The sequence below is a fragment of the Erigeron canadensis genome, chromosome 7 (genome assembly GCF_010389155.1).
Source record: "Erigeron canadensis isolate Cc75 chromosome 7, C_canadensis_v1, whole genome shotgun sequence".
Lineage (NCBI taxonomy): Eukaryota > Viridiplantae > Streptophyta > Magnoliopsida > Asterales > Asteraceae > Erigeron > Erigeron canadensis.
In genome coordinates this window covers 7,909,330-7,981,418 of record NC_057767.1, presented here as the reverse complement: position 1 = coordinate 7,981,418, position 72,089 = coordinate 7,909,330, and the positions used below count along the sequence as shown (strand labels likewise).

At 35.0% G+C, this 72,089-nt stretch overlaps 3 protein-coding genes and 2 pseudogenes across 3 annotated transcripts; 4 read left to right on the top strand and 1 right to left on the bottom strand.

The window, feature by feature from the left end:
• Positions 1-22,549: 22,549 nt before the first annotated feature.
• LOC122608367 (subtilisin-like protease SBT3) lies at positions 22,550-24,980 on the bottom strand. Its single transcript, XM_043781462.1, has one exon. It carries the CDS (start codon positions 24,971-24,973, stop codon positions 22,682-22,684), a length of 2,292 nt encoding a protein of 763 aa, XP_043637397.1. The 5' UTR covers positions 24,974-24,980; the 3' UTR covers positions 22,550-22,681.
• An 18,797-nt stretch (positions 24,981-43,777) lies between these two features.
• Positions 43,778-46,045, top strand: LOC122608899 (subtilisin-like protease SBT3). The gene has a single exon (XM_043781971.1). The coding sequence runs from the start codon at positions 43,778-43,780 to the stop codon at positions 46,043-46,045; it is 2,268 nt and encodes a 755-aa protein (XP_043637906.1).
• A 3,199-nt stretch (positions 46,046-49,244) lies between these two features.
• On the top strand, positions 49,245-51,976 carry LOC122608898 (annotated as a pseudogene).
• Positions 51,977-55,092: 3,116 nt separating this feature from the next.
• On the top strand, positions 55,093-57,364 carry LOC122608897 (annotated as a pseudogene).
• An 8,002-nt stretch (positions 57,365-65,366) lies between these two features.
• On the top strand, positions 65,367-69,243 carry LOC122607027 (probable serine/threonine-protein kinase At1g01540). The gene is made up of 7 exons (XM_043779946.1): positions 65,367-66,050; positions 66,835-66,939; positions 67,056-67,178; positions 67,286-67,456; positions 68,079-68,208; positions 68,281-68,490; positions 68,831-69,243. The coding sequence occupies exons 1-7, from the start codon at positions 65,419-65,421 to the stop codon at positions 68,960-68,962; spliced, it is 1,503 nt and encodes a 500-aa protein (XP_043635881.1). The 5' UTR covers positions 65,367-65,418; the 3' UTR covers positions 68,963-69,243.
• The last annotated feature ends 2,846 nt before the right edge of the window (positions 69,244-72,089 follow it).

Genomic DNA, 72,089 nt, shown 5'->3' with positions numbered 1-72,089 from the left:
AATATATGAAAGCCCTATGAACAAGAACTACCATACGTTCAAGTTTTGTTTGTATGGAATGCAGTTAGAAAAATAACAAAGCAAAAAAACTTCAATGACAAATAAGTGTTAGCTAGTAGCTAAACGGGTTTTGGAATATACTGACAACTCTGTTGCATTGTGGCTACAATGCTTCAGTCTAATATTTGTTTTATGTACATGTTGTGAAATTGTCTTTTTGTTTCCTCCATGCCGTGTGACATGATGGATGGTGCCATATTGTAGGATCGCTATTGATAAGAGACCCTAGAATTCTAGATAACAATATATACATATACATATACTATATATATAATATCTGGAAGAATTAATGGAGTAGAATTGGCAAAAATGAATATACGTAGAAATGAAGTGTCAAAGTCAAATGGTCTTTTAACGTTAAATTAATCTCTTTATATATATTAATCTCTATCTCTAATATCCATCATTGGGCTGCTACATAACATAAATAATTTGAGGGGAAAATTAGAAAGATTTCGACTCTTAAATTAAAATTAAACGTCCAGATTTAATAGTCATCTTTATATTTTAACCTTTGATTTTAATTCAAAGGTCAAGATCCTTTTAACTTTATCCTTTAAGTTTGGATAACTTGAAGGTCGGGATATCAAGCTATGTAAAAGATATATCTAATTTTAAGACATTAGATTGGCATACATGGCCGTTGTTTGGCCGAAGTTTAAAATAAGATAATAGTAATGTTGTTTTACTTCTTTAAAATCTATCTCGATCCGAAGACTTTATTACTAAAAGCTAGATAAATAAGAGAACAACAATGAAAACCATTTTTGCTAACGTGTTTCTAACATTATTGAGCGATGTTAACCTTAATTAAGATGATATATACTTATAAAGCCAATTTAGAATCAGCTTTTTTGTTAAGTCTGAGATTCGCTGAAGAAGACTTGCTCGCTGACACATGTCGTCAGCAAGTCTTTAGCAAGTCATCAGCAGGTGAAGTGACGTCTTCAGCAAGTTGAATACTACAACATGTTGGTCATGGCGGGAAGAATTCAAATCAAATGAAGACAAGAAGTCACATGGTGGTTAACCAACTGTAATTTGCCTTGAATGGCAAAGGTACATGTTGGGACCAAAGCAAGGGTTCTCTCTCTCTCTCATACCTGATTTGGTATAGAAGACAAGAGCACATGATTCAAGTACCATGATCCAAATGGATGTCGACAAACCACCATCAAGTCACCATCAAAGAAGGCTGTGTTACCCTTATTCTTCTTCTATATAAAGCAACACAGCCACATTGTATCAAGTGTGTTAGTCACCTTGAAAGTGTGTGTCACTTGTAATTGCTTAAGTTTTTAGTGTGTCTAGACTTAGCAATTATCTTTGTTCTTTTGTATTCTTGTAAGTCAAGTGTATAAGATCAACCATGTATTCATCGTTTAATCAATGATACATATGATTATTCTTGCATTGATGTATTACAATTGAACTTAACATTGTTCTTGTTATTTACTTGCTTGCTTACTTTCTTGTCTAGTTAATTAAAACATAAGTTGTGCATTCGTGGACCATTAAGTGGTATCAGAGCCAAGGTTCCTAAATCATTGGAACAAGATCTGTTTGCCTCCTTGTGTTTATATTTAAAAAACTTCTGGTCTTTAATTCTTCTTGAAACCTTTTTTTTCTAAAAACAAGAACATGTCTTCTGTTCCCAGCCTTGTGAACACACGTGACTTTGGCTACGTGTCGACACCTCCTAAGTTTGAGCCCAAAGATTTTGGGTCTTGGAAGGAGAGGATGCTTCTTCACATCTCTGGTGTGGAACCCTATTTAATGACCATATTAACTGAGGGTCCATACGTACCGATGTATGTCCAAAGGACTCCAGGAGCTACACCTGAAGCTCCTGAGATAGTCACTGACCTGGTTAAACCAGAGGTTCAATGGACAGACGAAGAAAGAAAGCTGGTAAATCTTGATGCTAGACTGAAAAACATGATTATCGTCACACTTCCCACTGAAATCATGAAACTAGTCATCATGTATCCCTCTTTAAAGGAAGTATGGGATAGACTTGTCAGCACCTATGAAGGGTCTGCTGACCTCATCAAGATCAAGAAAATTGATCTTAAAAGGGCTTATGAAAACTTCTTCTCTTTTCCTGATGAAAGTCTTGAGAGCACCTATACTCGCTTTAAAGGGTTGTTCAATGATATGACAAATGTTGGCATTACCCATGATAACTTTGAGGTATGTCACAAATTCATCGACTCTCTTCCTCTTAAGTGGCAAAACTTAAGACAAACTCTTCGTACTACGAAGAAAATCCAAGATTTTGATCTTGAAGAACTTTTTGGCACTCTTCAATTTGAGGAAAGAGCATTGGCTCAAAATATTCGAGCCTCTGCTGAGGCCAAAAGACATGCTGGCCCTTCTTCTTCTTCTTCTGTCAGCATCTCCTCTCATCCTATTTCTGACCCTATTGCTCTTGTTTCTACTGAGCCCATCGATCTCTATGATGGTTCCAGCACCTCTAATCTTCCAGCATCCATTCAGACCCTCATTAATGAGCTGGATGATGAAGAAAAACAAGATTTGTTTAATGACTTCATGGGCTTTGCCCTGGTTGCTGGAAGAAGATACTCCAGAAGGTGGAATAATCGCAAAACGGTTACTCCCCTCAAACCTCCTGTTGACAAATCACAGGAAGAGTGCTGGAGGTGTGGCAGGAAAGGCCACTACCGAAAGGAGTGTAGCGTCTCCTTACCTAATCCTGCTGCTTCCAAAACTAATCCTTCCAAATCTGCTGATGAATATAGGAACAAATATTATCAGCTGAAGGCTAAGGTGGCTGAAACAGAGGATGTTAAAATACCAGCAAAAGGTCTAATTGCTGAAGAACATGATTGGGCTGACTCAGATGATTCTGATGACGACGATTATGTTGATGCCATGTACCTTATGGCACTTGCTGACAGTGATGCTCTGACAAAGGATCAAGTCTCCTCTAGTCAGTGGGTGAACGTCACTGTTAAAAAGGTACACTCTATTCTTTCTTCTTCTAGTCAAGACAAGACCAAAATTATTGAGTCTTTGTCTTGTGATCTTCAATTCGTAGAAAGTCTACGTGCTGAACTTCAATCTAAACTTAACTCTGCTGGAGTAGAGTTAAGTGAAAAATCTGAAAAACTTGTGAAATTGAAAAATGTTCATGTTGAACTTCAATCTTATCAGTTGATGACTCAAAAACTTCAACTTGAGAATGAAACTCTCAAGGCTGAAGTTTCTAACCTTAAGAAGATTGTGACCTCCTGGTCAAAGGCTTCTAAATTTCATCATCAATGCTTGAGTGAACAAGTCCCTGCTCAAGTACAGGCAGTAATTGGTGGCAATTTTGATGCTGCTGCCTCTATCGCTGACTCCTTTAATGATGATGTAAAGCCTGAAATCTCCATTCCTCCACCCTGTTCATCTTCCATCTCTCAAGAAGAAATGAAAAAAGTGGTATTTTGTCAAGGGACAAAATGACTACCATGCTGAAATGGACTCAAAGGCTACAACATCTACAAATGTTCACTCTTCCTTAAATGATAAAAGTACCAGTACCTCTACCAGTACTTTTGACATGTTCTCCCATCTCCCTATTGTTGGCATGATGCCACATGAAGGGAGAATTCAAAATTCTCCACCAAGAACTTTTAAAGGGGATATCTCGAGTGATGGGTATGTACCCATTGCTCCTAAGCCTCTATCCACAAAAGGTGCTGAGCCTTTTAAAAGAAGCACTATTGCTGCTCCCTATGACTATGGTACCCCTCAGCGGGACAATCATGTCGGTCAGCAACTCTCTAGTGCTCAATCCTCATCTCAACTTGAACCTACCCATACAAACTCAATATCTGATCTTCAAATGAACAGAAGAGTTAGGTTCGCTGATGTAAGACATCAGCAAGTACTTCCCATAAAGGCAGTACATGCTGATGCTCAAATCAATGCAGTATCTTAAGCTATGCCCTTAAAATCAAATCTAAGGCATATTACTCCTAAAAGAGGAAGATAGCCTTCTCAAAATAGATCTGACACTCCTCAGCGAGGACACTTGCCTCATCAGCAGGTAAGGCATATAACTCCTCAGCGAGGACATTTGCCACATCAGCAAATGAGGTCTATTACTCCACAGAGAGGACAAGTGCCCTCTCAACACAGTCTCTCAATATCCAACAGGGAGTATCTACCTCATAGGCAAATGAGGTCAGTCATTCCAAAACGTCAAGTCAAATCCACCACTCCTAATCATGAGACACAGTCTCAGCAGGGTTCCTCTACTTCCTATCCTGCTGGAAAGCAAGCTTGGACCATGATTAGAGGACATCAGTCTCCTCAAAATAATCACGGTGAATCCATACTTGGTCCTGTTCCTCAAATTCCCCCTCCTAAACTTAGACAAAGGAATAAATACAAGTCTAAGCAAAAGAGCAAGGTTTCCTCTTCATCCACTCCACAAATAAATGAACTCACTCAGCGAGTAAATGATCTTTCCCCTCAGCTGAGGGACTTTCTTCTTCAAAATCAAGGCAATTCCTCTGACAAAAAATGTTATCTTTGTAGCAGCAGAGGACATGTTGCCTCTGAATGTGTTTTATACAATCCAAAAGATGCTCCAGCAGTTGTATGTCAATCAAACATCTCTTCAGCTGCTGAAACATCTTCCTCCTCTAATAGGATCAGTGAGAACCTCTCTACTGAACCAGTTATGAGTGACACCTCCTCTGCCACAAATGCAAGCATTGCTAAATACATTGCTGCTCAGCGCTTTGAAATTCCCCATTCTCAAAGGGTTGTTTCAAATGCTTGGGGGCAACCCTCAATGCTAGTTGAGTACAGCGCTCCTGATGTAGTGAGCAACTTTGCTTATCTTCATAGCAATGAAACCAACATTATGCCCACAAATGAAGATAATACTATCCCCGTCTCTGTAGAAGATCACTTTACTCTTGAGGAGGCTCTCTCTGTAGAGCCAACATCCTCCACTGAACAAAGTGAACCTTAAATCCTTTCTTTTCATTCATGCAGGGCTCGCTAGGTAAAGGAGTGTGGTATTTGGACAGCGGTTGTTCAAAACACATGACAGGCTCTAAGTCCCTGCTGGATGATTATACTGAGGCACCTGGTCCTACAGTGGTGTTTGGTGATAACTCCACTGGACAGACTGAAATGTATGGTCTTCTTTCTACTGGCCTCATAAAATTCTCAAAAGTTGCTTATGTAAATGGATTTAAGCATAATCTCATCAGCATAAGTCAACTATGTGATGCTGACTACAAGGTAATCCTTGATAAATATCAAGGCACTGTAGTGAACATCAACAAGGAAGTCGTCTTGGTTGCACCAAGAAAAAGAGATGTGTATCTTGTAGACTTCACTCCTATCAAGACTGATAGTGAGACTTGTTTCTTTGCTAAGTCAGCATCCGAGTTGAATTGGTTATGGCACAAGCGTATGTCGCATGTGAATTTCAAAACCATAAACTCACTGGCCAAAAAGAACCTTGTTCGTGGCCTTCCTCCTCTGTCTTTTGAAAAGGATAGGCTTTGTGGTGCTTGTGAAAAAGGCAAATGCCATAGAGCTACTTTCAAAACTAAACAAGCCAACTCTGTTAAGGGATGCTTTCACCTTCTTCACATGGACCTTTTTGGACCAATGAATGTTCAAAGTCTAAAGGGTAGCAGATACACTTTAGTGATTGTGGATGAATATTCACGATATACTTAGACAATCTTTCTTAATTCTAAGAGTAATGCTGCTGATGAAATCATTAAATTCATTAAGAAAATGGAAAATCTCAACAGCATAAGGGTCAAAGAACTCAGAAGTGATCATGGCACTGAGTTTAGAAACCATACTCTTGAAACTTTTTGTGCTGATCAAGGGATCGCACAAAACTTCTCTTCCACTAGAACTCCTGAGCAAAATGGCGTTGCTAAAAGGAGAAGTAGAACTCTTATAGAGGCAGCACGTACTATGCTAAGTGAGTCCTCTCTTTCCAGTAGGTTTTGGGCTGAAGCAGTCAACACTGCTTGTCACACTTAAAATAGATGTCTCATTGTCAAAAGACATGACAAAACTACATATGAAGTTTTAAGAGGAAAGAAACCTCAAATCAAATACTTTCATGTATTTGGATGTCCTGTCTTTATTCTTAATAATAAGGATCATTTAGGGAAATTTGATCCTAAAGCTGATGATGGTTACTTTGTTGGATACTCTTCTATTAGCAAAGCTTTTAGAGTATTCAATGCTCGTCTTCAAAAAGTGGATGAATCCATTCATGTCACTTTTGATGAAAGCTCATCTGCTCTTAAAGACATCCAGCCATCTTCTATTGAAGAGATCTTCAATGAGTTCATTAACCCTCCTATGGAGGATGCTGACTCAATTGTTGATGCCTCTTGCTCACCTCCTCCTGATCAGCAACTCACTGAGGATAGTTCAGCAGACCCTGAGCTGGAGCAAGTCGCTGCTCATATCTATACGATTGAGCCAGTTGAGCCTATCTTAAGGTCAATCCATGCAGCATCAGCCAAACCTAGATCACTGGCTGATGATGTGCAAGTTGATGACTCTGCTGATGAAGAGTTTCATGATGCTTCAGCTAACACTGAAGACATGGTGTCTGCTGATGACCCCATCATTGAAAACTTAAATCAGTCAAATGACTCCACTGATCAAACTCCTCTTGATCCTTCCATTACCATTGATTTCTCCTCTTATTCTTCTCCTGCTGATCCCATGCAAATATCTTCCGCTGCCACTCTAGGTTCATCAAGTGTCCCATCACTTAAATGGACTTCAAGTCATCCTGCTCACCAAATTATTGGTGATCCTCAGCAGGGCATTGTGACTAGATTAGCGACGAGAAACACATGCCTATATGTTAACTTCTTGTCAATGATCACTCCTAAGAATATTGGAGAGGCCATGGTTGACCCATCGTGGGTAGCTGCCATGCAAGAAGAACTAACACAATTCCAAAGACAGCATGTCTGGTACTTAGTTCCTCTTCCTCTTGGCAAAGAACCCATTGGAACTAAATGGGTTTATAGAAATAAGATGGACGAAGATGGTGTTGTTATACGCAACAAGGCTAGGTTAGTAGCTCAAGGCTACCTTCAAGAAGAAGGTGTTAATTATGACAAAACCTTTGCTCCAGTGGCTAGACTTGAAGCAATACGCTTATTCCTGGCACATGTTGCTTATCAAAACTTCATTGTATATCAAATGGATGTCAAGAGTGCTTTCCTAAATGGAAAACTCGAAGAAGAAGTTTATGTGGAGCAGCCACCTGGTTTTGAAGATCTAACCAAGCCAAACCACGTCTTTCGTCTTAATAAAGCATTATATGGTCTTAAACAAGCTCCCAGAGCTTGGTATGACACTCTCTCTGAATTTCTTCTTTCTCATGAGTTTCAGCGAGGATCTATTGATAGCACCCTCTTTATCTATAGAAAGGGTGCTCATGTTCTCTATGTACAAATATATGTCGATGACATCATATTTGGATCCTCCAGTAAGAAATTTTGCAATAAATTTAGCTCACTAATGTCTTCTCATTTTGAAATGAGCATAATGGGTGAGCTAACCTTCTTCCTTGGTTTACAAATTCGCCAGCTCACGGATGGAATCTTTATAAACCAAGAAAAGTATATACGAGACATGCTGACCAAATTTGATATGTCTAATATCACCACCAAGTCTACTCCCATGTCTCCTCCAAACAATCTTCATGCTGACCCTGATGGTAAGCATGTAAACTCCACTCTCTATCGTGGAATGATTGGCTCACTGATGTATCTCACATCGAGTCGCCCTGATATTATGTTTGCTACTTGCCTTTGTGCAAGGTATCAAGCATCTCCCAGGGAGTCTCACCTTCTCGCTGTCAAGCGTATATTCAAATACCTCAAAGGGATTTCCTCTTTAGGTCTCTAATATCCCAAGGAGTCTACCTTTGACTTAGTTGCATAGTCTGACTCTGACTATGCTGGTTGCATGTTAGATAGAAAAAGTACCAGTGGTGGATGTCAACTATTGGGTGAAGGCTGACTAGTTGGTCTAGTAAGAAACAACATACAGTATCCATCTCCACTGCTGAAGTAGAGTATGTGTCTGCAACAAGTTGTTGTGCACAAGTCCTTTGGATGAAAAACCAACTTGCTAACTATGTCCTAAATTTTTCCAAGATCCCCATCATGTGTGATAACACTAGTGCTATTGCCATCACACATAATCCTGTTCAGCATTCCAAAACTAAACATATTGACATTAGGTATCACTTCATTCGTGATCATGTCATGAAGGGGGATGTTGAAATTTACTTCATTCCCACTGATGACCAACTTGCTGACATCTTCACTAAACCTTTAGATGAAAAGAGATTCAAGGATCTCGTCAGCAGGTTGGGAATGTTAAATGGTGATTTTACAAGTTCAACATGATCACTCATGTTTTGCTGCCCATATTCCTCTTATGAAAATGAGCAGCGACTTCTTAAGTCAAAGTCATCAGCGAGCTCTTCCTTCTACTCGCTGATCCCTGATCTTTGGGAAAAGCATAACAAAAGTAATAGGGTGCTAAAAGTCCCTATCTAGTCCAGCAGCAAACGGCTGCTGGTAAAGACATCTAAAATCCGTTGATCCCTGATGCTTTGGGAAAAAGCATAGAAAAGTAATAGGGTGCTAAAAGTCCCTATCTAGTCCAGCAGCAAACGGCTGCTGGTAAAGACATCTAAAATCCGTTGATCCCTGATGCTTTGGGAAAAAGCATAACAAAAGTAATAGGGTGCTGAAAGTCCCTATCTAGTCCAGCAGCAAACGGCTGCTGGTAAAGACTTCTAAAATCCGTTGATGGCTGAAAATTTGCCAAAAATTGTTTAATGCTCATCAGCATCTACCCTTTCTGTTTTTGTGGTGCTGATTAAAACTTGGTAACGATTATTTTTTTTTCAAAATAATACAACTCTTCAGTGAATACCTCAAGCCATCTGAGTGTATTCCACTACATGTTTTTATTAATATTATATTATGTATGTCTCAAACAGTTACCTCGATTTCCACCCAAATGGGCTACTTGTACACTGTACAGCCGTATACACTCGAGTGTATTCGGCGTATTGGTACATGTCTCATCAAACTACTTATTTACGTTACTCACATAAGTATTTTTGATTAATAAATAAAAACGTTTATTTGCACTACCATTGGTACATCATAAGCGTTATTTCTAGTTTTATTCATCAAATATCTTCATACTACGTATGTGAGAGAAAATGTGACGGTTCACTTTTGCAGATGTAGGGCCCACTCCCATACCATATACATATCCAATCATGTCTATATCCAACCTTTTACGTTTCATTCTCTCTAAACTCATATCTTTCTAAACTGCTCAAATCTCTCAACTTCTTAAAGTTCTTTCAAATTCTCTTCAATTTCCTCTAATCTTTCATTCCTCTCAAATCCTCTCTTATAATATCTCAAATGGCTTCTTCATCTGCACAATCTCCTCATGCTGAAAACATTGATTCTGAAAGTGTTCCTGCATATCTCACTTCCAAAGTATATGATCCTGAAGGGATTTCATCTTCTCCTCTTGTTTCTTTTCAAGCTTCAAAGCTGATAGTCAAAGCAAATAACTATCTTGGATCTCAAGGAGTACCCAAGAACGTAGAAGGGTACTTCTCTATGATGGATTTCATCATGGGGTGTGACGTCAGAAAGGCTCTGTACAGAGACCCTGGTGAGATGCCTCTTCATCTTCTAAGAGAGTACTGGTGGACGTGTACATATGATAAGGTGAATGATACCATTACTGGCACTGTAGTGAAGAGAAAGTACAGTATTGACATCACTGTTAACTCACTGAGGAGGGCTCTTCGCCTCCCTCAGCAATCTGAAGAGCGTCCATTTGTTGGTATTGTTCCAAACCAAGTATGGAAGGATTGGCTAGCCTCCATTGGATATGGTACAAATATGGAGTTAGTGCAAGCTGTGCACAGCAATCCTCAAAAGAAGTTTCTGCCTGGGATATGGAGGTTGCTGTTCACCCACATCATACAATGTCTCGGTGGGAACAGTTGCTCATTCGATCAAGCCACTGCTGGCCAGATGCAGATTATCTATGCTCTGGCACATGGACGTTTCTTGGACTTTGCTGCAGTTATTTTTGAAGATCTTAAAGGCAAGGTCACTATTAAAAACAGATCGAGTTCAGTGCCTTTTGCTCGATTTCTCTCGCTTATCTTGAAAAGTGAGTTGGGAAATGAATATATCATTGCTGGAGCTAACTACATCAACTCTCCAAGGATCGCCAACACTGTCTATAAGACTCCAGCATGCGATCCTGAACTATTTGAAGCAAGATATGCTGAGCTCACTCCTGCAATGTATCAGGTACTACTCACTGTCTATCCTGAGCAGTATGCCCTAACCCTGCTGGAGCTGGTGTGCTGGTAATCCCCCCAGCAGCCTCCAAAGCTCCCAAGAAAACCAAAAAGAAATTGCAAAAACTCTCTTCCATCTCACCTCCTGCTGCTGTCCCAACACAGCAGCACCGAGTATCAAAGGGCCCAACCACTAAGGTTAAGAAGTCCTCATGGCCCAAGGACATTAGAAACCCAGCCAACCAATCAGCAGTCTCCCAACAGACTGCTGACGAGAATATGGGAAACAGTGAACAGCCACCTCAAACTTCTATAGGCGAGGTTGGTGTAGATATTGGGTCAACCCAACCCACTAGAGTTGAGTCAACCACTCTTATAATTCCTCCCTCTTCTCAACCTTCTGAGTCGCTGACAGCAGCCAGATCACAGGTGCTGCTAGAGTTAGCAAATTCTACGGCCGATGATGAGTTGGTGCAACAACACACTGACTCTGAGGCACCCGGTTCCCCTAACCCCTTAAATTTCTCTACTGAAGCAAGGTTGGTTGAAGGTGAAGGTGGTGCTGAAGTTGTTGAAGGTGAGAATGTTGTTGGTAGTGTTGGTGTTGGTACGAATAATGAAGAGACAATTGTTGGTGAAAACCCTGAAGGCACAAATGACTATATGGATGAGGGTGAAGGGTTTAATGTAGAGGGTGCTGGATTTGATGTGGCGATGTTGAGATTATGAGGAGAGTGTTTTGAACTAGAAGAGTTCACCATGATGAATTCCAGCTGGACCCCTCCACCCATGCGATGAACAACTTGCTAGTGACTTGGAGGAGGATGCTGACGAGGACACTGCTGCTGATGCTAATGATAATGCAGCAGTTGTCTCTCCTGAACTGGCTGTTGTTGATGACAATACAGCAGCCCCTGTTGAAGCTCAAACAGAGGCAGCTGTGGAAACAAGCACGGAGGTTGTGGTTGATGCACCTGCTGGTGGGGCAACACCAGCAGTGACTGCACTTGACAATGTGCCTGCACTGAGGATGTCTTCCTTCAGCATGCCCTCTTCCTTCCCCAGCATGTTTGAAAGTCAACCTGCTGGCAAGTCTGCTAATATTCCTTTAACTGCCAAAGAACTGGGTCTTGCTTACAATACCCATTCCTCTGAAAGACTTGCCAGAATTGAAGAAACGCTGAACGATATATCCAAGGCTGCTCATCTAGCTATTTAAATCAAAGATCATGAAGATGACACCTTGGTACGTACACTAAAAAGCTGGTATGTCAGGCAGCAGGAAAATAGTGCCAGCATCGAAAGCATCAAACAAAAGTCCATCTCCCTAGCTGCTGATCAAGAAAAACTGCGCACTTTTCTCTCCTCTATCAAAAAGGATTAGCAGATTATTCTGGGGACAAGTCGATCGCTGTGCAAATCAGGGAATGCCACCAAGGTCATGGCTATGAAGGCATCCACAAGCAGCACCTCAGCAGCTACTGAAGTTAAAAAGCTTGCTGACTTGGTCTCTCCACTTATCTCCCAAGTTGAAGACAACACCAAGGCCATCCGTGCTTTGGATACTCGTGTGGCCAGTCTTCCTCCTCCTCAAGCTTCATTCACTGAGGAAGATCGTAAGTGCCAGCAAAAGTTGGAAACAGAGGTTGCTGAAATAAAGAACCTGCTGACCCAACTTCTGAACAAGAAAGATGCACCAGCAGCAGTAGTGGAGGTAGTTATCAATGATACTACCTCCAAGGGGGAGAAACTTGATGCTGCTCTCTATGATCTTGTCTCTGAAGCAATTAAGAAGGCTGCTAATGATTTCATTGAAGAAACTGCTGACAAGATCATCGATGAAGATGACAATACTTGTACAGCCACCAAAACTACCAATGATGAAAGGGCAATAGTGGTTGTACAAGACGTGGAAAGTGATGTTGTTCCCCCTGCTGGTGCTGAGGGGGAGACAAATGCTGAGGGGGAGCAACAATTAATGGTGATTAATGCTCCCCAAGATGATACAGTTGCTGAAGAAGTGCTCAGCCCTCGTACTATCGCAGCAGGTCAGGAAGCTGCCAGACAACAAATTTAGAAAGAATGGGTTGAAGCAACAAGGTTCCAGCCAGTAGGAGACAGAATATTATCTCAATGCTGACAATCTCTCCATCATCTCCCCAGCAGGCAATCAATTCCAAGTGATTGACATTCTTGCACTAACTGCTGAGGGAAAAACTCAACAAGAGGCACTGGAGGAGCTTGATAGAAGAAAGGTGAATAAAGAAAATGAAAAGAAAAACTTGGAGCTCATTGCCAGGATGGCCCTTGCTGAAAGAGATGAGATGGATGGTGAGTAGAGGATGCTACTACTCACTGGTGGGCCTGAGGCGTTGTACAGGCAAAAACAAGCCGATGTTGAACAGCAGGTCAAGGAAAAGAGGGAAAATTTTGAAAGGGAAAAAGCCAGGTGGTTGGGGATTATGGAAGAAAGGAAAACGCCTGAAAAGATTGTTGCTGTGGATGTTAGAAAAGCTGCTATGGGAACACAGACAAATCTTAAGTTCAGGAGGGAAGGTCTTCCCACTCCAGTAAAACTAATGAATGTGAAGCTGAAGAATCTTGGGGTGTTTGAATGGTTTGAAGTTTATATGTTGATCAAAGATAAGAAGGCTGCTAGCTATGATCACCTTCAAGACATGCTTAAGAGATTTTTCGAAAGGGTACTAGAGTATGAAACTAAATTCAAGGAAGATCTTCCCCTTTTGAGAAATATATTTGGCACTCTAGCAGCTGTTTCTCAGACAGCAGGCAGAAGGGCACCTAAAAGGAAGCATGCTAACAGACCCCTGTCTGCTGACCTCCCTCCAATTCCCACCGATGTTGGCTTGAACCTAAGGCTTCCCTCGAGGGCTTATTTTGAAGAAGGAAGGGTATTGGAGCAACCTGCTGGCATCTTCTTCAACAATTTTGCAAATGATCAACTATTCTTTCCCCTTGAAGAGATGGAAAGGGCTTCTACTGGATTTCTGGTTGGATTAAGGAAAAGATTTGCAAAAATGGCTAGTGCCAGACCAGTAGTCAGCAGAATAGAAGAAGAGCTGATGAAGCCCCACAGGTTGAGTGATCCAGTGCTGAGGATAGCAAAGCAAGAAGAAGCATTTGAGATTGAAGCTGCTATGGCGTCCTCGAGTACTTTTCATATGTAAACTATAAATAATGTAACATTCCTTTTGTATGAAATAAAGATCCTTCCTCTTCCACTATATCTATGTTTTCTTAAGTAATTTTCATTCAGCAAGTCTCCTCAGCTAATAGGGGGAGATTGTTAAGTCTGGGATTCGCTGAAGAAGACTTGCTCGCTGACACATGTCGTCAGCAAGTCTTTAGCAAGTCATCAGCAGGTGAAGTGACGTCTTCAGCAAGTTGAATACTACAACATGTTGGTCATGGCAGGAAGAATTCAAATCAAATGAAGACAAGAAGTCACATGGTGGTTAACCAACTGTAATTTGCCTTGAATGGCAAAGGTACATGTTGGGACCAAAGAAAGGTTTCCTCTCTCTCATACCCGATTTGGTATAGAAGACAGAGCACATAATTCAAGTACCATGAGCCAATTGGATGTCAACAAACCACCATCAAGTCACCATCAAAGAAGGCTGTGTTGCCCTTATTCTTCTTCTATATAAAGCAACACAGCCACATTGTATCAAGTGTGTTAGTCACCTTGAAAGTGTGTGTCACTTGTAATTGCTTAAGTTTTTAGTGTGTCTAGACTTAGCAATATCTTTGTTCTTTTGTATTCTTGTAAGTCAAGTGTATAAGATCAACCATGTATTCATCGTTTAATCAATGATACATATGATTATTCTTGCATTGATGTATTACAATTGAACTTAACATTGTTCTTGTTATTTACTTGTTTGCTTACTTTCTTGTCTAGTTAATTAAAACATAAGTTGTGCATTCGTGGACCATTATTTTTAAGTCTAATTTAAAAACTGATTTCGATTTGAAATAACATTATTGAGCGATGTTAACTTATTCGTAACACCCAACTATGCCGGAATAATGAGATGTCACGAAAAGCATAACATGACATGGAATTACATATGTACTACTAAATGAACAAGAACAAAAATATGCAGTACATTATTACATAATTCTTTCCCTAAAGAAGCGTACAAGGCATCCAGCCTTTGAAGCAATAGTCTGTCTAATAGGAAGAACTCTAATTTCGTTTCCAATCACTAAATGATAGCAACTTCAACATCAATTAGCCTGATTTCCTGAAAAGTATACTAAATTGTGTTAAGAGAAAGGTTGGTAAATTCGTAGATTTAGGTACAAAAGAACTAGTATGAACGAAAGAACCTTTAAGTACCACGAAAACGGTAAGAAACATTAGTGTCGATATAAAATTAACGTAGTTGTACAATATAATATAGTGTAGGATTAGTTGCTAAAGAATTTGCACACATATAAACACATATGCCACATAAGAACTACCCTGGCCAGGTCAAGTACCAGACGCTATTCTCCGCATACCAAGTAGCCAGTATTGGACACTCTTCTCCGCGTATGGATGACACGAGTGATGGACGCTCATCTCCGCGTACTCTGAGACAAATATGGACACTCTTCTCCATATGCCTCACTCACAATCTCAAATAAGTACACATAATAGTACAAACAAAATCATCCTACAAGTATGAAACACCACAATATATTGTACACAAAAGATTTCATCGACAGTTTTTAGTTAAAAGAACAAGTATACTTTTCACCCCAAAGTACATGAAAAGAGGGGCTACGAAACTCACCTGAAATGATGAACAAGTATGAATGAACTAGGATAATGAACACGAACGCGACCAGTTAATGTCTGACGCCTACAATAAGTACTTGAATAATCCAAATGTCTCACGTTGTCACAAATCACACTGTAAGTACTAGAAACAAAATGTACATGTCTATGCCTAACACTAGTGTCCTAAGAAATGACATTAATTTACATCAAAAAGTGTTTATGTTATTAACTTAGTTAACCCCAAAAAGTTTTAAATTAATATTGACAAACTTTATAAGTTTTGAGCATTTGAGAGTTTCTACTCATTTTCGTGTTTCTAACTGTGAGTGTTTCTCACCATTTGATTGTTCCTGACCATTTATGTGTTTAGATCTAAAGATCTCTAGTGAAATTGATGATTTTTAGGTATGGAAGTATTTGTGTGTTTAAAGATATCAAAAGCAACCCATCTATCAACATCATCACCAACCAACACCTTTGGCATCGAAAGTGGTTCAAGAGATGTACACCAATTTAATTAGAAGAAATGTTTTATTCTGTTTTATATGTTTTAGTCTCCAAATGTAATCTTATGATAGTTCAGGGTATAAACTGTAAATATTTTGTTAGGTCGGTTAGTGGTGGTTAACAAATATATATGTATACTGTTGTATCATTTTTGGTAAATCAATGAAATATGATCTAAAATTCCAAATCATTCTCTCTTAAATTCTCTCAATTTCATCTTGTTAATATGGTATTAGAGACAGGTTTAATTCTCATTTCAAAGAAACTATCTGGCTCAGAAAATTACGGAGCATGGAAAAGATCCATGATGATTGCCTTAAATGCCAAAAATAAACTTAAAATTGTGACAGGAGATTACAAGAAAACTGATGTGGCTGATGCAGATTATGCACTCTGGGACAGAAATAATGATATGATCATTTCTTGGTTACTGAACACCATTGCTGATGAAATTGGTAATTCACTTAACTTTGTTACTAATGCTTCTGAACTGTGGAATGAATTACAAGAACATTACTCTCAGTTGGATGGACACAGAATTTATCAATTGACTCATGACATAACACAATTACACCAAAATAACTGTGCTGTTGAAATCTATTATCAAAAGTTGAAAGGCCTTTGGGATGAATTAGATGCTTTAGAGACACCTTTTCAATGCACTTGTATCTGTACTTGTGAGAATGGCAAAACAAACAATGAAAGAGATAACAGAAAAAGACTAATTCAGTTTTTGATGGGATTCGATGAGTGTTATGCTAACACCAGAGGGCAGATTTTACTCATGACCACACTCCCCACTGTGGCCAAGGCTTATAGCATGGTTAGGCAAGAAGAGAAACAAAGGGAAGGCATCCTGGTCAAACCTACCACTGCCACTGCACTTGCAGTCCAACAAACCCATTATGACAAGCCCACTCACCAAAACTACACCAAACCTCCTTACTCATCCTACAAATATGGGAAACAATCCTCCTCCACTGACAATGTTAGAAGAAATCAATTCAAAAAGGGAATTTATTGTGAAAATTGCTTCAAAGAAGGTCATCTAAAGGAGGAATGCTACAGACTTGTTGGTTACCCTATTGGTCACCCTTTACATGGTAAAATCAAACCACAACCCTCATCCCAAACTCAACCTTATAGGGCTATCCATATCACTACTACACCATCCAACATTACCCCTCAGCTTAATCTGAAGCCAAATCCACCTGCTCTTACTGAATTTGCCTCAAGCTCATCAATTAATGACAATGGTCACACTTTAGACTTTGCCATGTATGCTAGAATGGACCAGTTACAAAATCAACTCAACCAAATGGCACTGATGCTCCAACACACTCAGCTTGGCACTCAAGATGGTTCAAACAATCCGACAAACATCTCACCAGAAGGTAATTTTAGACTCACTGCTTCTCACATTTCTGCCAAGCAGTATACTCTCATTGCTTCTCTCATTTCCCATCTTAAAAATGGTTGGGTAGTTGATAGTGGTGCTACTGATTATGTATCCAAATCCCTATCTTGCATGCACAATTTAAAAACATTCCCCACTGCCATCTATGTCACTCTCCCAGATGGAAGCAACACTACTGTTACAACATATGGTTCAGTTACCTTGACTCCTACCATCACCATTCATGGTGTCCTGTATATCCCTTCATTTGCCTTCAATTTACTTTTTGTAAGTAAACTAGGAGCACATTTGAACCTTGCTGTCCTATTCACACCTCTGGCATGTTATTTTCAGGATCATCACAAGAGAATTGCCCATGGCACCCTCTGTAATGGTCTCTACATTCTTTATCAACAAGCTCAACCCACTTCCAACAACAATCATACCATCCTTACCACAACACACAGCTCTTCTACAACTTCTGCAAAGACTGATGATGCTCTCTTATGGCATTCAAGACTTGGACATTCTTTATTTCATGTTCTTAAACAAATAAAAACTTTGTCTTCATATATTTCTTGTAATGATGCTATCAATAATTGTACTGTTTGTCCCTTATCTAAGCATCATGCTTTACCATTTCCAAAAAGTACATCTCATGCAGCTAACCCTTTTGATTTGGTGCATATTGACATCTGGGGACCATATAAGCATACTACTTTACACAATTGCAAATATTTCCTAACAATTGTTGATGATTACTCAAGAGCCACTTGGACTTATCTTTTACCTACCAAACAACTAGCAACCTCACACATCAAAACCTTCCACTCCTATGTACTCAATCATTTTAAAACAACCATCAAAACTATTAGAAGTGACAATGGCTCAGAATTCCTCAATTCTTCTCTCAAACTTTTTCTAGATTCCCTTGGCATTCTTCACCAAACTTCCTGCCCTTATACACCCCAGCAAAATGCAAGGGTTGAGAGAAAACATAGACAATTGCTAGAGATTGCCAGAGCCATCAAATTCCATGCCAACTTCCCAATTCACTTCTGGGGATACTGCATTATGGCTGCAACTTATCTAATTAACAGATTACCTTCCAAACCAATCAAGTTCAAATCACCTTATGAACTTCTCTATCACACCCCACCTGACCTCACTCACCTAAGAGTAATTGGGTGTGAGACATTTGCTTATAAACAAACATCAGAAAAATTTGCTTCAAGAGCCACACACTCTGTTTTAATTGGCTATTCAACCACTAAAAAAGGCTACATCCTTTATGATTTACAAAATAAAGTCACCTTCACTAGCAGACATGTAATTTTCCATGAATCCATCTTTCCTTTTAAAACTTCCACTGCCAACCAATCCTCATACATTTGTCCATCTCTCTCCCCAACTGATATTTTCTTTCCTTCCAATTCCCAATCTGACTCACAAGATGATTCAACCACACCTCTTCATTTACCTAATCCTCCAACTCACTCGGATCACCAAGATCAAAATCCCTCACCTAACAGTCACCCCACTAATACCACCAATTCTGACCATCAAGATCAACCATCTTCTTCTAACATTCCTTCTGTCACTACTACCCTTCCTCCATTATCATCTATCCCCAGCATTCTTCCTTCTATCCCACCAAGACTTCCATCAAACAGAAATCAGAAATTTCCTCAGAAATACAAAGACTTTCAATGTCAACTTCCAAAGAAAGCCAAATTTCATCACTCAAAATTCATAAATTATTACAATATCTCTTCTCTAACCACCAAACACTTCCTCAACAACTTACATTCTCAGACAGAACCAAAATCATATACCCAGGCATCAAAAGACAAGAAATGGGTTGAAGCAATGCAGAAAGAGATTTCTGCCCTCGAATCCAACAATACCTGGATCATCACTTCTCTACCCCCTAACAAAGAACCCATAGGATGTAAATGGGTTTTTCGAATTAAGTACCATGCTGATGGCAGCATAGAGAGATATAAGGCACGTCTGGTTGCAAAAGGCTTCACACAACAACCAGGGGTAGACTATACTGAAACCTTTGCACCCGTTGCCAAAATGGTAATTGTCAGAACAATTCTTGCCATAGCTGTCCAAAATAACTGGTTCATTGAACAATTGGATGTTAACAATGCTTTCCTACATGGTGATCTTCATGAAGATGTCTATATGAAACTCCCACCTGGTTACAATTCTAAAGCCCCTCCTAATTCAGTATGCAAATTAACCAAATCCCTATATGGTCTCAAACAAGCCAATAGACAATGGTTTACCAAATTAACATCCTTCCTCTTACAAATTGGCTTCAAACAGAGCTACAATGACACTTCTCTCTTCACTCTATCTCAATCACAGGATTTCACAGCATTAGTGGTTTATGTTGATGATATTTTACTCCTAGGATCCAACATCTCAGTCATCTCCAATATCAAAAAGAAACTTGATCGAACCTTCAGTATCAAAGATTTGGGGCCTCTTCATTATTACCTAGGAGTAGAATTTTTCAGAAACAAGGATGGTCTATACATGTCTCAAAGAAAATATGCCTTAGACTTACTTACCACTGCCAAATTGCTTGATGAAAAGCCATGCAACACACCACTTGACCCTCATCAATCCCTTAATAACAATGATGGTGAACCCCTTGAAGACCCATCCACCTACAGAACCTTGGTTGGCAAACTTATATATCTCACCATCACCAGGCCAGATATCTCCTTTGCAGCACAAGCTTTAAGCCAATTCTCACACTCTCCAAGAACACCTCATCTTAAGGCTCTTCAGAAAGTCCTGAGATACATTAAACTATCTCCAGGACAGGGTTTGTATTTTCCCAAAACAAACAACAAAACACTTTCAGCCTATTGTGATACTGGAACAATCAATGCTTTTAGTGATAGTGATTGGGCCTCCTGCAATACAACAAGAAGATCAATCACAGGGTTTTGCAGATTTCTAGGCCCCTGTCTCATTTCGTGGCAATCAAAGAAACAAAATGTTGTCTCCAGATCCTCAACAGAAGCAGAATACAGAGCATTGGCAGACTGCACTTGTGAAATTACTTGGCTCAAGGGTCTTCTTCATGATTTAAAATACTTGATTGACAGGCCAATCTCTATTCATTGTGACAACTCCTCTGCTATTGCTTTGGCATCGAATCCGGTTCAACATGCTAGAACAAAACACATAGAAATTGACTGCCACTTTGTTAGAGACAAAATCAAAGCAGGCCATATTCTACCAAAGTACATCCCTACCAGTGAACAACCTGCAGATGTCTTAACCAAAGGTTTGAGCAAGACTCCCCATCATAAATGCATCACCAAATTTGGCATTTGTGATCCTTTCACACTGCCAATTTGCGGGGAGGGTAAAGATATCAAAAGCAACCCATCTATCAACATCATCACCAACCAACACCTTTGGCATCGAAAGTGGTTCAAGAGATGTACACCAATTTAATTAGAAGAAATGTTTTATTCTGTTTTATATGTTTTAGTCTCCAAATGTAATCTTATGATAGTTCAGGGTATAAACTGTAAATATTTTGTTAGGTCGGTTAGTGGTGGTTAACAAATATATATGTATACTGTTGTATCATTTTTGGTAAATCAATGAAATATGATCTAAAATTCCAAATCATTCTCTCTTAAATTCTCTCAATTTCATCTTGTTAATAGTGTTCTTATGAGACTTGTGTGTTTTTGGGAGGATATTATTATTATTATTATTGTTTTTCAAAATTTGATTAAAAATGACCGAACTCAAGAAAATGACAGATTTTAAGAGCTTACGAACTCAAAGAATGTTTCCAACAAGGACATTTTAAGAACTTCATACATTTAAATTTTTTTTGGCATTAATTTCTAGAGGGCTTTTTAGTATTCCATCGCACTCGAACTCCCGCTGTATTGCATAAGTCTGAAACACACTTGCACTATAACGAACGACATTTGACCTCTCATTTCCCGCATATGATCTCTATAAAAGCACACTCGATACAAACACTAGATGTATTAGAACTCAAACAACTCGCTTAATTTCATACTCAAAGTCCTACAAAAGCACTCATACAAGAACTCAATCGACCCATAACGAACTATATGGACATGTTCAGTGAACTGAATAGTACGACAGGTAGAACGGTCCGATTATGGTTGTTACATCATCAAATATGTATTCTATATTCGTCTTTCTTGGGACGTGTACATCGACTAAGTCACTTTATTTTAACAAATAAATCATGGATATTGCGTTCACTTATTGGATTGAAATTTTTGTGCTTCTCCTTTGTGTTTAGGAACAAAATTTTGTTGCTTCGAAAAGGTTAGGAGCGCAAATTTGAAGCCACTCAAAATGAAAATGTAGATTTGTGCCTCTTTTTTTAGGAGGAATTATTTGCCACTCAACTTAATACCTAGGTGCAATATGTCATTCCTTCTATTAGGTTGGAAGTTGTAACGATCGATGGATGTTCATATTTGAGTATTTGCTCGGAATGCCTCACATCAAGGTGACAGGATTTGAACGATTTACTAAGATCGATTCTGTTATATTTCAACAATCTAGTCTATCACCATAATGGAAGAAATGAAATAGTAGTTGTACTTTAATACTAACTTGAGTAATAAAGAAACTCCTTTTAATATAATAAATCTTAGCATTTTTGATATGTTAGTTAATTTAACATCAATATAATGAATTATACACGAATATTTATGTTATGTAATGAATTGTTCACGATATATAATGGACTTGTTAACTTGTGCATTTGATGTAGTGACGCCTACTTGGTTTCTATGTGGCACCTACATGTCTCCAACGTGGCACCAACAGGTTACATCAAATTGATAAAATAACGAGTTAAGTATATACAATGATTATTGAACATGCACTTCATCACATAACATACACATTTGTGTATATCTCATTATATTTAGCGACACTAATCTCTTAAATATATTGATGTGACGTTTATATTGAAAAACTGACGAACAATGATATCATCATCTTTGGAAGCAGCCTAAACAATCTGCACATATATTCCATTAAAGGAAATGATATATTTTTCTTATAAATAACCCAATAATGATTCTAAAATCTTAAATCATGACAAGTGAATTTTACTTATTCATTTTCTTAATTTCATACTTTGATTCTACCAAGTGCCACGATCATATAGTTAACGAGGATTAATCTTAGAAGGGTTATTTATGGGAATTTATCATTTTCCATATACAAAGCTTATACAACCTACCATATTATAAAATTACTTTAAATGGCAACGTTGTACGCGACAACAAAAATCATGCATGTATGTTAGAACTACGACATTAGGAATCTCTCTAACCGAACCAATCATGTCAATTATTTTTGTATAACAACAAAATAGATAAATATCAATTATATATCGATCATGATGGCAAAGATATCTAATTAATAATTTATTATAATGTGGCTGTTAAGCTTTTAGCAACCAATATATGGACAAACTAGCTTATGGGTTTCATGTCCAGGGTAATTAATCAGAAAAGCTTATGCTTGTAGCAACGATTGGACTTCTTACTACAAACTTACCTTTACTGTCTATCCAACTCAAGAAACCAAATACAATTTCATCTTTCATTGTATTGGACCCTTCTATTCTTATCGTGTAGCTTTTCTTCTCATTCTTTGATTTGAAACTTAGTGTCTCTGGCGAGACACTGACACGAAGCTGACCAACTGGGGTCAGTTTCGCCGTGAATGTTGAACTTCCGGTGCCCACGTAGGTTACGGTTCGTTTAAACTCTTGGATTACTTTGCTCGAGCTCTTGTCATTCCCATTGAAATATGCGATGAAAGAAGGGTAGTTTAGGTCCAATGATGGGTTAGAGCAATTGTTGGATGATGACCTTGTGATTGTTTGGATTTGAACTTTGGTGTAATTTAGCCCACAAAGGAGATCTACGTAATCTTGCGATTTTAGATCATATATGAGTCCAGGGTTCAAGGCCTTGTTGGGTGCAACATGGCCCGAACCCATGGCAAAAGGAGTCGCGGGTTTATTGTCATCGCCTATATCTTGAATAGGTTGAAATGTGTTGTCCAGAATGTCTGACGTGGTCATCATGGCTGACCGGATGGCAGCCGGTGTCCAGTCAGGGTGTGCCGCTTTAACTAAAGCGGCTACCCCACTGGCATGAGGGCATGACATTGATGTGCCCGATAAAAGATTAAACTTACTAAAAAGTAGTTGTTCAGGTTCGGTACTAGAACCAGTCTTGATAGAAGCAGCAGAGACTTTGTCAGGCCATGCTGCTAGTATAAGTGAGCCTGGAGCGGTGAGGTCCGGCTTTAAAACAACAGGAACACTATAGGACGGACCACGTGAGCTATAGCTAGACACCCTTGGTGCTGGTTTAGCACCTACACGTGTCCCTTGGAATTTTATATGCACTTTCGCCGGTTGGGTTTTGATCTTTTGGACATAATCGATGACAATTTGGCCCGACTGTGGAGTGAGAAACAAGGCAGGATATGTACTTTGTATGAAGAATTCGAGATCTGTATTATCTGTAATGAATATAGCACCTAAAACCTTAGAACTTCTGACGTTACGGAACTGTTCACCAAGTGTATCATTGCTGTCAAGGCACACAACAATTTTTTGATCAACTTTTTTAGGGTCCAAATGTTTCTCACAAGCTCCAACATAAACAACTGGAGCTTTGGTGGAGTTTAAGTTTCCAGGATAAAGAGATAACCCGGAAACCGAAACTCCATTGCCAAGGGTTAATAACCCGGTGAATTCACGGTCTATTGTACTGGCAGCAACTGTGAGAACCCATGGGGTTCCATTATGAAGTGATCCTAAATAGGGTCCACTATTTCCTGCGGATGTAGAAACAAAAATCCCCTTCTCGATGGCTGCAAATGTAGCTTTCGCGATGGGGTCTTGGTGCAGAGGAATTCCATCTGCACCAAGTGACAAAGAAATGACGTCAACCCCATCAGCGATTGCTTGATCAATCGCTGCCAGGATGTCTGACACCAATGCACCTTCATCAAAGATAGCTTTATACACCGCGACACGAGCACGTGGAGCCATACCCATGGCTATACCGGTTCCATACCCGAAATACGATGCATGTTTTACGTAACTTCCAGCCGCGGTTGATGACGTATGAGTCCCATGCCCATCCGTGTCACGAGCCGAGTTCATTGAGATAGTTAAGTTTGGATATTTAGCCAACAACCCTTTGTTAAAATATCGAGCACCAATTAGTTTCTTGTTACATAAACTCGAATTAAACATATATCCAGCTTGACATTCGCCTTTCCATCTAGCCGGAACTCTAGTCATTCCATGATCATTGAAGCTACCACTTTCGGGCCAAACCCCTGTGTCCACAACCCCAACAATAACATCTTCTCCAAAGCTAGAAACGGGCCATGCACCCGAATTCGGGTTCAACCCAAGAAATTGAGCAGAGTGAGTTGTATCTAGCTCAATCTTTGTGTCTTTCATAGAAGAAAGATAGCCAGGTGATTTTTTCAAGATTTCGAGCTCGGATGGAGAAAGAACTGCCGTGAACCCATTGATTGCGTTTGTATAAGTATATACAAGTTTTGAAGAAGTGGTGGCAAGAGAGTTGTCGGTGGTGGTGGTGGTGGTGGTGGAAATGGAGTTAAGGGTGGCTGAGAACCAATTATGGTGGCTAGAAAATAACTTGGGCATGGCGGATAGGTCCATATGGACAATGTAAGTTTCTGCATTTGTTAAAACTATAAGTGAAAGTAGCCACACATACAAAGAGATATGTCTAGCCATTGGGATTATCTTTTGGGAATGAATATTTCAATTACTTCCCTGAGTTTATATATATAGTAAGTTGATCTATCAATATCAATAAACACTACTGTTTTATGTCAAACTTGTTTTTTAAGTTTCTTTTGGGTATTTTCCTTGGAAAAACCTAAAAAGAAAATTAATATTTTTAGTGGGTATTTTTTTTTTTTTTTTTTATCATAAAGAATCTTTCGATTATCCAGTTTCTAAGCAAATTTATAACGATACGTGGAAGAAAATAGATACCAACCATATTGATTATAATAAAAAGGTTTCTTTTGGTAATGATAAATCCTAGGATCATTAGACGGTAGTCTACCTAGCTTGTAGCGAATTCATCGATTGAAATAGAAATTACTCGGTTAGAAAATTGTAAGGTAAAATTATATGTATAACACGCTCATTGTTCATTGTTTAGACATTAAGGTTACTGGTGCAATGCGCGCGATAGGATGATCAAAAACCATAATAATGATGACTAACAAAAAATTGAAGGTGGTTGATGACTGATGGTGATAGTGGATGATGATAGTGGTGATGAAATGTAGATAGTGTTTGTTTTAGTTATTTATGAAAAGAAAAATAGTGTAAATAGTTTAAGAAATGTGAAATAAATGGTATAATATATGAGTGTACGTATTTTGAACAATACAAATTTTAATCTTGAGACATATCAAAATATAATATCTCAAACCCAATGTTGGTAATGTATGAGATGAGCAAAACGGTTGGACCAATTTGACTTAACTCCCTTTGGTCACTTATCTTCCCGTGAGTCATCGCGATGTAGATAAAGGATACTTTGTGTGTAATGTGTTTTTTTTGAATTCTTATCAATGTATAGATATTGTTTTATGTCCAATATTAATTTACTATTTTGTCACATCTAACAAGTAATAAAAATAACAATTAGATGAGTTTCTCCATAAACCATTTGGTAGCAAAAATGAATCTCAAACTGTTTAATGATTTCTTAACTATATTAAATGTGTCTTTCGAAAAACTTGAATCTAAAATCTTTTAAAAAAATGACGGTGATGGCGACTGGGCTATTACCCACCAGTTATCTAACAAGTATTCAATTAATAATTAATTTAATAATCATCATACCAAACGGTACTTAACTACCACTATCAAACGATAAATTAGAAAAGTTATATTCTCTAGCTTCGTGCCTATATATCAAAGTTTATAACTTATAAAAACTTTTTTTTTTTGGTAGTACTATCATATGATCAACTCGGAATTAGAGGTGTATTCTAGACTCTTTCTCCCAAATTTTTGGATTTGACAAAACTGACAACCATCAAACAATTTATATCTACTAAAAAATTTTATTTTAAGGGATTTATAATTTATAATATAAAATAGAGTCAAGGTCACAATGAATTGAGGGATATTGTTTATCACATATATATAATTCCTGCCAATTTAAATTGGAACAACTATTCAAAAGATAGTTGTTTAAATAGTTTATTAACCAATCATAAGTTTTGATTTCTTAAATTTGAATTTTGTTTTAATTTTTAGTTTACATTTTTTATTTTTTTTTATCACAAGTTTACACTTTTTAACCAATAATATTAATATATTAAATAAAAATAAAAACTAATATATATCCAATAGAATAATATTTAATATATGTCCAATAAAATAGTACCTAGTATATTTAATAAGATAATATCTAATATATATCTAAATATTACATTCTACCATATAAATTATAAAATGTATTAATTAAAGATTTTAAAAGTCATAATACTGTTATTTTTTCTTGAAGTTTTTTAGTAATTGTCATGAAGGATATATAAAAATAAAACATATAAAATATAATTTATAATAGGAAACATATAATATAACATGATCATATTCTAATTGAAATATTTAAGATATTTTTATCTAAAAATAATAAATTGAATTTTAAACCATAATAAGTTAATTTATATAATAGGGTTATTTACTGAAATGGTACCTGGACTATCCACCATATTACTGATTTCATACCTATAACTTTAAAGTTACTCTCATCATACCCCAACTTATCAATTTTTCACACGGACGATACCTGACCTGACGGGCGTCAGTTTGACCGTTAAGTTAGGGTATGACTACGGTAAATTTTAAAGTTTTAGGTATGAAACCAGTAATATAGTGGATAGTCCAGGTGTCATTTATGTAATTAACCATTATTATTATTATAATTTCTTGTAAATCTTATTAATTTCTAATGGAAGTGATGTTTTTACTATTATTATTATTATTTTTATTATTATGGTTGTTGTTGCTGTTGTTTTAATTACACAAAGTATTATTTAGGAATAAATAATTTTAAAAAGTACATTGATATTTTTTGTAAATATATACTTTTATTTTATAAAAGAATACATTATTTTTATAAAAAATATTGTAAATATTTAGGTTTTTTATTAAAAACTATTAATCAATCAAAGTATAGATCCATGATGATATTATTTATTTCATATTTATTTATTTTTATTTAAAAAAATAAGTAAATCGGAAGCAGTACATTAATTTCATGTAAAGCATTGATAAATGAACGTGAAGTCTTGAATGGATACCACCACATGGAGTTGATTAAATCTGTTTTGAGCTGATTCAAACCTTACATAGTAGTTGTACAGGTACTAATGCAATACAAGAAATTATGATATTCTTTCCGGTTCACCCCTTTAAAAAAGAAGATTGAAAAATATTTTTTATAAAAATAAAAACTTTGTACTAAAAATGATCTTTTATAAAAGAAAATATTATTTTATTAAAATTTTTTTTATAAATAATAGTTTTTGAAATATTAATAGTTTTTAATAAAAAAAATAAATATTTACAATAATTTTTTTATAAAAATAAAGTATTCTTTTATAAAATAAATATAAATATTTAAAAAATATATATAAATGTACTTTGTGTAATTAAAAAAACAACAACAACCATAATAACAACAACAACAATAATAATAATAATAATAATAATAATAATAATAATAATAATAATAATAATAATAATTACATAAATGATATCTGGACTATCCACCATATTACTGGTTTCATAATTAAAACTTTAAAATTTACGGTAGTCATACCCCAACTTAACGGCCAAACTGACGCCCGTCAAGTCAGGTATTGTCCGAGTGAAAAATTGATAAGTTGGGGTATGATGAGAGTAATTTTAAAGTTATAGGTATGAAACCAGTAATATGGTGGATAGTCCAGGTACCATTTTAGTAAATAACCCTATATAATATTGATAACGTTATAAGACTCGTGTATATATTGGATTTGAGTCTACAATCTAGTTAAAAGCTATTGAAGAGATGGAATCTAGCAATTAATTGATCGATCTGCCTAATGGGTTGTCTAGCTTGCTTCTTCAACACTCGAAAAGTGATTAGTATGAGTGTGTGGTTTATAATTTGCGTTGGTGTAATTTAGTGGGCGTTTGGGGTTGAGTTTTAAAATGAATTTTTAGATTATTAAGTTTTGAAATCATAAATAATCATTTTTTAGTGTTTGGCAAAAAAGTTTTAAGAATCGATTATTTGCGTTTAAAAGCTATCAAAACTTAGTTTTTTAAAAGTAGTTACCCCTTACAGCACCAAAACGTGATTCTTTATAATCACTTTCTCATCATATAATTTACCCCAATACCCTTTAAAACTTTAGTAGCTAGACAATGCATTCTTATAAGATACACTCACCTTTTTTCTTCTTTCTGAAAGTCTATTTGAATTTTAATTGATTTCTTTCTTATAGTCGCTGTTCGTAATCTTGAAATTATACTTGGTTCTTTAATCGAAATTTTAAACAAGCGCTTTATTGATGTCGCTTCCATGTCTTTTAATTGATTTTTTATTAAACATCAAGGAATTTAGGATTTTAGCATAAAATATTGATTATTAATCTCATGTTTTTGTGGTAGCACCTCTGATGTGTGTACAAATATTGTTCATATGTGTGTGCAAGTTTTTACTTCCATGTACTTGTATGTTTCATATGTTTTATCGTGGAAAATCATCATCAACAGTATATCTATATGACCATTTAAGTAATGTCCTATTTTGTCATTTTATATGTATACCTTTTAAAGTATATAATTTTGCCAAACAATTAAAAAGTTCATTATCTGATTATTATAATATCATACAACATAAACAAATCCGAACACTATTTTTTAACATCGCGTTTTGTTACAGCTAATTATCTGATTCGGATTATTAAAAATGCATAATATATTTTCAAAAAGTAATCCCAAACTCCCCCTATTTTTGTAAATGCAATCGCATCATGACAAAAGAGTGCATAACAATTACGTAATTAATAAGATTTATTCTACCAATAAAAATGTTTATAAAAGCTACATACATTCTGAAATGAATTCTCGAAAGTAAATTTTAATGCAGAAAACTTCACAGTTTTAGTCACTTTACTTTTTATCACATAATATCCTTAATAATTACCATGAGTTATAAAACGTCTGAGTACAAAAACTAGTTTACCATAAAAGTAATTATACCTATTTTCAAATTTAAGTAAAATTCAATTATTAATAAAAACTTCAAATACAAATTTCTATTATCCTGTGCTCGCGTAGTGCGCACACATGAGCGCGCAAACACACACCCACCCCCACCACACACACACATATATATATATATATTAAAGGAGATCCTTATTTTGAGAATTTTTTTTTTAAAAACTGTAAGAGCTCCTAAATTATATATTAAATCACATGTTTTTAAAATTTATTCACATGTGAAATGTTATAAAAATGTATGTTGTAGAACAATACTTTTTTCAAAACCTTGTCACATGTGAACGGAAACGTGAAAATATTCATTCATAAGTTCACACAAGGCTATTTTGAAATAGGGATGGCGACGGATGAGAAAAAAACGTAACCCGCGGATATCCATCCGTCATGGATGGGTAATTTCAAAAACAAATTACCGTGGATACATAACGGATATAAACATGTACCTGTTTGCGGATCGCGGATGGATAATGGATATATCATATCCGTCATGGATATATCCGTTTAGCAAACCCGTCATACCCAACTATAACATATTTATTATAGTTGAAGCAACTTGATAATAATGCTTTTATTGACATAACTTGATAATAATGTTTTCATTGACTGGATGTCATTGATCTTAGTGGCTAAAGAAATCAACTCAAGTGCTACATGGAAGTTGGAACTTTAGTAGTTTTATTGAGTTCATTTCTTTTATAAAAAAAGATCTAGTGATCGACTGACTCTTTTTTTAGGAGATTTATTTTTTTTTCTTGTTTTTATTAATGGCATGTGAACAATTGTGTAATGGTTGTTCTTTGTTTGGTATACTGTGATGGTTACCATTAGATTTATAATGAAAACCGTGGATCTATCCGCGAGCTTGTATACCCGCGGATGATGGGAACGGATTAAGTATTTAATCCGTTTGTGGATATCCGCAAATTGGCGGATCAAAAAAAACCCGCGTGGATGGTAATGGGAAAAGGATATCCGCATCCGTTACGGATGAGCGAGATTTATTAACTTAAATTCCTAACAAGTTTTAAATTTATTTATTACAAGGTTAACTTCTCTACTACATTCACTCTCTAGCAGTGGACCCGATCGTTTATAGTAACCAAATCGGTAAGACCAGGATCGTTCTCTGGGACTATGTCTAAAAATCCAGCTAGGTGTAATTATAAGATTGTTGGGGGTTTGTCACGACTTAATTAACTAAAACTATTGAAAGACTATAATAATTAAAAACGATATATCTACTTGGAAATAGTTCACATGCCACATAGATCATCTACCATACTACTTATAAGTGTTGAACGACTAATCACGACTAAGCTTCCTGTTAAGTTCCCGGGTCTAAATGGTCAAAATTCATGTCAAGTCACCTAACCCTTTAATTAAGCTTCCTATTAAGCCCCTTAATTAAGATTATCAACCAAGTCTGTTTATATGACCTAACCTTTATAGTCTAATGAGATCCTGTTAAGTCACCCAAACAACTTGGCTTCCTGTTAAGTCCCCAACCTACTTAAACTAGATCAAACTAAAAAATGATTCAACAACCATAAGTATTTGTATCACCATACAAACATGATCACATTATTCAAGCAGATGCATATTAATTTAGATACTCATGGCAAAACAAATAAAACTAACAATCATTAAAATAGATAAATCCATAATAGTAATTGTCAAATAAAATAAGTCTTGCAAATAAGTATGCTAATAACAATAATAAAAGTAAAGGAAAGATCAAACTAATAATAGGGAAATCGAAGTCACGCAGTTCTTAATGCCACTCCTTCAAATCAACCCCACTAACCCTAATTAATTTGATCTAATTATTATTTGTTGAATGATAATTGTTGTTGATAATTGATGATTGATATTTTGGATGATATGGAGGTGTTACGAGAATTTAGATCTGATGAAAATACTTTAGAACAGCCCCCAAAGTCGCTTGGAGGAAGTATGGTGCGACTCTTAGGGTTTTGGGGGGTATTTATAGGTTTTCGGACTAAACCCTAGCGGAACCGACTTTCTCAGCAGTGTTGGGGAAGTCTCAGGGGCGCTCAAGGTGTCCCAGCGGCGCTCGTGCACTCCCAGCGGCGCTGGTGAGGTCCAAGCGGCGCTGGTAAGTTTCAAGATCACTTCCAGCAGCTCTAGAGAGAAATCAGCGGCGCTGAAGGCTTCAGGTTCAACACGAAAGTTGTAGATCATTCTCTCTCCTTTCCGTGGATAGCTTATTCGTCAGAAACGGAGTCCGTATGAAGAATTTATGTCCAAAATACTAACACGTGGTCGTATACTTCATGTCGGTCTCAAATTCTTCTAGATCCGCTTGCTAGTCTTCGTCCAAAAGTCTTGTGGCTTCATGTTAAATTTGAGTAGAGACATTTGCCTTCACTTTCACGTCTTCTGAACCTATCATAACATGAAGTCCAATTAAGTACCAAAAGTTCACATTTTTTAACTCATTTAAGCATCAAAACACGACCTAATAATATGGAAAATAATTACAACATGGACGCTCATCAGTTACCCGCGTTTGCCATCCCTATTTTGAAAGTTTTGAAAAATATTTCTTCTACAACATATAAGGTTTACGAGAACCGTGAAAACTCTTAAAATATGTAGGGGTCACATGATTTTAAAGTTCATTCACTTGTGAAGCATTACAAAAATGTATGTTGCAGAATAAATTTTTTCCAAAACCTTATATATTGTCATTTGTTCACATGTGAACAGAACGTGAACAAATTCATCACAAGTTCAAAAAAGGCTAAGTTGAATGCTTTGAAAAAAATTTTGTTCTATAACATACACTTTTATAATATCTCATATGTGAATGCACTTTCAAAATATATGATCCTAAAACATAATTTAGGAGTTCTTACGGTTTTTGTAGCAAAAAAAATTCTCAATTAAGGAAAGTCTTTACCTCTCTCTCTCTCTCTATATATATATATATAGAGAGAGAGAGAGAGAGGGGTGAGTTAATTTGAGAACATCCGTTACAAAAAGGAGAACGAGACAAATCTCAACCACCCATTTTCCTTTCCTTTTTCCGATTCACTTACGCATGTGTAAGTGATGCAGTGACATTTTCGTAAATATTAACTCTTTTTGTTTACTTACACATATGTAAACATGTACATTTGATTTTGAATAATACTGTTTTATATAGGTGTAAATTATATATTTTTGACAATACAGTGAAGCATTACAAAAATGTATGTTGCAGAATAAATTTTTTCCAAAACCTTATACATTGTCATTTGTTCACATGTGAACAGAACGTGAACAAATTCATCACAAGTTCAAAAAAGGCTAAGTTGAAGGCTTTGAAAAAAATTTTGTTCTATAACATACACTTTTATAACGTCTCATATGTGAATGCACTTTCAAAATATATGATCCTAAAACATAATTTCGGAGTTCTTACGTTTTTGCAGCAAAAAAAAATTCTCAATTAAGGAAAGACTTTACCTCTCTTTCTCTGTCCCTCTCTCTCTCTCTCTCTATATATATATATATATATAGGGGTTAGTTAATTTGAGAACATCTGTTACAAAAAGGAGGATGAAACAAATCTCAACCACCCATTTTTCCTTTCCCTTTTCCGGTTCACTTACGCATGTGTAAGTGATGCAATGACATTTTCGTAAATATTGACTCTTTTTGTTTACTTACACATATGTAAACATGTACATTTGATTTTGAATAATTAAAAGGACCCAACTCGATAAACCAAAAATTCAAGATTTTTTTTTTTACACCCCACTACGCCGCAGTGGGTCGAGCACTCCCCACTGCGCCGCAGTGGAAAGTCTCGGCAAAGAAAGGGACGAAGCCCCACTGCGCCGCAGTGGGCTTAACACACCCCCACTGCGCTGCAGTGGGGGGAAACCAAATACTTTCCGAGGATTCCCACTGCGCCGTAGTAGGCAAAACCACCCCCACTACGCTGTAGTGGGAGACCTGACCTGCAACCCTAACATCATTTTAACCCTTGATCCAACTTGCAACCTTCAAATTTCAAAACAAACTTCTCAAAACACATTTCAGAGGTTTCCAGCAACAAAGTAGACACATTTCAAACACCATTACAGCATAACATGTTTCACAAATCCAAGAACAACCCTAACGGGTCACTTACCCGTTTTAGCAACATTTTCGCCAAAATACGTCAATACCATTTTCCAAAGACTTTACAACTTGGACATTTACAGAAATATTACCGAAACATGACCTCAAACCAAAATGTACCATGAACCATGAGGTGTGGGACATTTAAGCTTCTATACCAAAAGATCGTCATTCGTCCGAGAATGACCTAATTACCTTCAAGTTCTTCAAAAGATATCTACAACTTCAAGCTTATCAAAACACTTAGTTCCTTCTTCCGGAACTACCTATAAAAGTGTAAATAACTAAAATATAAGTAAAGGCTTAGTGAATATACTTGCATACATTTACGAATACGAAGGAGGACATAGTACAAGGACTTTCACATGTAACCTATGGCATCGTCATGTCACATTTACATATTCACCTTGCACACAAACAATACATATATGGATCCATATAAGCTAAACAATCACATTTATTAGGATTCTTAGGCCCCGGAGGTTCTTAGGCCTCATATCATATCAACTTTCAGGATTCTTAGGCCTCATAAACAATGCCCAACATGGGCTTGACGCCAAATCAATTACCATGCTTGGAACATTCACATCTCATGGTAATTGACCCAACGTATACATAAGGGTATGCAAATATACTCACCTCCTCCGCAACAAAGAGAATAACACTAAACAACAAGCATAAGCAAGCTCCAACCTAAAATCATATCGTAAAATGCATAAGCTTACATTCACAACTTGACTAGTTCAACCTAGCCATTCTCAATCACTAGCCTTTTCTAAACCCAAAACCCAACCCATTTGTCATTGAGTTACTTTCATCTTTAACTATGACATTAGGTAGTTCAAACCTACCATTTTCATTCACATATCAATAACTAGTAATATTCATCTTTTCTTACAAACTCAATTTATCACATGAACTTATCAATTTCATAATCAAACACATCATATAACTCAATGACAACTAGGTTAACTAAGGAATTGGAGAAAATTAACCATAATTCATTTCCTAGTAAAAACCCCCAAATTGGTTCACTCTATGAACCCTAATTCCAAAAAAAATATGAAAGCTAGGTTAGGGGAAATCAATACCTCACAACAAAAGCAAATTCAAGACTTAAATGAAATATTCTTCCTCTTCCCTTTTTCCTCTTGAAATTCGGCCACCACCACCAAGCCCACAAACCCTAACTTTTAATTCTTGAAAGGAGATAAAGGATGGTGATGATTATTAAGGATGATTTTTATCTTTTACTTGGATGAATTATCCTTTGATTTTGAAAGAAATTGAGAAGGAATGCATGGGAGGAAGAAGAAGATAGAAGTGGATATATGACTCAAAATCAAATAAGTGTCTGGCACTTCCTATGGGTGCCACGACCCACTTCTCAAATTGGTGGGTATTTTACCCGCTATCCGCTAAAGTTCCAACTAAATTAATCCCATATCAAAAAATAAAATACTAGGAAATTAATTTAATGTCAAAACTATGAAAAGGAGTTAATTTCTTTTACCTTAAAATCTTGGGGTGTTACAATAATACTATTTTATATAGGTGTAAATTGTATTTTTTTGATAATACACTTACACATGTGTAAGTAAATAAAAGAAGTCAATGTTTACGAAAATTTCACCACATCACTTACACGTGTGTGTAAGTGAATGGAATAAGAAAAAGAAAATAAGTGGCTAAGATTTGTCGACCAGTCTCTTTTAGAAGGGCTGATCTCAAATTATCTTTCCCCTATATATATATATATATATATATTGTTTTACATGTTGTCACTCTTGTTTTACAGGAATGCACTCCAACTTCTAGCATATTGTCCACCTTTGATGTCACTGTTGTTGTTTGAACCATTAGCATCTAACACTTGTCATTATTAAAAAAAAATATTTTTTACAAACTAAAAGGTAAAACAATTATATGTTTATCAAAATAAATTACACCTTCTGTTTATTTATCAAAATATATTTTGAATTTTTTAAATTCTTTATTTATAAATATTGATCTGAAATCTATATTTTTGTACTATATAAACCTTCATGAAAATTATAACAATAAAAATACTTCTAAAACACAATCAATTTATATAATTTTTATCGCGTATCATCTAACACAAATAAAATTATTTAAGGTGAAAGTTAAAAAAAATTAGATTTTAAAATTTCAAAACATGTCAACTTTTAATAAGACGGAGATGATAATATTTTACTTAGGTTGTGGATTATGCGATATTTATATAAATTTTAAGTTATCTCGGCATTGATGTATTTTCAATATAAGAGTAAAATAGATTGTCATTATTTGCAAAAAAGAAGTGATATATTCACAGCCAAAGTTTGTTATCTACAATAATCGTTTGTTTTAGACAGTTGTATATTTTGCTATAAATACTTGTATTTGTTTGTTTTAGACAGTTGTATATTTTGCTATAAATACTTGTATTTGTTTGTTTTAGACAGTTGTATATTTTGCTATAAATACTTGTATTTGTTGTAAATGACTAAATTTTCTTTGGGAAAAGTCGAAATGGTCGACTAAAAGTCTAAAAGTCATTTTGGAAACATCTCACTTGCGTAAAAGTCATTGTAGAATACATCCTAAAGAACCTTTTGGAAAAAAAAAAACATCCTAAAAAATGGGTGGGATCCATGGTCAGGATCCATGATATCTTGTTTGGTGGGAAAATTCACATATCACTATATTATGAGTCTTTTGGTCTAATATATAACGAAGCTTCTAAAGATGTGGAAAATTAAGATAAACTTCACCAGGTAAGTTACTACGTGAAATCTTTTATTATATTAAAGTACAGTTGCTTTAATAACTTATCGATCAATCACAGCTTTCGATTTTTTAATGTAGACTTTTGTTTCCAATTTTAACTTTAATTTATACTTTTTTGTTTTCCATCACAAATTTACACTTTTTACCCAATAATTTTAATATAATAAATAAATAATAATAACTAATATATATCCGATAGATTAATGGCTAATATTTATCCATTTAAATAATAACTAATTTATATCCAACTATATGAACTATCATATATCTTAATCTTTATCTTTATATATATTAAAAAACAACTGACCTAATAGCTTATTGATTAACAAATAACTTTCTATTTACTTAAATTTTTTTCGAACATTCAGTCGGCATACAACATCGAAAAAACCTCACCGTATAATAGTGAAGCCTTGCATGTATCCTAGACAACGAGATTTTGACCATGGGACATTACAAGTATTCAGAGGAAAAATCTCAAAGTTTTGCCATCCCTAAGGATCCAACTCAAGACCTTGGGTAAAATCGAGAATGTCTCTGACTAATTGGACTGACCTTGGCTCTATTTACTTAAATTAGCCTTTGATGATGATATGGTCTATTAATTAGTTAAAAAAATAAATATTATAGCCTAATTATGTAAATATTCGAATGTCAATCTTTGAGTTTTTTTTAATGAGTTTTTTTTAATGAGTTAGTATCTAATGTGAATCCTAATTAGTTTCAAATTCCATAATAATAAATATTATTATCAACGACATCTAATATTTTACTTAAGATAAGAATTACTCCATTTTTTAAAATCATATTAATTAATATTTATTTTCTATTAATTCCTGTTTTACCATTATAATTGAGCAATCACAAATATAAATTAAATTTTGTTATTAACGACATCTAATATTTTTGTTAAGATAGGATACTCTATTCTTTATCATATTAATTAATATTTATTTTCTATTATTATTATTATTATCTCTTTTACCATTATAATTGAGCAATCACAAATATGAGAGATAAATTTTATAACTTTCTTGGATTACATATATTTAATTTTATCTGTAATATATCATTAATTGTATTTGATACAGGTCTAAATCAAGTGAAATACTATACATGCCTTCAAAATTTTAAATTTATATTTTTTAATTAAATTTTATTTACATTTTTTACATTTAAATTTGTATATTTAACATTTTATCTTTTCTTTAATTAAAATTAAACTAATGAGTTATTAACCTATCAAATTGTTCAATTTCATTAAATTAACTATCGCTTATGTCATCATTAAAATTAACTATAAATTAAAATATATAATAATCATTATCCAGTTATATTATTATATTAATAATAATATTAATTGGTAGAAAAGATCTCATGAATTTACACTATTTTGTTTTCCATCAATAATTTATATTTTTTAGCCTTAAAAACTTAATTTATATTTATTTATAGCCATCAACTTGAGAAGACTTTTTTTTTAAAAAAGTTTAAAAATTATTTTTATTTAATTTCTTAAAGTTGTAATTGTCACTCAAATCAAGAGTTATAATTGTTATCAAAGAATATGAAAACAATCATAATTACTATTTAATTATCATAGGTCAGGTAATTGAAAATAAACCTATTCGTGTTATGGACCCGCATCATGATCAAATACAAATACTTGAAATCTTGAATGTCAAGTACAAGATTACAAGTATGTTTATATTTTAATTCTTAATCATCTTTCATAACAAAATCACATTATGAGTACAATTGGTTTAAAAAAAATTCTTATACTAGATAAACTATTGTAGCACGTGCTTTCTAAAATAACTACGACAAACAATTTCATCAATATGTCTTAGCTAATAATGACAATGACGAACATGTGATTATTGTATTACTACTTGCAAAGTATAGCACTGATAACTATATATCTTCAAAGTTATAAGATTTTATGAATTAAATGTATGAAGATCTTAATATTGATAATATCGTAAACCCAGTATTCAGTGTTGGATACGGGTCTAAAATTTAGTGGTTGACTAAAAGTCATTGTGGAATGAAATAGTTGAGTAAATGTCATTGTGAATTACATCCTACCTGATTCTTGAAATATGATTTACTTCGCTCTAAATTCCAAGGGTACCTTTTGGCAATCTGTCAAGTGATAGACATCACATGACTTTTAAGATATTTATGGGAAAACAAGGTCATCACCAAATGTGGTTTTATACGGTTTTTGATTTTAATATAATGATTAGGAGTTGAAGAGGAAACAGCCTTACATCTAATAAGAAATTTCTTTTTTTTTTCCAACACCAAAAAAGAGATATAATGAATAATAACACTTGCAAGATGCTAAAACAGAATATATCTAATTAATAAAAAAGACCTCTGGCCTTACATGAAGTAAGGATCGAAACCTAAATCTCTGTTTCCAAAAAAAAAAAAATTGACTAATTGATCTAATCACACCACTTTTTCTTTTTTTTTTTATAAATATTTCGGGTGATCGATAACACAGTGAAACCTCTATATACTAATAATGTTGGGGATGAGATATTTTATTAATTTAACGAGTTATTAATTTATCGAGTGTTGATCTTAACAATAGTTTTCTTAAGTTGAAAGTAGATAAATTAATAATTTTATTGAGATAAATTAATAATTTTATTGAGTTATTAATTTATCGAATATTAATTTATATAGGTTTGAGTGTATATGAGGACCCTTCTACATATGTAGGACTACAATATGCCCCGCCACTTTTAGAAGTTAGCTAATTAGCCCATACAACCATATATAATTTTATCACGAGAACCACTCAAACTGAATCTTATAACCGTAATGAACCTAATAATAGCCATATATATATATATATATATATATATATATTTATATATATATGATGGTCTTGTTGTAGAGCAACGGATGGTTATAACTTGTAACTAAGCCAACTTGTGAGTTAAGAAAAGCCTATCCAAGTTGATAACTACTTTAGTGTTGGACACATTTTGAGTCAAGGTCTTCCACTCTTCCCTTCACGCCAGGTCAAAATAACTCGGTTGGCATTTGTAAAATCCACGATTTTCGTTGGTGACTGTAACACTTTAAAGATAAAATTTATAGGCTAAAAAAATTATATTAAAATTTCTAAGCCAAGATTTTTCCCTATTCATGTTATCCAACTAAGATAAATTTTTTATTTTGACTTAAATGTAGCCGAAGTATACCGTAATCATTTTTAATCTTTCATTGGCCATCTACAAATTTGTACTTATAACAGGATTCGAACATGATATCTCTTGTAAAGAGGTTCGATGTTAACCATCAAGTCAAGGTTCGATGCTGAGAGGTGTAGCAGGGTTCATATATTTGGGGCCTCAAATTAGTTGTCATAGCTACGAGTATGTTTACAAAATATCCTTTTCGATTGTTGAGTTAGATTGTTAAGAACGGGTATTTTGATTGAAATGAAACCATATAAACAAATGTATTTTAGATATGGAAAATTAGAGACTCGTCACAATTCACAACCCGCAGTGAATTGCGGTGAGAAATGGACACCATGTTAATATAGTATGAAAAATCAAAATACCATTCGTTCATATGATAACGATGTGTTTGAATTTTTTGACTACTACCCAATTGATTCCTCAACCCATACTAATTTCTCATTGATGGGTTGTTATGATTTATGAGCCTCTTTATTAATTTTCTCCCTATCATCAAGTTTCTATCAGGTTGTTATGTTGTAAACATAGATTATTAATACACCAAAATATGCAAATTTTTTAAAGTGATCTCATTCTTATTCCTAAGATAATCTGAATGCCTAATGTTGAACCTAAGACTTCTAAATCTAACCTAATTACCCCATCCATACCATCTTCACAAATGTACAAAAATGAGTCTCGATGTCAGGTGATTATCTCGAGGTACCAAAATATAGTATTAGTTTGATTTAATTAAACTCATCATATTCTTGCTACCTAGTCCTTTTAAAAATAAAAATAAAAAATCCAATACTAGTATGTCCTAATACTAGTATATGTCTAAGATTGGTCATTTGGTTGTTTGTGTAAAGAATTGAACCAAGGGAAACTAAATATGTGTGTTGGACCAAGTGGAAAGATAACATAATAAAATGGACTTCATTTTCCTGTAAAATTCGTAAATATACAATATTAAAGTATTAATATTTATTATTGGTTGGTTATGGATACACAGTCCTAAAATTGAACAAGTTTAATAAAATGGTAATTTAAGCATAAAAAACTAATTCGAGTTGGTATGTAAGATTTGTATTAGATAATCCGGAAGAAAAAATTGGCTCAAGAACTTTACACTTGAAAAAGCCAAGTGAACTACATGTCTACAATTTAGAGTAAAAATAACAAATAACAACAATAACCGATTTCACTTACTATGGTATTGCGAGACAAAATGTTGAAAGTCACAACCATCACCATTCATCTTAGCGGGAATTTCGCTTCTAATGTGTGATTAAAACACTTTACATCGGTCAAAATTTGAAAACTGAATAGTCTTCCACATTTTTTGCGTAAACAATCAAACAATGGTTTGTTCCAAATTTCCAACAATGCAATGATAAAGATACACAAATGATTTAATGGTCCATAGGGCCCATATGTGTAATATTGTTTTTCAACCTATAGAGATTCTTAAGCCCAAATAACATCTGGCCCTAAAACTATACTTCATTTCAATAAACCTTCATATATCAAGACTTTGTGCATAGCATTGCTCTTTTTATATAATCAACTCCTAAATTTTAAAACTATGACTTTATGTACAACCGGCTTTACAGGAACATTTTAAAAGCACACTATTTAACCAAAAATTTCCTTTGGAGGCCTTGATTATAAACATGACCCCTCAAGTTGATTACAATTTGAAGGAATCTCCATCCATTTATTTTTTGCCCCATAAACAGAATGAATCAATATTTGTATTATGATGTGAATTATTCTTAATATTATTGATACAATGAAGGATTTTATATAGGCAAATACAATTGTTAAACAAAGAAACAAATAACTTAATAAACAAAATTTCTAATTAACTTTATGAACAATAAATATAATTTACTTGTATACATAGTTTCCTTAATACGCCCCCGCCAGATGGCTAACCCGTCAGGGAAGCCCATCTTGGACTTGAACTCGAAAACTTGGACTTGAAATTGTAGACAACTTTATTAATACGCCCTCGCAAGATGATTGATCATATCTTGGACATGAACTTGAAACATTTGATCTTTGGCTACCGATTTTGTTTTTGAAGTAGCGAATAACCCAATTGAGGTACCAAAAATTTGATGAAAAACATAGGTTACTCGTTGGAGCAAAAAGGAAAAAAAGATAAAAATAGGTTGCTCGTCGAAGAGAAAAAAGGGGAAAATAAAATTTGTACCAATTGAAACCAGCCACTACGGTTTAGACTTATGAATGAAATTGCTCGTTGGTGTTTTTGATTAATGAAACCGGCCACTACGGTATGGGCTTTTGAATGAATTGCTCGTTAGAGCTTTTGATGAATGAAACCGGCCACTACAGTATGAGCTGAGTTGAAATTGCTCGTTGGAGCTTTTGATTAATGAAATCAGCCACTACGGTATGGGCTAAGATAAAATTACTCATTAGAGCTTTTGAATAATGAAACCGGCCACTACGGTGTGGGCTGAGATAAAATTGCTCATTGGAGCTTTTGAATAATGAAACCGGCCACTATAGTATGGGCAGAGAGAGGTTGTTGCGCATTGTTTGAAGGCAACAAGATGATGAAAAAGAGTTGTGGGATTTTTGATCACCACGAGTTGAATCCGGCCATTATGGCACGGACATTGAATTGAAGATGTGAAACTCTTATTTTTCTTTTCGAAAAGTTAAAAAATTGATGTTGATGTAGGCTTATCTAGTTCTAGGTTGAAATAGAAAGAAAATGAACTTGAAAGAAATATTTGTTTTTCCACAACAAAAAAAAAAAATTAGTCGAACTCGGAATTGACGAACGAACGTGAGTTGCTAAATTGTTGTCTAAGTTAAAAAAACTAATAAACTTTGTTTGAACACTAAGTTCGACAAATACATGCGGATTTTTGAAGAAGAAGACAATTGAGGATTACAATTTGATGTGTGAACGGATGGTTATGAGATGGTGATGAGGTGAGAAAACAATAAACCGCTAATGATCAACAACTATGACACGAAACTTTTTTTTTAAAAATATTTTTTTAGAGCAATTTGCTCTTTGGAGCGGATTTGACTCTTAATACCATATTGTGATGTGAATTGTTACAATGAAGGGCTTTATATAGTCAAATATAATTGTTAAGCAAGAAAACAAATACAGTAACTTAATAAACAAGAATCCTAATTAACTTTATGAACAAGAAATGTAATTTACTTGTATACATAGTTTCCTTAATAATTTGTTCACTGATTCTTTCCTCACTATACCAACATGAAACTTTGTTTCCAGATGTTGAATATCACATTAATCGATTATTTACCTGTGGTGTGCATACAAATGACTAATCTTTATGTGTGTTGGTTATTAAATAGATTTTTCTTAATCAAACACACGATCACTAAATCGATCTTTTTGGAGACTGGTCGGATTATGATCTATTGCGATCATGCACTGCAAATATCTATAAAATAATTTTCTGGTAGCTAATGAGATAACTTATTTTCTTTCATCTTTGGACACAAGTGAGTGTTTAGCACTTTATATTTTGTTTTGGAACATAAGCGAGAGTTTACCAAGCATCGATCTGTTTGTTAATATTTGAATTACATAAAGTCCTAATCACAGCTGTCTTGTGCTCAATTGTGTATCTGTATCTGATTTATTTTTAAGATAGTGAAATTTTCATAGAAATTTCAAGATTAACAATTTCTACAAATGCGTACAAACACATAAATAGACCAATTTAACGGGTACATATAATTATAAGTATTATATTATACATGGTCTAATTCTAAGCCGGCTTCCATGTAGGCAGAGCTTCGGATTCTCAGCTAATTTATCAGTAAGATAGTGATGATGAAAACAATGTGCAAATCATACAGCAATGCATGATTAAGACACTATCTCAATTGATATTACATTAGTGTGTTAATTTATCTTATTATCACCTTCACCTTCCATGTAAGCTCACTCTTTTCATCTTATAATTTATCTCATTAACATAAAAATATACGTCGAAAATAGACTTGGTCAGAATAGTGAATACCTTATATATATAGGTATTCTTTTGCTAACCAGTCCTCACCTGGAAATTAATACATTTACTTAGCCATGGGAGGGTTTTATAACTGTTTGGTGATGTTGATACAGCTACTATTGATACCAGGGCTCGCCGTGGCATCCACGTACCTAAAAGATTCACAAACATATATTGTCCACATGGACCATTCACTAAAACCGAGTCACTTTTCAAACCATGAGTCGTGGCACCAGCACATGGTAAGGTCCGTATCATCGGCTTGTCCAGATGATGAAGTGACATTTTTGTACTCTTATACTCATGTTATGAATGGGTTCAGTGCAATGCTCACACCATGTCAATTAGCTGAGCTTGAGAAGTCACCAGCTCATCTAAGCACATACGAAGAGTCGTTTGGAAAGATGTTTACGACGCATACACCAAAGTTTCTTGGACTTAACCATGGTTCAGGCATATGGCCAAGTGCATCTTATGGGAAAGATGTCATTATAGGAGTGATTGATACTGGAATTTGGCCAGAAAGTGAGAGTTTTAATGATAAAGGAATGCCGAATGTACCATTAAGATGGAAGGGGAAGTGTGAAAACGGGACGGCATTTAGTCCATCTCTATGCAACAACAAATTGATTGGGGCTAGATCCTTCAGCAAAGGACTCCGGGCAGCAGGTCATAATGTCTCCACAAAGTATGATTTCGACTCGCCTAGAGATTTTTTGGGACACGGCACACACACATCATCAACAGCAGCAGGTAATTATGTATTTGGTGCGAGTCATTTTGGTTATGCAAAAGGTGTAGCGAGAGGTATAGCACCTCGAGCATATTTAGCCATGTACAAAGTTTTATGGGCATCAGATACAGATGAATCTGCAGCTACTGACATACTAGCTGGTATGGATCAAGCGGTTTCTGATGGGGTCGATATAATGTCTATTTCTCTAGGTTTAGACCACACACCTTTTTATAAGGATGTAATAGCCATTGCATCACTTTCTGCTATAGAAAATGGGATTGTTGTTGTTTGTGCTGCTGGAAATGATGGACCGGGTGCAGCCACAATATACAACGGTGCACCTTGGATCATGACAGTAGGTGCAGGCACGATCGACAGGAGTTACATTGCCACACTAGAACTGGGAAATGGGCTGACATTGGAAGGAACCTCATACTTCCCTGCTAGTGTTTCTATTACTGATAAACTTTTGTACTATGGAAGTAATGATTCCAGAAGAGCCGGGTGTTCGGCTTTGGATCAAAAAGATGTGAAAGGAAAAGTAGTATTATGTGACAATACTAACTTGGATCTTAATGGGCAAATGTATGCAGCTAGCATGGCAGGTGCATATGGTGCGATCTTCTTGTCAGAGTCCTTGTTTTTGGACCCAGAGGACTATTCCATTCCTGGCATATTGTTGCATACTAATTATGCAACAGTACTAAAGGAATACGTGATGACGGGTAACAACTCCTTCGTAAAAAAGATGAAATTTGTGTCAACAAAAACAGGCACTGGGCCTGCACCACAAGTGGCTTATTTCTCATCAAGAGGACCTGATCCAATTAGTCCAAGCGTACTAAAGCCCGATATTCTTGCTCCGGGCGTGGATGTGTTGGGTGCGGTTAGACCAGACGAGCCATTCATGGAAGTAGGAAACTATTACTTATTAACAGACTACGCTCTCTATTCTGGCACATCCATGGCCGCACCACATATAGCAGGAGTTGCAGCACTGGTAAAGGCTGTCCATCGTGAATGGAGTCCAGCAGCCATTCGGTCAGCTATTATGACAACATCAATTCAAACAGACAACACACGTAGATCCATTCAAGACCAACAAAATGGACTAACAGCTACACCTCTAGATTTTGGGGCAGGCCATGTGAATCCTAACCGAGCAATGGACCCAGGGCTTGTCTATGATATGGGCTCACAAGACTACATTGATTTCTTATGTGGTCTTGGATATACCGCGAAGCAAATGATGACAGTCATACGAAGAAGCCAATGGACTTGTAGCAAAAACCAGACTGATCTTAACTACCCTTCCTTTATGGTAAATATCGCAAACCAAACCATATTTCCATATGAAAAGCATTTCAAGAGGACGATAACAAATGTTGGAGATTCTACCTCCACCTATAGGGCTGTCTTAGAGGTTCCTGGTGCTATGATCATAAAAGTTGAGCCTGACACTATTCGATTCGCTAGCAAATATCAAAAACAAGACTTTGTACTAAGTGTAAAAGTGGATAATCATACTTCAAAAGTGACTTATGGATATCTCAAATGGATAGACGATAATAACCACACGGTATCCAGCCCAATTGTAGTCATCTGATTCAGACTGAGTCATCGGGAAATTCTTACATAGTTACTGTATTTATCCATCCCAATTGTAGTCATTAGTGTTTTTAATAATTCATCGATTTTATGTAAGGATTTAAAATCTAATTATTATTCGGGTTAAGGTTATAAAAATCCCCCGAGTCGGCCGAGTACTCGGAATAGACTCCCGACCCCCCTCCCTCCGAGTCACGATTATGTTTAAAAATCGATGTTTTAATTTCCGAGCTTTGAACTCAACCCAGAAGCTCGGAAGGCTATTCATTAGATCATGTTCAAGATTGACTTGAGCAACATTGCTTAATCATACACTAATTGATACTTCCTTGAGTCAGTTACCGTGGATAATGTTGCACATGATCCTGCACTAGATGACGATTGATTATATATACTAAAAAGTATTATAGATGATGAATTCAAAATAGAAGGTACTGAGTTAAGGATTAAGAATTCTGTGGCATATCCATACATGATCTTCGAAATACAGTTTCGGCACTCTAGTTATTTATGAGCAAATTTTCAGACACTATCTCACTGAAACAATCACCATCTCACTATCTAACTGAAACAATCCCCACAAACAAATGTTATTGAATTAAAACTAACAGCTGCGAAAAAGGGGAACGGGTCAAATGTGTCAAAAGGGTCACCTGGCTTAATCATACACCAATTGATACTTTCCTTAGTCCATTAGGTAGTAGAGTTACTGTGGATAATGTTGCACATGATCCTGCAGTAGATGACGATCGATTATATGTACTAAAAAGTATTATAGATGATGAATTTAATAAAAAGGTACTGAGTTAAGGATTAAGAATTATGTGGCGTATCCATACATCATCCAGGAAGTTGGTTATATCCCTTGTTAAATTATCTATTCTATGTTTACAATATACGTAGATAAACATCTATAGTCATATTTTAGGTGAAAGTTATTTTTAAGACCACACGTTATTTTAGGACCAATTAGGACATGTGTTTTTTGTAACTTACACACCATCATGATCATCTCCGACCATCACCATGATTTTCCGGTGACGGGTACTACCGGAAAATCATTTTTAAGTTAATTTACACACATGTGTATGTGTGTAAGTTAACTTACACATGATTTTCCGGCAACGGCGGTGGTCGCCGGAGTCGGAGGACCATGTTTTTGGTCGGAGATGACCATGGTGGTGGTCGGTGATGATGATTATGATGTGGTCTAGGGATGAGCAAAAAAACCGTTGACTCGCGCCCGACCCGGAACCAGCCCGAAGCCCTAACGAGCCGGGTCACGGGTCAAGCTTTTGGTGTTTTCGCGGGTCACGGGTTGGACGGGTCGGGTGAAGGCAAAAACCGAAAAAGTGTGAAGGAAAAGTCGTGACCCGCCCGAACCTGACCCGAACCGACCCGTGTCTTCACGGGCCGGGTCACGGTTCACGTTTTCATGCTCTCGCGGGTCACGGGTCGGGCCGGGTTTCGACCCGTGCTCATCCCTAATGTGGTCCTAATAGGTCCTAAAATAAGGGGTTGTCCTAAAATAACCCATCCCTTCATATTTTATATGTTGGTTTAATTTTATGACAACTTATCTCTTATTTTTGTTATAGATAAAAAATAAATAAAAATAAATAAATGATTATAAATATATAAATATAAAAAGGGAAAAAAATATATAAATAGTCAATCCCTTTATTATACGACGATTATATATATAGGGTGGGTTATTTTGAGAACTTCTAAAAAAAAAGGAACTCAAGAACCATTCTGGACTACACATTCTTTTCCTTTTTCTCTCTCTTTAATTAAATAATAAAATTCACCCAAATCATTCAAAATGTTCTAACTCACAAACCGTAAATCGTTAGACAAAACAAAAAGCATGGGTAGTCTTAAAAATTCGTCCTCTTTTATTAGAGATCCAATTCGATATACTTTTGACGACTTTTTAATTTTCGTTTTCCTTTTGGTAGTTACACATAACTTACACATGTGTAGGTTGAACTTATACATGTGTAAGTTGAACAAAAATTATGATTCAGAACGGGCTTCGCCCTTAAGGATATTCATAAACCAAAGCTAGTGGGGTGATAGGTCATAGAGGGTGATAGGTCATAGGGTGATAGGTCATAGAGGGTGATAGGTCATAAGGGGTAACCAGTGAGGGGTGATCTACCTAACGGGCTCCGCCCTTAGCCGCTATTCTTCCGCCATGGACTGACGGGCTCCGTCCTTGGCTACCATGGCTCTGCCATGGATTGACGGGCTCCGCCCTTGACCTTCATTGTTGTGTACATATGTTCATTTACTAATTTACATGTGAAAACAATGATCTTACACATGTGTAGGATGAACCTACACATGTGTAGGATGAACGCGATGGGGAAAAAAACAAAAATTAAAAAGTCGTCAAAATTATATCGAATTGGATCTCTAATAAAAGAGAACGAAATTTTTAAGACTACCCATGCTTTTTGTTTCGTCTAACGATTTACGGTTTGTGATATAAAGCATTTTAAATGATTTGGGTGAATTTTCTTATTTAATAGAAGAGAGAGAAAATATAAGAAAATGAGTGGTCCAGAATTGTTCTCGCGTTCTTTTTTATTTGTGAGTTCTCAAATAACCCTTCCTCTGTATGTATAATTCTGAACATAGAATTTTTAATTGTTAAGGTTATCAGTTTGTTTAATATATCTGCAATTCTGCATTATTATGGAAACTAATGATTTTTTTTTTTTTTTTTAACATTATGGAAACTAATGATTGATACAAAAAGTAACAAATAGTACGTAACCTAAGGTACTAAGATAGATACCATATATTATAAATTTGTAAACAACAATAATAATTTGATAGATATTATTAGGTAACTACAAATATTAGGAATGTTTATAAAATTATAATTATTATTATATAAATAATTTAAGGGGGCATGAGTTTGTTCAAAGAGTCGATTCAAATTATAAAGTTTCCATCATGTTTTAGTTGGATCACCTGGCCGAAGGGATAATAATCACTTTAGCCATGGGAAAGTCTTTAAGCTCTTTGGTGGTGTTGTTCTTTCAGCAACCGATGCTACTAGCTGCAGGGCTAAATAAGGCCGCCAACTTTTCAAACCAATATCAATCATGGCACCAGCACAAGCTTAGACCTGGTTTGGAAATTAAGTTCCCAATGGATTCGCCGAGCTCCAAAGGATGTTGGTTATGACCCATACACCAAAGTTTCTTGGACTTAATCATGATTCGGGCATATGGCCTGCTGCGTCTTATGGTAAAGTGATTATAGGAGTGATTGATTCTGGAATTTGGCCTGAAAGTGAGAGTCTTAATGATGAAGGGATGTCGAAGGTACCTCTGAGATGGAAGGGCAAGTGTGAAGGAGGGGCGGATTTTAGCCCGTCTCTATGCAACAACAAATTGATTGGAGCTAGATCCTTTAGCAAAGTTCTCCATGAAGCAGGTTTTGACTCGCCTAGAGATTTCAAGGGGCATGGCACACACATATCATCAACAGCAGCAGGTAATTTCGTGTTTGGTGCGAGTCATTTTGGTTATGCAAAAGGAGTCGCGACAGGTGTAGCACCACGGGCACATTTAGCCATGTACAAAGCGGCATCAGTTGGCGATATTCTAGACGGGATGGATCAAGCGGTTTCTGATGGAGTTGATGATGTCGATTTCTTTAGGGCCAAAACACCACATGCCTTTTTTCCAGGATTTAATAGCCATGTAGAAAAAGGGATTGTTGTCGTTTGTGCTGCTGGAAATGATGGACCATTTGCAGCCACAGTACACAATGGTGCTCCTTGGATCATGACCGTAGGTTCAGGCACCATGGACAGGATTTACAACCTAGCCACACTAGAACTAGGAAATGGGCTGACCTTCGAAGGAACAACATACAACTTCCCTGCTAGTGTCTCGATCACAAATACGCATTTGTATTATGGAAGTAACGACTCCAAAAGAGCCGTGTGTTTGGCATTTGATCCAAAAGATGTCAAAGGAAAAGTAGTATTATGTGATAATATTGGCTTTGATGTTAAACAGAAAATGTATGCAGCTAGCATGGCGGGGGCATTTGGTGCGATCTTCTTGACAGAATCACTGTTTTGGGACCCGGAGGACTATACCATTCCAGGTATATTATTGCCTACCAGAGCCGGTCGTGGCATTTTGGATGCTTAGGGCAAGATGATGAAAAATATGCCTATATCAAAAATATTAAATAACACAACAAAATGTTAAATGTTTATCTAGTCAAGTTAGGCAAACATGTATTAAATGATATATCTTAAAATCTTAAAAAATGCAAATTATATTATATAAAACTATATACATAAACAACAAAAATACAAATATAATATTAAAAGTTAGATATATGTCACCTAAGGAAAATGCGAAGTATGAAAAAAAACGGTTTGAAAGCTTCTTGACGAAGTGGCCAAAAGCAGATTTTAAAATATCGATTGTGCCATTGGATTTGTTATCAGTAATAACTAGCTTACTCAACTCATTTACTGTGTGGGTTTTTAAATGTTTCTACAAAAATTAATTAACTAGAAAATTTATAAAATCTCACAAAATCATCAAATAGTAAAATACATCATGTTATTTGGTATTTTGTTTTACCATTTTTATTAAATTAGATAATATATTTACTCCTAGGAAGCTTGAGGGTTACTTTGTAATATAAATAATTTAAGGGGTATTGAAAAAAACCGAATATGAAAATCAAAAAGGAGATCTCGTCAATTAATGTCGTCTTCTTCACAGACATTGGGACTTCACCTGAAAAGTGAAAACTCCATTAAAACAAAACATAAGCTTTCGTTTTTTTAGCTTGAATAGTAATTCATTTTTTACATAAAACATAATATATTGACTGTAGCACGAGATTCATTGTTGTAAATTACCCAAAAGTTGCCTGGTATGGCATCACATGAACCGAAATTTCTGCCCCTAGTTTTTTTGATGCTCAGGGCTGTCGCCCTTCTCACCCAGCACCAAGGCCGGCCCTGTTGCCTACTAGTTATACATCAGTATTAAAGGAATGTGCGATGACAGGTAACAGCTCCTTTGTAAAAGAGATGAAATTTGTGCTAATGAAATCAGACACCACGCCTGCACATCAAGTGTATTTTTATTCATCAAGAGGACCTGATCCAATTAGTCCAAGTGTACTAAAGCCCGATATTCTTGCTCCAGGGGTGGATGTGGTGGGTGCAGTTTCACCAGCCAAGCCTTTCAATAAAGCCAGAAACTATAACTACGCTCTCTATACTGGCACATCCATGGCAGCACCACATATAGCGGGAATTGCAGCACTTGTAAAGGCCGTACATCGTGAATGGAGTCCAGCAGCCATTCGGTCAGCTATCATGACAACATCAACCAAAACAGACAACACAGATAGATCCATTAAAGTCCAACGTAATGGACTCACAGTTACGCCTCTAGATTTCGGGGCAGGCCATCTGAATCCTAATTGAGCAATCGACCCTGGGCTTATCTATGATATGGGCTCACAAGACTACATTGATTTCTTATGTGGTCTTGGATATACCACAGAGCAAATGATGGCCGTCATAAGAAGAAGCGACTGGAGTTGTCGCGAAAACCAGACTGATCTTAACTACCCTTCCTTTATGATCAATATCCCGAATCAAACCATATTTCCATATGAAAAGCATTTCAACAGGACGATAACAAATGTCGGAGATTCTACCTCCACATATAGGGCCGTCTTAGAGGTTCCTGATGGTATGATCGTAAGTGTTGAGCCTGACATTATTCGATTCATGAGCAAAGATCAAAAGCAAGACTTTGTCCTATGTGTACAAGTCGATAATCATACTTCAAAAGTGACCTACGGATATCTCAAATGGATAGATGATAATAACCACGTGGTATCCAGCCCGATTGTAGTCATCTGATTAACTAGACGAGTCATCTGAAAATTCTTTCATGGTTACTGTATTAATTATCCGTCCTGATTGTAGTCATTAGTCTTTTTAAGTTTTACCTTTCTGTTTGATGCTAATGGTTTATATGGTTAACTTAAACAAAACGTTATTTTCTTTTCTAGTAGATCTTGATATAATTTGTTCCCTTTAACTCCTATGTTGCGCTAATTATGGAGTTACAAACCTACATATCTTATGTTCTGGTGGTGAATATTAACGACAATAGGTTTTAAGAAGAGTAAAGTTGTTGAAGGTCAACCAGTTATACACTGCCCATTTAAGTTCAGGATATCCCACAATTCTCATTTCAGATCAAAACCTTAAGCCCGTCCATATATGATACAAGAAATACAGTTTCGGTACTCTAGTAATTCATAAGCGAATTTTGAGACACTATAATGATATGCCCATCTAGAAATATCTATGCATTATATATACCGTTTGGCAGCTTTTGGCGCAATTCTTTATAAGCTTTTCTCGACTACATTTTACATATTCTACCCATTTAACCCTCCAGGGTAAAAACATACCCATATCAACCTATTCATATTTGGATAGGTGCAAATTGCTACCTACTGTCAAAAATGAGAAACTAAAGTAGCAGTTAGCCGGGACCCTAGTTTTCATGTCCTAAAGAGCAAGGGATGAACCAATTAGCTTTTTGAAGAATATTACAGACTAAAGATTTCAGAAAAAAAGATAAGAGTTGAAGAAGTGAAGGTATAAGAGAAAAGACTGGTCACCTTTTATGATCACTTCACCTAAAGAGCAAGGGATGAACCAATTATCTTCTGTTGGAGTTCCCATGATTTGACAAGGAAACCATATGAACTAGTGTATGATAAAGATCAACAACCATTAACCTCATTTGCTGGAACCTATTAATAATCGAAAGGATGGATACAATTATTCTAATTAATTTCTGATGATTTAGATCTTGCATGAAATTTAAAAATAGCAGATTTCTCTTCGGTTTACTATATATTACACATGGCCATCAAATATTTAAGTACGAGTCAATTTGATACATTCATCTATAATTGGTCAAACGGATAATAAACAAAGTCCGTTTCAAATGTAACAGATTGACAAGCAAACCTCCTATCAGCTTTACCCGGCCTATTTCGACCATTACCAAAAAGTTACCTTCTTGACTAGAATTCTAGAAACCATTTCAGAACTAGCATGAAGACCCATTATGATTGAGATATTGACTCTCATAGTGGGTAACCAGCACTGATCGGTTATTATTAAAAATCATCCATCTTTTGCTAAAAAATTAATCACCTTTTTTTAGCCAACTTTCCACTATCCCACTTTCTTGTCATTGATAACTGTTGCTTTAATTTTCATTGTCCCTTTAATTGATTGGTTTGAAATTGTAGTTTACTGCTGCTACTCAAATCCGAGTGATGTACATCCGAAACCTAAAATATTCTCGGAAACCTCATTTTCTCCAATCTTCGGAATCTTTTTTCACTCTCATCTCAAAACTTCACTAGTAGGAGAAAACCTTTTAACTTTCCCATATCCAAAAATCCCTTTGGCACTAAACACAAGAAACCTCCACCAAATAATTTCAACAAAACATGACCGTTACCTCATCAAGGAACTAAGGAAGGCTTTTGTTGGTTCCACTTCATCAAAGTCCCTTAATCTACCTCAGAAAGTCTAAACCCCATACAACCATACTTTTTCTGCAAACCATATCAAGTTAGTCGCAATGTAAATGGAAAAACTCAATTTCGTGATCAAGGGTGGTTTAGTGCTTTACCTAAGGTTTCGCAGTTTAACGCTACAAGAAAAAGGCCCTTAGCGTCATGATTAGCGTCTTGGTAGCGACTAACTTAAAGCTTGAGACATGAGTAGCGACATCATATCAGAAGTCTACAGAAAAAAGTCGCAGATTTTTGCGACTTCAGAATACGTGATGCTAAAGATTGCGACTGATATGTAGACTTCACCCAACATGTTGCAGAATACTTTAGAGCTGTAATTTTGTCGCTATTGATGTCGCAGAATTGAATGGAAGTCGCTATTGTTGGAATAAAGGATCAGAATAGAAGATCATCATTTCCTTATCATTTCCTTATTTAGGAGATCTTGACTTATGCAGCAAGACAACTTAGGCATCAAGACAACTAGCAGATCACAATTGATTTTGTTTCTCATATTAGCTCATATATTTCATGTATAAATAGAGGATTAACCCTCAATTGTAATTATCGATGTCTATCGATCGATCAATAAAAGAAAACCTTTTAAAACCTTTTCTTGTTTCGTTAACAGCTATATATGTCTCTATTCCCGTCGCTAGTTTTGGCGACATCACACATGATGTATATGTTTCTGTTTTACTAGTCCGAGTTGCTAGATGTGTTTCTATATCGAGCATCATGATTTGAAAAAACTTTAAAAAAACCTACTCGATACTAAATTAAGTCTTAAATCGTACTAGATATGATGTGCTTATTCTTATGTATAGATCAGTCCTACCGGCTACCGGTCTCTTTTGGTTCATTTTGTTCAAATGTATTTTGAAAAGAGTAAATCCCTATGACATCGTATTTTTTGGTTCTTGTAATGTAATGTTATGTGCTTTAGTTTGTTGTGATCTTGATCATGTGCTATATACTACATTTCAAAATGAGTCAATATTTTGAAAGTTTTTAAAATCTAAAACTTGGGTAAAATTCTAAGCCGGTTTTTTCATAGAAATTTTAAAGATAAACGACGCATAAATGCATACAAACCCATACGAAGAAGACGGCTTCAAGGAGTACAAATAATTATATACATGGTCTAAGCCGGTTTCTATTTAGGCAGAGCTTCGGTTTCTCAGCTAGTTAATCAGTAAGATATTGATGATGAAACCTATGTGAAAATCAGTCAAGGATGCTGATTAAGACAGTATCGTATGATCCTTTATTTTCCATGTAAGTTCATTTTCATCTTATATTATACCTCATTCGCATAGAAATATACGTCGAAAATAGACTTTGTCAGAATAATGTACACCTTATATATATGGTACTCGTTTGCTAAAATGTTATCACTTGGAAATAGATTTAGAGATTTACTTAGCCATGGGTAGGTCTTTTAGCTGCTTGGTATTGCTGACTCAGATTCTAGTTCTGCTACCAACGCTCACTTTCGCCACATACCTTAAAAAGTCACAAACATATATCGTCCACATGGACCATTCGCTAAAACCTACACAGTTCTTAAACCATGAGTCATGGCATCAGCACACAGTAAGATCTCTATCATTGGCTTGTCCTGAAGATAAAGAGACATTTTTGTACTCTTATACTCATGTTATGCACGGATTTAGTGCAACGCTCACGCCATGTCAACTAGCCGAGCTTGAGAAGTCACCGGCTCATCTAAGCACATACAAGGAGTCGTTTGGAAAGATGTTTACGACCCATACACCAAAGTTTCTCGGACTTAACCATGGTTCGGGCATATGGCCGACTGCATCTTATGGAAAAGATGTGATTATAGGAGTGATTGATTCCGGAATTTGGCCTGAAAGTGAGAGTTTTAAAGATAACGGGATGGCGAATGTACCATCAAGATGGAAGGGCAAATGTGAAAACGGGACAGCTTTTGGCCCGTCTTTTTGCAACAAGAAGTTGATTGGAGCCAGATCGTTTAGTAAAGGACTCGAGGCAGCAGGTCTTGATATCTCCACAATAGATGATTTTGACTCACCCAGAGACAGTGATGGACATGGCACACACACATCATCAACCGCTGCTGGTAATTTTGTATACGGTGCAAGTCATTTTGGTTATGCAAAAGGTGTAGCAAGAGGTTCAGCCCCACGAGCTCATCTTGCCATGTACAAAGTTTCATGGTCATACTATACAGATGAATCTGCAGCTACTGATATACTAGCTGGTATGGATCAAGCGGTTTCTGATGGGGTCGATATAATGTCTATTTCTCTAGGTTTAGACCACACACCTTTTTATCAGGATGTAATAGCCATTGCAGCACTTTCTGCAATAGAAAAAGGGATTGTTGTAGTTTGTGCTGCTGGAAATGATGGACCGGATACATCTACAGTATACAACGGTGCTCCTTGGATCATGACCGTAGCTGCAGGCACCATGGATCGGAGTTACATGGCCTCACTAGAACTAGGAAATGGGCTGACTTTTGAAGGAACCTCATACTTCCCGGCTAGTGTATCAATTACTGATAAGCATTTGTACTATGGCGGTAATGATTCCAAAAAGGCCGGGTGTTCAACTTTGGATCCAAATGAGGTTAAAGGAAAAGTAGTGTTATGTGACGATACAAACTTGGATCTTAATGGGCAAATGTATGCAGCTAGCATGGCGGGCGCATTTGGTGCAATCTTCTTGTCAGAATCCTTGTTTTTGGACCCAGAGAACTATTCCATTCCTGGTATATTGTTGCATACTAGTTATGCAAAAGAAGTAAAGGAATATGCAATGATGGGTAACAGCTCCTTTGTTAAAAAGATGAGATTTGTGTTAACCAAAACGGGAACTGGGCCTGCACCACAAGTGGCGGTTTTTTCATCAAGAGGACCTGATCCAGTTAGTCCAAGCATTCTAAAGCCCGATATCCTTGCTCCAGGTGTGGATGTGTTGGGTGCAGTTAGATCGGACAAGCCTTTTATGCAAGTCGGAAACTATGACTTAGTGACAGACTACGCACTTTACTCAGGAACATCGATGGCAACGCCACATGTAGCTGGTATTGCAGCACTCGTGAAGGCTGTCCATCGTGACTGGAGTCCAGCAGCCATTCAGTCAGCTATCATGACAACCGCAACAAAAACAGACAATACAAATAAGCCCATTCAAGACCAAGAAAACGGATTCCTGGCTACACCTCTAGACTTCGGGGCAGGCCATGTCAATCCTAACCGGGCTATGGACCCTGGGCTTGTCTATGATATGGGCTCACAAGACTACATTGATTTCTTATGTGGTTTTGGATATACTGCAAAGCAAATGACGACCATCATAAGAAGAAGACGATGGAGTTGTAGCGTAAACCAAACTGATCTTAACTACCCTTCCTTTATGGTCAATATCGCGAGCCAACCCACATTTCCATACAAGAAAATTTTCATGAGGACTGTAACGAATGTTGGAGATTCTACATCCATATATCGGGCCGTTTTAGAGGGTTCCTGATGGTATGATCGTTAAAGTCGAGCCTAACATTATTCGGTTCACCAGCAAATATCAACAACAAAAATTCGTACTGAGTGTAGAAATCGAAAAACAAGGTCCTAAAGTGAATTATGGATATCTCATATGGATAGATGATCATAACCACTCAGTATCCAGCCCAATTGTAGTCACTGATTGATGCAGATGCAGTGAGACATTAACAAATTCTTTTATGGCCCATGGTATGATCCAGTCCAATTTTAGTCATTAGTGTTATCTTTTTTGTTGGATGCTAGTATTACTTATCTATAATTTTTACTCCTTTATAAAGCAAAAGACCTATTTTTATTTTTAGAAAGTTTTGTCTTTGAATTACCAAAATTGCCCTTGGACATTTTATGTTTTTAATGAATTAATTTACACTTCAACCCTCATCTTCTAAAATATTTTCACTATTACCTTTACATCAACCTACAATCCTACACCATTTGACACCGCCACCACCACCAATAATACCATCACCGACACCACAAGACCGTCGTCCCCGCTAACGCCGCCGCATTGTGCGGGTACCATGCTCGTACCTTATAAAAGAAATGACATTCTATATTAGGTAATTCTGCCTTTGAATTACCAGATTTGCCCTTGGACTTTTTTGTTTTTTTTCTTTATGTAACTATCCAAAATCTCTAACAGACCATCTTGCCCACTACTGCCGCCGCATTGCGCGGATACCATGCTCGTCATGATTAATTTAATCAAATTGTTGGATTTAATTAGAAGATTCTTTTATTTTGGGATGAGTACAAGAAAATGTAATGCGAGTATTAAACTTATGATGTTTTCTTATCATAGGCATGGAACTCTTAAAATATTAATTAACCAACTCTGATAAAAAAAAAATAATAATAATAATAATAAAACAAAATAAAATGTGACATCTATATAAAGAAGCAACATGGTTTGGATCAATGGTAAACACCTTAGCCAGTGGAGACAGAGGTTATGGGTTCAATCCTCATCCCATGTAAAGGTTGGAGGGCTTTTTCTATTATTTAGGTAGAAAATGGAAGCAGTCTCTCTACTTAGATAGAATTAAGGTCTGTCTACATCTTAACTTTCCTCATACACCGTCAAGGTATCGGGGCTTAAAATCCACCAAAAGCGACACTGAGAAGTTTATTTCTTTCTCTTTTTTTGACAGCTATATAAGGATTTACAAGTTATTTAGATGTTATCATATTAGAGATTTACAAGTTATATAAGAGATTGCATACATACAATACAATAGCAATAATTGAAAGTTTGACACGTAATAGCGACTTTTAGAATTGGATGCATACTACATAAAGTGTAACAAGTAAGATACATCTCAAATGTTTTTAAAATAATGTTCTGTTGAAAAAACACAGTTTTCAGATATGTTTGATTATTCCCTTTAATTTTAAGGAAGAAGACAATATTAACCCCTTAAAGACCTAATTAGGTACAGACGACAACGCTGTTAAGAATTTAGAATTGAGTTAATTCAATTAACCTTCCTCACTCATATATAGTTGCGCATGTTTAATTAGAAGTTATTGTGTCTTCACAACTTTATTAGAGTAGTCTATAGTTGCTCATTTTCAGTCGGTCTGATGTAATGTACTAATGTATATATGACGTTTAATATGTTACTCGCACAAGATACTTCTAATGCATGTGTAATTAAACAATGAGTAATATGTGGATTTGTAGTGGAGTTAATTTCTTTATAAAAAAAAAAAACAGAAAACAAAGATAGCCTATAAATAGGATCGGACCCATCTCATTGTATTTAATTTTTTATTAAAAAAATCTTGTGATATATATGTGTTATAAAGAAATGCAAAGTTATGCTAAAAAAAACTTATTTAAAGCAAACCACTTTTGAATGGCATGATTAATATTCAAAACAATCATAAAATACGAATACTACTTTTGTCTCCACTATTTGTTCATATAAAATAATGGTGAATGATTTTTTAAGTTCTATATTTTGCTATTATTATTTCTTAATTCATGTGCATATACTGATATACGTGTTATATCTATTTTAATGTCCTTCAATTCATTTTGTCTTTGTAGAAGAACGACATATAAAACCAAGGTAAACACGCTATTTAAAATACTTTTTATGTGTTTATAGTTTTAACATTTATCAAGCTAAAATTTTGGAGGTAAAGAAATACTTCTTAGCGAGAGCCGGTGGTGAATCTTTTAACATGTTTAAAGAATTTTAATTTGTTCAATTTGAAAATTAAAAGAAAATTTTGATTTTAAATATGTTTAAGTTTCAATAAAAATGAGTTGAAAAAGATTTCGAAAAGTCATCATCAGCAGTGGCTCAAATTTGGTTGCACCTTTTGACGAATAAAAGTGCATTAAGTAGATTGGCCAAGACTATTTAGACCAAAGACATATTAATCAACCAACATTTGTTGACAATACTGATGACTTGGAAAAATTTTGGAAATTAAAGTCATTATTAATCCCGACTCAATTTTTGTTGCACATTTTGACGAACAAATTTGCGTAATGTAATTTGTTAAGATTATTTAAACTAAACAGCATTAATCAACCAACACACACCAACCTAGCTAGTAGGTGTTGCCCATAGACCCCTCACAAGGAAATACACACCTCGTCAACCGACAAAACTTCTTGAACCCTGCTAACTTAAAGATATGGTTAGCTTTAATTAAAGAGCGTGCATTTAGTTCTTTAGAATCATTAAAAATAAATTAGCTTTTGTTATAAAACTATTGATAAATTGGCTTTTATAAAATGGTTTATATAAGCTTAAAAGCTATAAGCCTAAAAGCTTAACTAAACATTAAATTAGTTTATATTATTCAAAATAGGCTAAAAATCATGAGTGAAAAAGAAAAAGAAAAAAAGTCTGGCCAAACACTTCACTTAGGGGGGACGAAGTGGATGAACGGGCTGCAGCGATTTGGCCCCGTACTGCTGGTGCCAGCAGGTAGGGGTATGGGGTGGCATGGGAGGGTATTAAACCCGTTACTTATAGATGGAGTGAGAAGAGGAGGAGGAGCGTGAGAGGTTGGGACAGATGAAGGAAAAGAGTCGTTGCCTCATTAAATAAAAAAAATACAACCCCCTTTTCCGTATAATATCTATATATACATACACATCTATCTATTTTATTTAACAAAATTCAATCAAACACATACATTTTCTTTAACCCAAAAATCTTTTCACCCAAAAATGTCTTCAAGTTCTTTTGATGAACTTCTCATCCCACCTCCGTTTCCCGAGTTATCCACCGGTAGTACATTTGAGTTTTTTGAAAACGCGATCAAACAACTTGAAGAACTCGAAGACTCGGGAAATTCTCATGACATCCGAACTTACATTGACCGTGAAAGAGAAGAAGCGAACAACAAACTCATGCGTGTCTACTTCAACGAAGACCCAAAGTTTGGGGAGGGTTGGTTTCGCCATCGCTATCGTATAATTGAAGTTGTTGCTTCTCAGGATTTGTGGATTTGACATGCGTTTTTTGGTCCTCCCGGATCAAATAACAATATTAATGTGTTGAATCAGTCGTCGTGGTATCATACTGCCAGAAATGGAACGGCTCCAGATACGTCATTCACTTTACGTGACCGCTATTATAAACGTGGGTATTTGTTTACCGATGGAATATATCCTAAGTGGTATATGTTTGTTAAAACGTATCCGCACCAAGTTGATCCAAAGGAAAGGAAATTCAAGTGAGTACAGGAGGCGTCGAGAAAAAGATGTAGAACGGGCTTTCGGGATGCTTAAGGGAAAATGGAAGATTTTAAAACGTCCAATCCGGTTTGTTGATAAGCAGAAGATAAGGAAAGTCGTTGACACATGTTACATATTGCACAATAATGATCATAAATGACGATGGGAGGACTATCTCACCGATTCATATAATGGATCCACCGGTGCCTATAGTGTATGGTCCTAGAGTTCTACTGAAGTTACATGACGAAAACGTCCATCATCGTCTGTGATATGATCTTACGGAGCATGTATAAACCTTGGATTTGGCATATCTCGATGAGCCGGCAGCTCAACCACCACCGATCGAGGATTTAATTTAGTATTATGTAGTTTATTTAATTTTTAAAAAATGTTGCAACGTATTTTTCTTTTTCTAGTTTATGTAATGTTATGGTTTTTAATATTAAATAAAATGTTTTGTTTTAATGTAAAAATGTTTAAGTTGAAAAAGAAAAAAGAAAAAAATAATAATTTGAAAAGGTTGAAAATTTATCAGTTGTTAGTAAAAAAGGTTAGGAGGGTTGATTGGAAAAATTGAGAGGTTAAATTGAGTTGTAAAAAATTTATTTATGGAACTTGGGAGAGTTATAAATTCCCCCCAATGTTAAAAAAAAAAATAAAAAAAAATTCCCCACCAAGTAGAAAGTAACAAAGTGGATAGAGAATTAAAGAAACTAATGATTTTCTTACTACAACTTTTACTTCACTTACTACAATAGAAAGTAACAAAGTAATAATAACTTTTAGCCCTTTCAATTCTTTTAACCTAATCTTATTTTCTTTTGTTGAATTTCTGTCGCACTGAAAGCATCTCAAAAATGCATATCTCACATTCATTTAAATGATATTGTTCTTCTTATAACTTCAAATTTACCGATCAACATAGAATAATCTAGTTTTATAACATTTTATCTAATACAATAATTTATTTGATTGAAATGAGGATTTTGCTCATGATAAAACAAAATAATTGGGTGGGTCTCATGATACTCCATTGGAAGGTACAAGATAATATCTAATTAAAAATCATAGATCTTTGAAGGGGAGTGATTCTTGTACCACATATATTAATTAATCCACCACATGTATGCTTTAATGGTTTGTACTGTATATTTTAACAATTGTACTGTGTGGTAGATTTATCAATATTTGTGGCACAAAAATTATTTCCCATCTTTGAACACACCTAGAGGTTCTTTGAGGAAGGGGTACATTTATGTGTTTTTTATTTGTTCACCATGTAATCTAGTTGGTCGTAAAATACTAACTCATTGTAGGAAACTTGAAATTGTGGAACCTGCTTCCTGCCGGTGTGGGAAGATAATTGCTAAATCAATCTGGCAAAGGTTTTATTTAGCTTTTTCAAATTTATCTTTGTATTTCTGAATTATTAATATACGAACTAGAGAAATATAAGCAATTAGAAGGCAGAATTGAGTTGCCTTGCGACATTTTTCCTTCTAAGCCCAGACACATTCATCACGAAGGAAAAAATAGTAAGAAAGGGGGTGAAATATGGTAAAGTGTAATTAACTAATTGATAGATTGATAAATAGATAAGAAGGGCAAATAGGTCATAATCAATTATTTATAGTAAGGAAAGTAAAAATTGTAGTATAAAAATCATCTCCAAAGAATAAGATTACACATTTGTTCCATTCAAGGAAAATAAGCATTGATCAATGAACAACCTTCATTTTAAATGACACTTTTATAATAACTCACTTGCATATATTTTGGAAATTAAGTTTATTTAAAGATTTCCATAACAAAATTTAAGTCTGAAGTAATACCAAAACCTATAATCGCATCCGTTTCGATAAACAACTTTTTTCATTCTTGCACTGTTTCAATAAATCTTTTATTTGACAAAGATTTCACGCAAAAGCTATTTATTTCTAACTAGTGATAATTACAATTGACTATGACACTACGTAACTAAAACTAATTGTGGAAAAATGAATATACTTGAAGCATTCGATTAATTTATGAACGGTTTTCTTTGTTGGTTACTTATAAAAAGATAATATGTGTACTTCACTAAAAACTTCTTTTTCAAAAGCATATAACACAATTTAAAGATTTATTATATACACGAAAACGGTACCCGTGCGTTGCAGCGGTAATGGAGTTGTGGCGAGCAGCGGTAGTGGCGGTGGTGGCGGTAGCGGCGGAGATTGATGGTGGTGGCGGTGGTATCGGTGAGTAGTGGAAGTTATTGATGTAATGTTGTTATGATGTATGATACATAATGCATTACAATGTTTACATTGTTGAAACTTAAAATCAATATTGAAATTTTAAGTTCAATGTTGAAAATCAAAAATAAATTTGCTTTATAATATACGAGAGTAAGTACCCACGCGTTGCAGCGGTGAGATGGTGGGGGTGATAGGTCATAGAGTGTGATAGCCAAATGCCTTAACAGTACGGGTTCCGTCTTCGAATTTAAAAATTCATCAAAAGTATATCGAATGACATCTCTAATGAAAGAGCATGAAATTTTAAGAATACCCATATAATTTTTATAGTTTATCGATATACGGCTTTTGAGATAAAAGATTTTGAATGAATTGGAAAAATAAATGATTTAAGGAGGAGAGAAACAAAAATGGTTGGTTGAGATTTTAGGAGAGAGAAAGGGTAATATAGTTATTTTAGGTAAATATAGAATTGATAGAAGAACATTTTGGAAATGTAAATGTTGAAACTTAAAATTTAGACAATGACTTTTTGCTTTATAATAGTATAAAAATATAGATAATATAGTATAGATCTATATATTAAAGCCATAGTTTAGGATATATAAATTTTGGTAATTTGGTATTTTGGTGTATATAAATTTTGGTTTAAAGTCAATCAAAGTACACTTATTTTTCCAAAAGTAAGTATGCACGTGAACATTTGTTACATTTAAAGTCAAATTCAAGGTAATTAATCTTATTGGCATAAACTCATAATCATATCACTAGGTAACTTAATAATCCTTTAAATAAACAACTTAAACTATGAATTAAAGAATTATTATTTAAATGCACTTCAAACTCTTAATTGTTTTAAATCTATATTGTATATATATTTAAAAATGACAAAATGAGTCAAGCGTGTCGGATAACATGTTAATAAAAATGGGATGCTGTGTTGAGTCGACTAGTCGAGTCAAACACTTTGGGACAAAATGAGTTGGGCCAACTTAACCGGTTGGCTTCTTTTGGAAAAATTAGTAAAGTTCCTTTACAAGTTTTAATAAATAAAATATAAATTATTTAATTAATGAACATTTTGTTTGTTGGCCCATTGATGTGTGTAGGTAACGCATGAACCTGGTTACAAATGATAAATCGAGTGAGTACGATTGATAGATTACTCAAATGTTTAAGATACGATGAATGATAAATGGAAAATGATTAATCTTTTTAAAACAATAAAAAGGTAATATGTGAATTTTACTAATTATATTTCTTAATTTTACTGCATAATTTTTTCACATGTCTTTATCTAATACGAGTAGTTAGTAAGATTTTTAAGATATTAATTTATTAGGATTTATCATTTCCCTTAATCTATATCATGATTCCCTATAGATAACTCTTTTTATGTTTGACCATATATGGTTTTACGGCCCTTATGTTGGGACCGAGTAGATGTGAACATCAAGCTTTAATTTAAGCTTAGATGTGAAATTCTTAAATGTTAGTTTCTTAATAAATAAATATTTGGTGTGTTTGGTTTAAAAAGAATGAAATTTTTTTAAGGAATTGGAATCTGAAAGAATAGAATTTGACGAAATGTTTTTGATTTTTTTAAAATTTAAGTGACGTAAGGAATGCAATTTCTTCTTTCATCCCCAAAGAATGGAGATTCCATCAAATGATTGAATGTTTATATTCCCACGGAATGAGATTCCTCCTTCTTTGAACAGCCAAACGCACTAAAGAATGAAATTTAATTCCAATTCCATCAGATTCAATCAACTTTTGTGAAACAAACGCGACCTTAATATGTGACTATTATATAAGCTTAGGTTCAACAACATCCCTTATAAAACTGACATAATTTTTTTATAGGTTTTGTTAAACAAAGTCCTAAAGTCTATTTTTATTAAGGTGCATTAATTAATTGTACATTTACTATAAAATTTAAGGGACCGACATTTAATATGAAAATATACAACTCTTGAATGGCTTCGTTTAGTATCTTCTATTTTTTTTAAAAAAATTATAGAAACAAAAATAGATACATCAACTGTAGGGTCACTAAAATTTGAAGAAGCCCCATCAGTACAGCCTAGTAGCCTCCTCCTTCCAACTTCCTAAAAATCTCTACTCAATTTCCTAACCATTAAATACTATCCCCACTATAGCCTCTTCCTTTTTCTTTTTGTCTTTCTTCATTACCATCTTTTTTATACTAGTCTTTTTGTCATGTGACATCATAGTACTTCCACCAACAAAAATGTCTGGTTTTCTTAATGATCAACTCTCAAAGAAAACCTCAATTTTTGGTCTAAGATTATGGGTTGTTGTTGGTATTTGTGTTGGTGCAACTATTGTTATCTTAATGTTCTTAATCTCACTTTATTTCACCTCTAAAAAAACCAAAATTCTGTCAACAAATGCTATTCCAAATGTTTCTAAAGAAATCCATGAAATCCGGGTCGAACCGACCCGAACCCATTTCCAAGAAAGTAGTCCAAACAATACCCATATGCCACAAAACCATAACTTGGGTCAAAAACCATTTCAAGAAAATGAGTCTTTACTTGAAGATAAAAATAGTAACAATAATAGCACTAATTTGAATGGATATCAAAAGATACAGGTTGAGTTAGGGAAGAAGAAACACAGGGTTTCTTACCCGGAAAAAGGTGGATTCGGGTCGGGTGGTGATCAAAATGGGTTTGTTTCGGTTCAGCCCGAGGTTTCACATTTGGGTTGGGGACATTGGTATACTCTTAGAGAGCTTGAGATAGCAACAAATGGATTTGATGATGAGAATGTGATTGGTGAAGGTGGTTATGGGATTGTTTATTGTGGGGTTTTGGAGGATAAGTCTACTGTTGCTGTTAAGAATTTGATGAATAACAGGTTTGTTAATTATATACATATATATATGTTTTATACACACACTAATTTAATTTCTAATATGACAATATTTAGGATGTAACATAAATGAATTTTGTGTTAGAAGTTTGTGGGGAGATAACATGTAGCTTTTGCTCATTTATACCAAGTAGAAGTAGCTATAGACCTATAGTGTACAACTGTGTGATGATATATACACACAACAAATTTGTATATAGTTAATAATCGCCCACCTTTCAGCAAGTGTGTTCCTTGATGTCCCATATTTCCATCTCAATACTCTGTTAAGCTATTGCCATTCTTAGTTCATATCATTCCATTTCCATATGGATGTTGTAGTAACTCATGAATTGTGTTTTCCGGTTTTTATGGCTATCTTATAATCGAACCTCACGCTCTGATAAAAATTGCGTGAAGAGTGAGTCTTGTGTGACCACTGTTTTTGGTGATGAATATTTATTCTGATTCTGATCAGTAACTCATGTATTGTGTTTTCTTGTTTTTTTTTTCGCAATCCCATAATTGAACCGCACCCACTGATATCAAGTTATACTAACATGATCGATAATAGAATGAAAATAACAAAGTAAATATTTTAAGAGGTCTTAAAGTGAAGATATGCTTTATATATATATATATATATTGTAGTTTAAATTTATAGATAGATCAATAAGTTATGTTTGATATGTCCTCACACAGTCACACGATTTGGTTAATCTTTTCATCATTGATGAAATTGTTTGGTGTCATACTTATTCTTGTCTTTCTTAATAATTGATTTCTATAGAGGACAAGCTGAAAGGGAGTTTAAAGTTGAGGTAGAAGCAATTGGGCGTGTACGTCACAAGAATTTAGTCAGGTTGCTTGGATATTGTGTTGAAGGAGCTCACAGGTAAAGCCTACCATTAGTATTGATTTTGCTTATAGTTGGAGTAATAACTTTTTTCACTTCAAAATTACATACTTTTGATTATAGTTAGAATAATAAATACTTCTTTTCATGTTTAGGATACTTGTTTACGAGTATGTAGACAACGGCAACTTAGAACAATGGCTTCATGGAGATGTAGGCCCCACAAGTCCTCTTACATGGGAGATAAGAGTGAACATTATACTTGGAACTGCCAAAGGGTATATGGTTGATTCAAAGTTTTAGTCTTTTTGCCAAAGGATATATGCTTGATTAAATATTTCATTGTTTTTACAAGTAAGCTTAATATCTTAATGACAATTTACAGGTTGACCTATTTGCATGAAGGCCTAGAGCCCAAAGTTGTTCATCGTGATATCAAGTCAAGCAACATTTTGCTTGATAGGCATTGGAACCCAAAAGTCTCAGATTTTGGTTTGGCCAAGCTTTTGGGCTCAGAAAGCAGTTATGTCACAACCCGAGTCATGGGAACTTTTGGGTATGTTTGTTAATTTCATGTTTATGGTCTTCTAGAGGTGGCAATTTCACCCTTTCATATCTTTATGGAACGGGGTTCAAGTTATATTTATCTAGACTATCCGGAGCAATAAGACGCTCTTGAGCGTTTCCTGGTCCCACCTCCAATCACGCCCTCTTTCTCCTTCTATTTTCTCACGCCCTCTGCTTGTTTTTGACCAAGAATGTCCCTCGGGGCACTGTTCGGGGCGTTCTGAGGGGGAAAAAGTGAAATTGAAGGCTTGAGCACGCCTTTCTCCTCACAGCCTAATAGTTTCAGATGCATACAAAAAAACTTCATTAAAAAGGAAATGGGTCAAAAAAGTCCCCAAAAGTATCTTTTTGATGTATGATACCCCTAAATCATTTTATTTATTGTATTGTTGAATGAATACAATCTTAGTAATCTTTATTTGCATAATAGTTAAGTAATTATCTGATAAATATGTGGATTAATAATATAAACTTAACCCCACCTGTTCCAACCGCAGTAACCTCACCTATTTTATCCAAACCCATTATGACCTGTTAAACAATCTGCGCATTTTGTTACCTATGTCTTTTATGTTCCCTAATAACACAGAATTGTCTATTTTTCTAAATAGGTATGTTGCACCTGAGTATGCTAGTACTGGCATGTTGAATGAAAGAAGCGATGTATACAGTTTTGGAATTCTTATTATGGAGATAATAAGCGGTAGAAACCCTGTAGATTATAGCCGGCCTCAAGGAGAGGTTTGTTCTGATATCTGTTCATTTTACTGTGGTTTTTGTATGTCAGATAAATTCTAAATTAGAATAGCACAGGTGAACCTCGTTGATTGGCTTAAAACAATGGTAACAAATAGGAACGCAGAGGGGGTTTTGGATCCTAACATACCCGAAAAACCTTCTTCAAGAGCATTGAAACGAGTTCTTTTAGTAGCATTGCGATGTGTGGATCCAAGTGCTCAAAAGAGGCCGAAGATGGGTCATGTGATTCACATGCTTGAGGCTGATGATTTTCCCTTCCAAAGTGTAAGTTTCTTGTGCCAATACTATTGATACGAGTCAATTTGAAATGTTAGGATAAACATATTATGTTTTTGATTATCCAAAATCAGTAGTGAGTAATCGATTTCATACTAGTCGCAACAAAGCTCAATATCAACGGTCAAGCTTATTTTTATTTTACAGACTTATACTCTACTCTCACAACCTTTTTCACAAGCTTGCAATTTTTCTGGTCATGTTATGTGTTAGTAATTACTTAAAAAGACTTCCCAATTCTATCCCCAATATTCTATTTCATTACAATTGATTATTTGGTTCTACTTTTTAACAATCAATCGCTGTCATGGATTTCCTCTATTAACAGGACCGGAGAGGAAGTCGCGAAACGGGAAGGGAGAAGTCATTTGAGAAACGACACATTGAGTCAGGTGATAGTAGTGGATATGAAAGTAGCATTCAAACCAACAAATCAGAATGGAAAATACAACACCAGTAGAATGTACTTCATTGAGAGCTGACATTTGTGAATAATGTTGTCCATTCATCCCCATCATGTAAGTTTACACGTGTTCACGACTACTTGATCATTGTAGATTCCATAGCAACCTCATCGGTTTCCAAAGTTCTCGTTTATAATGCTTGTTTGTTTCATTGATGATGTGTTTTTGGTTTGTGTTTATATGTGTATATTGTTGGTGGGAAAACAAGAAAATAGAAATGGAATTTTGACTTGTTTTTGTAATTGAATGAATTTGAACACATGATACTTTGGTAACCCTTTCTTACTTTGTTCCCCTTTATGAAAATTGGAATACACAATAGGATGGTTCGAAAATGGTTCGTAAAGGATCTTAACATTGAATTTCGTTTAATATTGTAATTCTGAAGTCAAAAGGTGATATCCACAACTTTTTGTAGAAATAAAAGATCATGAACTTATAAAACTTAGAACCACAACTTTTTGTAGAAATAAAAGATCATGAACTTATAAAACTTAGACATTATAAATTTGATGTTTGTTACAATCGAAGTGTATGATACCAGGTTTGTTGAAATAAGGGCTCACGGAGTCACGCAGGGTTGTCAGCGGGTTGGCCCAGCCCGCCCAAAAACACCGCCGCCGATCAAGCGGGTTGTGGGAGGGTTGGGTTTGGCCGGGCTTGAAGCCCTACGAGGGTTGGGAGAATCTTGCTCAAATGTGACCGTTGGAAAGGGAATTATATGATCATTTATTATTGTTTTACATATGTATATGTGTACCTGCAATCATCATTTCCATTGAACTGAAAGAAATTGAAAAAAAGTCAAAGTTCCGGCCGATTGTAACATTGCAGAAAGGAATAGAAAGATGACCAAAAAGTCATCCATTCTTTTGGTATTTAATTATTTATTATAATTTATTAAGTTCCCATTTGAACGTTTAAAGTTTATATATGTTTCAAAAAATACCCTTATACTATACTCAGTATATATTATCTACTAGCGAATTTATCCGGGTTCAACCCGGGCCTTTTAATTAAAAGTATAAAATTAAAAAATATGCATGTAATTTTTGTTATAAATATATTATAAATCGATATGGAAATATTATATTGAATAACACAATATTTTATAAGTTAAAGTACCTATTGCATTAAGAAAATATAAAAAGATATTATACTATATAAAAAAGATTTCTTTATTTGTAATAAAAAAGATTTCTTTATTTGTAATAAAAAATTAGGAACTTTAAATAAGTATTTAGTAAACTATCTTTAATTAAAAATATTGTAAATTATTTATGACATCATAACTATAATAAAGATTTTTTAAGAAAAAAAGTAGACTTGCCATATCATATTTTTTCTAAAAATACTTTTGAAAGACAATTGTCTTTTATTTATTATAGAGATAGAGATATGTAGTTATTATTGTTTTTAATTTTTATGTTTATGTAGTTTTAATTTAATTTTAATGAAATGTTTACTTTATATTAAAATATTTGAGTAAATTAAATGAAAAAGAAAATAAAAAAATTTGAGAAGGTTGAAAAAGTGATGAATGCCTAAAAAATGAGTTGAGAGAGTTGGTTGAAAAGTTAAAAGGGTAAAATGAGTTGCATGAATATGATTGATGAGATTTAAAAGGGTTAGAAAAAAAATTACATGACTTTTTCCCCTAAAAGATCATGAATCATGATGTAGTAGTTTAGGCTAAGTACACATGCATTTTGTCTTTTAAGAAACAACAAATACAGTACACTTTTAAATATATTTTTTGATATACAACTTTTTGTTCTACTATTTTTGCTATATAATTGTCTTTGTTAAATTTGGAAAGGAATCTCCAGTATATACACCTTTTGGCGATGATATTTGACATCCATGTAGCGTCGCTATATAGATACGTGTGACCTTTTTTAGACATTTTTTAAATATTTTTATATAATTGGACTTTTCGATCATCAAAGTTTCATCTAATGCCTTTCAAGTTTCAATATAAGCCTTCACTAGATGGATCATGGATGGTCGCGCATTATGGGTGTATGACTGTGGTGACTATCGGTGGTGATGGTGATGGCGGCGACAACGAATAATGTACGTAATTGATTTAAAATAAATAGTTTTATTTATTTTAAGAGTTAAAAAAAATGGTTTTTTTTTTTTAATTTGTGATATGTATAAATCATATTTAATGTAAACAATGTAATTGACTACTCTTAAAATATATATTATATAACATGGTTTTAAAGTTTCATTTACATGTGAACGGTTATAAATGTTGATGTTGTAACTTTAAAAAAAATGTTGATGTTGTAGAACTAAATTCCTTTCAAATCTTTCAAAATAGTCTTATGCTTATTTTGTGAATAAATTTGTTCACGTTTCATTTCACATGTGAACAAATGGTTAAATATAAGGTTTTGAGAAAAAAATTCCTTCTAAAAAATACATTTTTACAACGATTTACATGTAAATAAACTTTAAAAAAATCTGATCAAATATATAGTTTAGGAGATCTCATGGTTCTTGAAAAAAACCCCCTTTGAAATAAAGAATCAATATAAATATATGGGAAGTGATATTAGTACCATTTACTTTGATAGATTTACCATAACTGTGCATTACCAGTTTATACAGTCAGCTATAAAACTTGTATGTTGTGGTATGTATATCAAAAATCGTGGTACGAATATCATTTCCTTAAATATATAGATATATATATATCTTATATTTTGAGTAAATTACACTTTTCGTCCTTAAAGTAGACACGTTTTGCACTTTTCATCCTTTAAGTGAAAAAATTACAATTTCGACCTTAAACTTGGCAGAATTTTGCAATCGACGTCCCTTGTCCATACGGCGTTAAGTTTCAGTCGTTAAGTCCCACACGTGCAAAACACGTGAGGGACTAAAATTGCAAAATGTGACTAGTTCATGGACGAAAACTGAAATTTACATTATATATTGTCATCATTAAATGTCTATATCTCACTCGTTTCTTCGAATTAGACCACGAAACTATCACCAAACTTTTCAAAATTAATTTCCGCACGAATCCTAACCAAAATATTTCAGATTCAACTATTGTCGGAAAACTCAAAATACCGTAGTCACAAAAACCGAGTGTAATAGAGTAACCCG

Bases quoted from the DNA above. Each gene is read 5' to 3' on its own strand.
- LOC122608367 (XM_043781462.1), bottom strand. From the start codon at position 24,973: ATGGCTAGACATATCTCTTTGTATGTGTGGCTACTTTCACTTATAGTT.
- LOC122608899 (XM_043781971.1), top strand. From the start codon at position 43,778: ATGGGAGGGTTTTATAACTGTTTGGTGATGTTGATACAGCTACTATTG.
- LOC122607027 (XM_043779946.1), top strand. From the start codon at position 65,419: ATGTCTGGTTTTCTTAATGATCAACTCTCAAAGAAAACCTCAATTTTT. The intron at 66,051-66,834 runs GTTTGTTAATTA...TGATTTCTATAG, and splicing joins AAGAATTTGATGAATAACAG to AGGACAAGCTGAAAGGGAGT. The intron at 67,457-68,078 runs GTATGTTTGTTA...TTTTCTAAATAG, and splicing joins CGAGTCATGGGAACTTTTGG to GTATGTTGCACCTGAGTATG.